At 38.8% G+C, this 72,089-nt stretch overlaps 4 protein-coding genes across 10 annotated transcripts; 1 reads left to right on the top strand and 3 right to left on the bottom strand.

Annotated features, from left to right (window-relative positions):
* The first annotated feature begins 10,789 nt into the window (after window positions 1-10,789).
* Window positions 10,790-13,954, top strand: LOC103972877 (large ribosomal subunit protein eL34). Its single transcript, XM_009387257.3, has 4 exons — window positions 10,790-10,949; window positions 11,075-11,154; window positions 13,335-13,444; window positions 13,546-13,954. The coding sequence occupies exons 1-4, from the start codon at window positions 10,871-10,873 to the stop codon at window positions 13,637-13,639; spliced, it is 363 nt and encodes a 120-aa protein (XP_009385532.1). The 5' UTR covers window positions 10,790-10,870; the 3' UTR covers window positions 13,640-13,954.
* Window positions 13,955-14,131: 177 nt separating this feature from the next.
* LOC135644136 (uncharacterized) lies at window positions 14,132-19,999 on the bottom strand. Of its 2 annotated transcripts, none has more exons than XM_065161594.1 (8): window positions 19,889-19,999; window positions 19,193-19,613; window positions 17,540-17,611; window positions 16,611-16,675; window positions 16,341-16,491; window positions 15,450-15,542; window positions 15,280-15,369; window positions 14,132-14,497 (listed from the first exon to the last, which is right to left on the bottom strand). In XM_065161594.1, exons 2-8 carry the CDS (start codon window positions 19,604-19,606, stop codon window positions 14,438-14,440), a joined length of 945 nt encoding a protein of 314 aa, XP_065017666.1. In that variant the 5' UTR covers window positions 19,607-19,613; window positions 19,889-19,999; the 3' UTR covers window positions 14,132-14,437. The 2 variants fall into 2 exon arrangements, with proteins under 2 accessions (XP_065017666.1, XP_065017667.1); XM_065161595.1 differs by having other exon boundaries at window positions 14,132-14,494.
* Window positions 20,000-47,472: 27,473 nt separating this feature from the next.
* On the bottom strand, window positions 47,473-61,696 carry LOC103972879 (E3 ubiquitin-protein ligase COP1). 6 transcript variants are annotated; one of them, XM_018821169.2, is made up of 14 exons: window positions 61,218-61,694; window positions 58,623-58,700; window positions 55,960-56,115; window positions 55,687-55,769; window positions 55,404-55,572; window positions 52,597-52,751; window positions 52,378-52,443; window positions 51,651-51,729; window positions 51,404-51,559; window positions 51,188-51,286; window positions 49,346-49,450; window positions 49,094-49,273; window positions 48,014-48,124; window positions 47,473-47,872 (listed from the first exon to the last, which is right to left on the bottom strand). In XM_018821169.2, exons 1-14 carry the CDS (start codon window positions 61,584-61,586, stop codon window positions 47,702-47,704), a joined length of 1,977 nt encoding a protein of 658 aa, XP_018676714.1. In that variant the 5' UTR covers window positions 61,587-61,694; the 3' UTR covers window positions 47,473-47,701. The 6 variants fall into 6 exon arrangements, 5 of the variants coding, with proteins under 5 accessions (XP_018676714.1, XP_009385534.1, XP_065017600.1 ...); XM_009387259.3 differs by having other exon boundaries at window positions 55,404-55,769; XM_065161528.1 differs by lacking the exon at window positions 55,960-56,115 and having other exon boundaries at window positions 61,218-61,693.
* A 692-nt stretch (window positions 61,697-62,388) lies between these two features.
* On the bottom strand, window positions 62,389-63,854 carry LOC135645279 (uncharacterized). The gene is made up of 3 exons (XM_065163511.1): window positions 62,973-63,854; window positions 62,597-62,876; window positions 62,389-62,525 (listed from the first exon to the last, which is right to left on the bottom strand). Exons 1-3 carry the CDS (start codon window positions 63,720-63,722, stop codon window positions 62,389-62,391), a joined length of 1,167 nt encoding a protein of 388 aa, XP_065019583.1. The 5' UTR covers window positions 63,723-63,854.
* Window positions 63,855-72,089: the final 8,235 nt, after the last annotated feature.

Raw genomic sequence — 72,089 nt, 5'->3', positions numbered from 1 at the left:
GTGACCGCTTCCCTGCAAAAAAGGCATTCGTCGGGTGATTCCCGACTTTGGCCCCTCCGACGAGCAAGTCAGTTGTGGGTGGAATTATTTTTCTCTCTCTAGGCCGGATGCCGGCCAGAGGTCTTTATACTACTATTCGAGGGTCGGTCGTACACGGGTTGACGTGGTGGATGTGCCAAACAATGCCTTGGTACGGATTATGACTTATCGTGTCTTGAGAACGGCATCGTCTTGGGATTCCCGGGACAAGATGTGCCGAGCAGCACCTTGGCACAGATTCTGACCTAACGTGTGACATCAACTATGACGTGTCTTGGACCCAAAATATGCCTTATCACTCCCCCCTCCCACCCTCCCCTCAACATGGCGCACCGTGGGGTCCTAGAAGGGCCGAGAGGCGTGCTAGGGTCGGAGTGGTGTGACCACGTCGGTTGCTTGTGAATGGGATCTGGGTCAACTCGTTGAGGGGCGGTTTAGAGAGGCAGTGCCCCGGGCCTCAAGAAGGATTGGCTCTGCTGATCGGGAAGCTGGGGCCAGACGACGCGAGACCAATGTGTCGTAGGTCGGATAACTGGTTTGGCGCAGCTCAGAGTTTCAGTCGACGAGTCGCAAGTCATGGATCACGATGGAGCGACTCGCAAGTCATGGATCGCGATGGAGCAAGTCACAAGTCGCAAGTCGGGGATCGGTGAGTCGCAAGTCATGGATCGCGATGGAGCGAGTCGCAAGTCAGGGATCGCCGTGGAGCGACTCGGACAATGGACTAGGCCGGCGAGGTGTGGCTCGAACATTGGATCGGTCGAGATGCGACTCGAGCATTAGATGGCTGTGAGGCATGGCTCGGTCTGAAGGTTGGGCCTGCGGGCCGAGTGGCTGAGTCTGGGCTAAGGTTTCGATGTCGGCGGGTCACAAGTCGGGAGTGATCTGGAACGACCCGGGCAAGAGCTGGACCTGCGGGCTGAGTGATTGTACTCGGGCTTAGGTTTTGGGGCTGACGGGTCGTAAGTCAGGAGCGATGTGGAGCAACCTGGGCAGGAGCTAAACCTGTTGGCTGAGTGACTATGCTCAGGATCAGGTTTTGGGGCTAGCGGGTCACAAGTCGGGAGCGATCTAGAGCGACCCGGGCAAGAGTTGGGCCGACGAGCCGCAAGTCGGGAACCGATCTGGAGCGACTCGGGCAAGAGCTAGGTCGGCGAGCCACAATTCGAGAACCGATCTAGGGTGGCTCAAGCAAGAGCTAAACCTGTTGGCCGAGTGACTATGCTTGAGCTCAGGTTTTAGGGTCGGCGGGTCACAAGTCGGGAGCGATCTAGAGCGACCCGGGCAGGAGTTGGGCCGGCGAGCCGCAAGTCGGGAACCATTCTGGAGTGGCTCGGGCAAGAGCTGGGCTGACAAGCCGCAAGTCGGGAATCGACCTGGAGTGGCTCGGGCAAGAGCTGAACCTGTTGGTCGAGTGACTATGCTCGGGCTCAGGTTTTGGGACTGGCGGGTCGCAAGTCGGGAGTGATTTGGAGTGACCTGGGCAAGAGTTGGGCTGGTGAGCCGCAAGTCGGGAACCGATCTGGAGTGGCTCGGGCAAGGGCTAGGCTGACGAGCCGTAAGTCGGGAATCGATCTGGAGCGGCTCGGGCAAGAGCTGAACCTGTTGGCCGAGTGACTATGCTTGGGCTCAGGTTTTGGGGCCGATGGGTCACAAGTCGGGAGCGATCTAGAGTGACCCGGGTAGGAGTTGGGCCGACAAGCCGCAAGTCAGGAATCGATCTGGAGCGGCTCGGGCAAGGGCTGGGGCGGCGAGCAGCAAGTCGGGAACCAATCTGGAGTGGCTCGGGCAAGAGCTGAACCTGTTGGCCTAGTGACTATGCTCGGGCTCAAGTTTTGGGGCCGACGGGTCACAAGTCGGGAGCAATCTGGAACGACCCGGGCAGGAGTTGGGCCGGCGAGCCATAAGTCGGGAACCGATCTGGAGCGGTTCAGGCAATAGCTGAACCTGTTGGCCGAGTGACTATGCTTGGGCTCAGGTTTTGGGGCCAGCAGATCGTAAGTCGAGAGCGATCTGGAGTGACCCGGGCAGGAGTTAGGCCGGCGAGCCGCAAGTCGGGAACGATCTGGAGCAGCTCGGGCAAGAGCTGGGCCGGCAAGCTACAAGTCAGGAACCGATCTGGAGCGGCTCAGGCAAGAGCTGAACCTGTTGGCTGAGTGACTATGCTCGGGCTCAGGTTTTCGGGCCGGCAGGTCGTAAGTCGGGAGTGATATGGAGCGACCCGGGCAAGAGTTGGGCCGGCGAGAGACCTTTTGTCACGAGCGGTGCCATCGTGCCATGTGGCATGCTGACTGGGGCGACGTAGGTTCTGACTTGGGCCAATCGGGCCCCTTGCGAGCTTACGATGGGGGTGCCGGAGTTGCTCCGTGGACTTGCTCCATCCTCAGCCTCTTGTTATCCTCATGCCTCCTTGCCATTAGGGCTTCAGCGGCGATGTACTGATTGGTGCACTGGAGCATCTCGGGGATGGTTGCGGGTGGCTTCTCGATGAGTGACCAAAAGAGTCTCGAGGGTCTCAAGCCCCTCAGGAATGCCTGCATGGTTATAGAAGGGTGAGCGTCCAGGAATCCTCGGATTTTTGTGGCAAAGCGCGCCACAAATTGGGAGAGTGATTCGCCCTCATGTTGAGATAACGCCAGCAGGGTGGTGATGGAAGGTTTGGGTTGCACACTAGTGAAGAAGTTTTGCTCGAACTCCCTTGTGAGTTGGTCAAAGGATGAGACTGAGAGCGGGTGTAGCCGATTGAACCACGTTCGTGCTGGTCCTCTGAAGGTGGTTGGAACGCCCGACACATCAGGGCGTCAGAGGTGCCGTAAAGGGCCATCTGAGCCTGAAATGCCACGACATGCTCCACGGGGTTAGAGCTGCTGTCGTACGTCCCCAATGCCGGCAGGCTGAAGTTGAGGGGAACAGGCTTATCCTATATTTCCTAAGTAAAAGGGGAATCGCCCGAGCTACCTTCGTTCCACTCGCTCCGCGACTTCTGGAACTTGCGCTGGAACTTGTCCAGGCATTAGTTGACCTAGGATAACTGGATCCTGAATGAGTAGTCCACCGAGTTAGACGATATGGTGTCAGGCTCAGAGTGGGCCGGTGTGATTCGGAAGGGTGCGAGTATGCTCTGCTCGGGCGGACCTCTTGGGTCCATCGTTTGATCTCGGGCTTCTCCCGTCCTGACCTGCTCCCTGCTCGGTCTTTGTCGGGTCAGGTCAGGGGACCGAGCTGCTAGCCACACGATTTGGGGAATGAGTGGAACGAGTGTCTGCATCATCCCTGCCATTGCCTACACTTGCTTGGTCAGGCCGAGGAATGCCTCGGGCGATACAACCGAGGGTCCTATGGTAAGTCCGGGGGGTGATAACTCCGGGTCGTTGAACAGGCGCTAGTAGCAATCTGGCGTCGAGGCCGGGATCCCCCCGTCTCTAGGGACGGGGAGGGACTGATCTCCGGCCCCGATAGAGGGGTGACCGATCGACGGTTCTCCTTCGGGGAGAGCTCCTACGAGATGCTCCTGTGACATGCCCTCCTTCTAGCGCCAATTTGTTAGTGAACAAATGTACCATGGTTAGTGAGTCAACACGGCTAGGTCCACGGGTCGATGTCGGGAGTTCTATGTTGGCTGAGCTAGATGCCAAGGTAGGTCGGGCCTTCGAGATGGCATGTTGGTTAGCGTTTCTTGGTCCGAGCGCCATCTACGTTAAGCTACGTCTCTCCGTTCCCAAGATAGGTGACAGCTCACCCTCGTTCATTGGATGGCGATTTTCGGATCGAGGCGCTCGTGGCTCGAGGGTGACCGCTTCCCTGCAAAAAAGGCCTTCGTCAAGTGATTCCCAACTTTGGCCCCTCCGACAAGCAAGTCAGTTGTGGGTGGAATTATTTTTCTCTCTCTAGGCCGGACGCTAATCAAAGGTCTTTATACCACTGTCCAAGGGTCGGTCGTACACGGGTTGGCATGGTGGATATGCCAAACAGTGCCTTAGTACGGATTCTGACTTGTCGTGTCTTGGGGGCGACGTTGTCCCGGGATTCCCGGGACGAGACGTGCCGAGCAACGCCTTGGTACGGATTTTGACCTGACGTGTGACATCGATTGTGACGTGTCTAGGACCCAAAATATGCCTTATCACCTTCTTCCTTCCTCTTCCTCTTTCCCTGCCACAGCTGCAGCTGCCATAGCTGCAACCGCAGCTCTCCTTCCTCTCTTCTACCTCACCTTCTTTTCTTCCTCTCCTTCTTCTCTTCCAACTGCAGCTGGCACCATCATAGCCGTAGCCTCTTCTTCTTTCCCTTCTCTTCTTCTCTTCTTCCCCTGTCCTCCCCGATGCACAGCGCCTCCTCTCCTCTGTTTCCTCCTGCGGGAAACAGAGGTGCCACAGCCACCTCTTCCCTCCTCTTCTTCTTCTCTTCTTCTCCTCTTCTTCCCTTCTCCTCCCTGACGCCACACACATCCTCTCCTCTGTTTCCTCCTACGGGAAACAGAGGTGTTGCAGCCCTAGCTGCTGCCACCTCTCTCCCCTCACCCTCTTCCCTCTCTTCTCCTTCTTCTTATTCTTTTCTTCTCTTCTTCTTCTTCTCTTCTTCCCTTCTCCTTCCCGACACCCCACACCTCCCAGCTGTAGCCCTTGCCGCAGCCTCTCTCCTCGTTTCTTCTTCTTCCCTTTCTTCTCCCTCTTCTTCTTCTCTTCTCTTCTCCCTTCTTCTCTTCTTCTTCCCTTCTTCTCTACTTTTCCTCTTTCTCCCCAACGCCCCGTAGCTTCTCTCTGTTTCGAGCATGGGAGGCGGTTAGATAAAACTGCCACCCTTTCCTTTTTTTTCTCTTTTTTTTTTCTGTAACTTAACAGTTTAGTCTTTGAAATTTCTATATTGACAAATAGGTCCTATGATTTACAAATAGGTCCTTACATAAATTTCACAAATGAAGGATATTATAGTGTCACCGCCGGTCCTGGCGGTGCCACCACCAGCCAGGCTTTCAGCATCCTGGTTGGGCCTTGATTTGAGCTCAAACCAGCCCAACTTCGGGCCCAGTTGGCCCCTAACAGAGTTGATGGGATTACCTCCCAATCTCAACTCCAATTATGTGCTAACTACGATTTCTAAGACATATTCTAAGCAAAATAAGTTTGGTTTCTTCCGATGATCTTCCGGCGAACTTCCGACGATCTCTCGGCAATGTTCCGGCGGACTCTCGGCAAGCTCCTGGACTTCACAATGATCTTCTTGGCGAGTTTCGACGAGCTTCTTTGGCAAGCTCTAGGACTTCTCGGTCAATTCCGACAAAACTTTTGACGAAGGTCCGAACTTCCGACGAACTCTCGAACTCCCAACGAAATCGCGTTCTTGACTCCGAGACTTCATTTTGCTTTATGCTTTGCTATCATAGTTAATCCTGCACATATCAAAAACATACTTTGATCTAGATAATTATTACTAAGCATGAATCATGTCGTCCGGCATGTCATTGTCCATCGATGCTTCGTCCGATTCTTCGGCGCATCATCCTCTCTTGCGACCTATTGCCCAATCTGCCAATTGACCTCTGCAACTCCGATATCCTTAGCACAATATGCGCTCTTATTGGTCCGATGCCCGAAACCATGGCCCGAAGTCTTCTGTCGATACGTCGACCGATCCTTCGGCACGACATCCAATCTTCCAATATGTTTCTCCGACCTAACATGATTCTTCATGCTTTAAATGTCTCTCCGTGATCGAAGCATCCTATGTCACTTAAAACATAGATCAAATCATAAATACTATCAATTGGTTTGATCATCAAAATATAAGATTCAACAGATTCGAACCAAAGCCTTCTGCCCACACGTCGACCAATCCTTCAACTCAACGTCTAATCTTCTAACATGTTTCTCTCCGGCCCAACATAATTCTTCTTACTTTAATTGTATGATGATGTTATGCATAATTTTATCATAACATGTTGCTTGGATTTTTGAATCCAATAGTTCTATCAATATGACATATTGATAGGGGGAGTTAAGGTTAACTCCGTCATCAATTGGTTGTCATCATCAAAGAGGGGGAGATTGTTGAATCTCAAATTTTGATGATGAAACCAATTGATAGTGTTTATGATTTGATCTACATTTTGAGTGATGTAGGAAGCTTTGATTAGGAAGAGACAATTAAAGCAAGAAGAATCATATTAGGCCAAACAGAAACATGTTAGAAGATTGGATGTCGAGCCGAAGGATCGGTCGACGTGTCGGCAGAAGGCTTCGGTCCATGAATTTGGGCAGCAGGTCAAGAAGAGCGGAAATTACCTTAAGGATATTAGAGTTGCGGAGGTCAACTGGCTGATTGGGCAATAGGCCACTAGAGAGGATGATGCGCCGAAGATTCGGATAAAGCGTCGATGAACCAATGACATGCTAGACAATATTTGATTAGCTTTATAATAATTGTCTAAATCGAAGTAGGTTTTAATTGTGCAGGATTAACTATGATAGTGATCAAGGCATAAAGCAAAATGAAGTCCTAGAGTCAAAAATGAGATTTCGTTGGGAGTTCAAGAGTTCATCGGAAGTTTGGATATTCGTCGGAAGTTCTACCAGAATTGATCGAGAAGTCCAGGAGCTTGCCAAAAAAGCTCGGCGGAACTCGCCAAGAAGATTGTTGTGAAGTTCAGGAGCTTATCGAGAGTCCATTAGAACATTGCCGAGAGATCATCGGAAGTTCGCTGGAAGCTCGCCGAAAGAAACCTAGACTTACCGGACTTATTTAGCTTAGTGTATGTCTTAAAATTCATAGTTAGCACATAATTATGTTAGAATTAGGTCAACCCAATTAGGGACCAATTAGACCCATGTTTGGGCTGTGTTGGCCCAAGAGAAAAGGCCCAAACAGTGACCCAACAGGTGAAACCGTCATTACATAGTCTCCGAGACTATGTCAGGCGGTGGTATCGCCCAAAAATAGTCTCCGAGAAACTGTCAGGCGATGGTATCACTAGACTGGGTGGTGGTACCACCCAATGGTAGGGTGTCAGGTGGTGGTACTACTAGACTAGGCAGTGGTACCGCCCAGTGTCAGTGTTGCAGGCGGTAGTACCGCTAGTACCGCGAAAATCAGGGATGAGACATTTTTATGCTCCAAGTTTAAATCCACTTGAGGTCTATAAATACCCCTCTCGTCACTGGTTAATATATACAAGATTTAAGAGCAAAAAAGAAGGAAAACGTCGTAGTAATCTTATGAGATCTCCTCTAAAAACTCTAAGTGTTAGTGTAGTTTAAGAGATGAGTAAGTGGGGGTTGTAAAGGTTCTCTCCTGAACATGTCAAAAGGAGAATCGAGTTGTAAAAATGTAGTTGATCTTCGCTCATTGAAAGAAGATCATTAGTAGATGTCGGTAGCCTCGACGGATGAGGAATCAGTGGAGTCGATATAGGTCACGACGATCGAACTACTATAAAATGGTTTGTATTTATATTTGAGCAATTTATCTTTACTGCAAACTACTTAACTTACCTACTACTTTCACTACCTTATGAAAACGCTTTCAAGTTAACATCTCTCCGAAATGATTTTCATCAAAATTGATTTTTATCGTATGAAGTTTTTTTAAACTGACACTTTTATCCACTACACTAATTCATCGCCCCCCCTCTTAGTGCCAACTTGATCATGATTTTTTTTTTAAAGGATAGGAAGAGAGAATGGGAGTCTAGTTCTCCTTGCAAATCGACATCACTACGATTTTTCATATTCGAAGATAGTGCCCCTACAGATCTGATTAAGTTCTTTCTAAATGACATCAAAAGATATGGATCATGATTTATTGTTATTTGATTTCAATTTTGATATTAAAGATTTTCACATAACATATACCATATTATGATTTTATACTTACAAGGTACTCATTGTATTTGATTTTTTATATAATAAAATTTTTGATTTCTTCATAGATTATAGTCAAGAATGTCGAAAAGTATATTATAAACTTCTTTTTATATTATTTATTTACTAATTTTAATAATTTTTCTATTGATTTCAAAGTCTTCTCTCCATTCCAATAAAAATGACACTTCTTTTGTTTTTTGTTTTTTTTTTAATTTTGAGATTTATCAACTTAAAAGAGAGCACCATTAGGGTCTACAAGTTTATGTTTCATCGGGCAAGTTCGATTATTTTTTTCCTACCACCACAACCAATCGCTTTACCATATGAATAATATGTGATGCTGGCATATACATGTAGGTCTTATTCATGCACCAACACTAGATTGGTAGCATTATTGATGTCCATTTCTTGTTTAAGGGCCAAGCATTGCTCTCTTCAACCTGTAGTTGTCTCCTCCAATGTGGCTCAAGAAAGATGCAACCATGGACATGAGCAGATGCATTAATCATCGAATGTACCTCACCCCCCTCTCTAGAAACGTTGAAGCTTGTGTCTAAACCGTATCTCCTAAAGGTCAGAGTGGAAGACTTGGCTCAAAAGGAGTAGAGGAAAACAAAACCATGTTCTCATGATCAAGGTTTGGGCAAGAGCCTCATGGATTCAATTCTGTGAAGAGAGAAGGAATTTTTGTTGACCTGAACGAGAATCATAGATGCGAAAGGGCTAGGAAATGTCAACCCTTTATGTTAGGACATGAAAAACCCATCCCCCAAATATCTTGTACCAAGTAGATAAGATAGAGTTGTCGGCTTTTGGTTGTGTAAGATACTATTGTTTAAATAATAATAGATAGATCTAAACATTATAAGATAAAATAACTTTATCATAGTTTAAATAAACATCTTACGGCTATAAATAGAGGAGGTATAGTCCCAAATTGAGAGTAATTTACTCTTAGAGTCAAGTCAGAATTTATGATCTTATAAGTATTTTAAAAAATTCCTTAAATTTTTTTATCGTAGTTTTTTATTCATTTATGGTTTAAGATCTTAAGGTTAGTGGAGCTCTTAGAGTTGTTCTTCGTACATAATCCTTTTTTTTTTTTTTTACAAGGATCAAGAAAGGATACGATGAAAGAAGGTAAGGAATTAATTTTTTTACGAGAGGAAGTATCCTTAGGGTTTTGATTGGGGGAGGAAATCTACCTACGGACACTATTATCTCTATGGATTATATGATAAAAGAATAATAAATATAGAGTTTCGGTCAAATCGTTGACCCATAGGGAAAGGAGAAGGCCGCAAAGGAAAAGGAAAAAAAATAAAAATAAAAATTTATATTTGTTTCTTCAAGTTATTTTCTCATCTTCTAATGCTATCCTCGTCGTAACCCTCTCTCTCTCTGGTGGGTCTACTATAAGCTTCTAAATCTTTATTTCTCTCTACTGGCTAATCCTTGCTTCCTTCTCCTTCAAATCAACTTAGAACTCAAAGAGTGTCTCATAGTATCGAGTGTTTCCTCATCTCTCATTTGCATACGTAGTCATTGATGTCTACGACCTCCATAAGTTCCAACACATGCATCGAAGTCCGTGTTGGGTGTCCCGCCAAACTCCAAACACCAATCTCTCACGCTCCATCTCTCGATGACCACCATACATGAGTTGATCCTTCATCTGTCATCCTTACAACAATCGGTGCATTCGTATTTCTTTGTTTTCTAAATGAGTTCATAACTCAAAAAGTCCTTAAAGCTGATATTAGTGGTTTGACCCAAACATGGAACAAGGAATATGACTCATCAGATCCCCGAGAAGAAGGAAGAGGACTCCTCCTGCTTCGGCTCCAGCTGTCCTTCACTCACGATGAAGCTACCACCGCCATGGTCTAAGCGGAGCTCTATCACTGACGATCGACACACCAAGGTCGACGGCCTTCGCATGTTGGCCCTTTGTGTAATGCATGTGTCCCAGCTGATGCTAAAATTCAGAATTTTATTAAAGGAAAAAATAGGTTAATTATCTCTTAATAGTTAATAGTTAAATCTTGAATTCCATTTGTCATTTTAGAAATTAATTAATCAACTCCTCACTTGTTGGTTCAATTTTCGAGAAAAACCTCTTTTTTTAGACTTTTCTCCGGATCATTTATAGATTTTCAGAATAATATATATATATTTTTTATTATCAAATATCTAGAATACCTCTCATTATTTATTTATTTATTTATTCATTTATTTTTCTGTGGATCAATTTGTAAGGTGATCAGTCTAGTTATAATATTTTTATTTTCAGAAATACTTGAAAAATATTAGAATGTAATAAAAACACTGAAAAACAATAAAATATATAAAGATCATAACATAGTTTTTTTTTTATTGCGTTACAATATTTTTCTTGTATTACTAAAAATACTGTAATGTGATAAAAAATATTTTTCTTCTGTATTATATTTTTATAATATTACTGAAAAATATAATAATATAATGTAAAAATATTGTAGCTAAATCAATTGGTTATAAATGGAAAATGGATATATGATTGGTTATCAAATTAAGGGCAATCTAAATCTTAGATTAAAAAAAGAATCCTTTTCCAAGAAAAAAGATAAAAAGATAGCTATTTCCATGAGTTCGTCTTATAAATGGATGAAGATCTCGGTTTCAATCTGTCAAAACAAAATGAGAATCAAATCTTGCTATTCGTAGCAAATTATAATTACTTCTAGTAATCTATTCTAAACAAGTAGAAGGCAAATCGGTCAAAGTCAACTCAGCCTCACTCTTCGTTAGGCTTGTAACGAAGAAAGAAAGGACGACCGTCGGATCAAATAAACTAAGTTCGTTGGATGTAGGTCATCTTTCTGCTATATTCGGCGGCGGACGGCTCCTTAAATAGCCACCTCCATCGATCCTCCTAGTGGTTTGGAAGAGAGGGTGGAGGGGGAGAGGGAAGGAGAAGCGGACAAGGCGAGATGGTGCAGCGATTAACGTATCGGAAGAGGCATAGCTATGCCACCAAATCGAACCAGACTAGGGTTGTCAAAACCCCAGGTAAATATCTCATCTTCGCCTCCCTCATCTGCTTTTTGGCTTGCCTGATCTTTTCCGGCTTCCGATTCTCTGCCGTTCCATTCGTTTTGTCTGATCTTGCTAATGGTGTTGATCTGGAAGCGCAGGCGGGAAGCTTGTGTATCAGTACACGAACAAGAGGGCGAGTGGGCCGAAATGTCCTGTGACTGGCAAGAGGATCCAGGGAGTATGTTTTTCCTTGCTTTGAACTCTGACGAAATTTATCTCTCAGGAGTGGCATATTTGTCCTTTTACTTCTGTTTCGCAATTGTTACTTGTTGTAGCATTGGATGATTTCTCGCTGTTCAAACGAGTTAAATGGACGAATGCAATTCATTTTGTTTGTTTTGTATTCAGTACAGTACCACTTGTAGGCATTCTAATTTACAACAGGAAGATGTTCTGGACTCCTGTTTAAATGGAAATGCCAATGTTCATTATAATTTGGTATCTTCTTTACACATGATGTTGTTGATGTTCTTAGATGTGGCTTACAATTCAGAATTTAGCCATATCTTTTTCCCAATACCTTGAAAAGAATGTTACTGTTTGTGCTTGCTTATAGTATTCTTGTTTCCTTTTGTTGCAAAATTCTTTTACGATTAAAAGAGACATGTTTCACTTCATTGCTAATCTATCTTGTCTTTTGGTCCAAATTTTGTCGAGCTTTTTTCTATAATTATGACATCATGAAAGCTTTCAAGTTGTTTTAGCATACCCCAAAGCTATCCCTGCTATTGAAGGCATTTATCTTTGATATCAATTCATTTGATAGGGTTGACTGCTTATTGTAGACGCTGATCCTAACAGCAACAAGGCCACGCGACCCAACTATTTGGGGTTGGCTACATTGGTCTTTTCCTATGATTTAGTGATAATGGTAGTGATCCATGTTCGTAAAGATTTGACAAAGCTATCTAATGCAACTCTCCTCCTTTATCTTTCTTTTGACCAGGAATGAAAAGGGATAACCAAGTCATGTATGCCGCAAGTTTTCATTTAATCATCCAAAAAAATGACTGAAAGCCCTAGAGAAAATTTTTATTTATAGGTTTTGAGCCCTTTCACTTTAGAGAAAAGAAGTAAGAACAAACAGTACAAATATACTATTATTATCTTTTACTAGCTATTTGATTTGAATTGTAGCCTGTTTTTGATGATTTTGATAAACTTCTAGCTTTCAGACTTCCAGTTTCTTTTTGTTATCCTGCAAGTATCTTCCATTCTGTTCTTTCCCTTCATACCTGGTCTCAAAATCTGTATCAACATTATTTGTTGTATATGTCGAGCTATTAATTGACTTGAATTTATAGTCTGTATGGTGCATGTGCACTGGTGGGAAAATTATGTGCGAGGCCACCCTTTGTAGGACTCTTGATGGATGTCCATTGCGCTATGACAAACTTTAATCACCTGGAGATTTATATTAAACCTGGATCTCAAACAGATGTGACCTAAGTTTAAACCCTGACCAAAAAGGACACCTAGACCTGTTTAATCTCAAGTAAAAGGTGACTGAGCTTGGACTTCTACAGAAATAGAACTGTTTACAACTGAGATTAGTAATGACTTCGGACCAAGCTAAAACAGGCCAGGCTTGATGAATGCATATACCTATTTAATATTACAGAATATTACTCTGAAAATAGGAAAATGGGACAAAAAGTCAATCTAAACTTAACATGTCTATTTAAAATATTGAAAGAGTCAATCAGAATCTTTTAGACAAATCAACACTTGGAATGTGCGAAGTATCAATAATGAATGCCCTTGTAGTAGGATGACACAAGGTGAGTAGGATTTTTTGTGGAGCAGAAAATGTGAAACGCCGGGTGCTCTGGCTTTCGACTGATATGTTACCTCATGTATGCTGCTAATATTTAACTAATTGGAAGCTGTGAAGATGCATCACTAATTAGCAGCAGAGTTCTTATCATTTACTCATTTATCGAGTTAAATTTTGTAAAATCAATAGGATATTTGTTTCAAATAAATAAGATATTTCCGTACCATGGTATATGTTAGCTGCACAATTAATCAGTTATTTTAGCCCATCATCGACAAAGGTCTTTTTAGCGTATGTAGTTGCAACAGTTAGCAAACAGCGGCTTAAGCCTGTTTATTGTAATTAAGTGACATTAATTTTTTAGTTTTGTTTCTGATTCCCTTGTGACCACTTTTATTTTGTTGTAATCTGTGCTTTCCTGCAATCTCAATGAACTTTGTTTTGACTATAATGTGAACAAATGTTGTGACTTTGCTTGATTGCGATCTGTTGAGTTAGTGTGAATCTGTGGCAAAAAGGAAAAAGCTAGTAACTTACATAATGTTGCTTTTCTTTATTTGATGTTTGTTTCGTGCTCTCAGATACCACATCTAAGACCTGCTCAGTACAAGAGGTCTAGGTTGTCCAGAAACAGGAGGACAGTGAACCGTGCTTATGGTGGAGTCTTATCTGGAAGTGCTGTAAGAGAAAGGTTAGCAATAAATGCTTTTGAATATCATGATTCCTGGTTTTTATCTCCCCATTTTTGTCAAAATTGCTCTTATCTTGACATTACTTCTTCTGGTTTTGTAGGATTATCCGAGCTTTTCTGGTTGAAGAGCAGAAGATTGTCAAGAAAGTTCTGAAGATCCAGAAGGCTAAAGAAAAACAAGCCTCAAAGAGCTAGACACTGATTAAATGAGCCAATTAATGCTTCGAGTTTCTATTACCGAGGAGGAAATCTCCACACGATGAAGATTAATGCTGAGAGCTTCAATATAACAGTTGAATCTTAGAGGCAGGCTCTGGATTTATTTAACACAAATTCCCAGTCACGAATCCCCCTTCAAGTCGTTCATTGTTTGTTATGCTCGAACTATCTTTTTCATGCTTGTATTTTCAGCTGGCAATATCTTTGTGAAGTAACTATTGCGCTTTTGTAGGATTGTTACTACTGCAAAATTATGGTAATCTTTTAAGCAGATTTCAAAGATTTCTTAAAGCTCCTTGTAACGACTAAATTTTATCTTTGGTTGGGAGGCAGCACTTAAAAGTGGCAACTACATGATATCGAAGCTGAAGTGTTGGTTAGCGTATGGGTTCAAATCAGTGATCTGTGTATACCTGTAAGATTCATACGGTGCGTGCACATGTCGTTACATATATTTTATCGATGTAGTGGCACTAATATTACGTCTTATAAGGTAAGTCCTCTAATAAGCCAAGGTGAAATTACATACAACTGAAGAAATCGATGCGAAGGTACAAGAAAAAGCTAGCAGAAAAAGCCAGCATTCATTTCCGTGCGTTGGCGCAGCAATATTCTGCTGCTGATGCCGTAACCTATGACTTAATTACTTGGTTCTAACAAAAATAAATCTCGGAACAAGCTTAAAGCCTACATTAACCAAATTAAATGCTACTGTTGTGGCTCTTGTGGGGGAGTAGCAGGTGAATCTGGTGCTAATGTCAAGTGCAAGCTCCTTTATTGGCCAGACTGCAGATTGAATGATACTTGAGTTGCTGCTAAGGCTGCTGCTGCCTCCTGAGAATATGAATAGAAAATAACACAGTCAGATGCATATATAGATAATAACAAAAGAATGATAACAGATGACATATAACACATAATCCCATATTTCACTAGTTTTACCGAGGAAAATATACTATAGACAATTTACAAACTTCCTATATGTGTAACAATTGTTGATTTAAATCAATAACAAATCCTTGTCACAGTTAACAGCACAGCACAATGAAACAAGCATGTAGCACCCAAAGAAATAAGCAGTATATCAATGCAGTCTTCCAAGTGTAGTTTGGTTTCAGGGAGTTGATTCTGTGTTGCTTGACCACCTGATTCTAAGACCATTCAGATTGACTTCTTTGAGAAACCCTGACAGATTCCTCTGGGTCACATGTAAACCATTATCAACTTATTTTGGAGCAAAACCAAATTTATGGATACAAATTCAGTTACTGCTAACAGATCCAAGTCTTAAACCATCAGGGATCCGGTTGATTTAGATTGTCTTGATTCAAATCTTGTCCATGTGTATCTCACTGATTTGGTTCGATTAGCAAGTGCCAGCTTCATCTAGTGTGGCAATGAAATGATAAGCAGGAACTTCAGGGTCACAGTGACCACCATATTTCTTATTGCTTACAAAAGAATAATCATAGAAAATGAAAAGGACTCCAGAATTCACCTTTTATGGTCTTTTAAATTCTATAACTCTAATAATGGCAACTGAGAAGAAAATCAAATCATATACCATATATGTTTATAAATGTGACTGCATTTTAAAATTCTAAAAGGATGCTTACCTGTCTTTGCCTCCATTGTTGCAAGATACTTATGATCCATACCATGATGTAACATGGCAAAAGAATTCCAACTACCCGTAGCAAAAAAAGCTGAAAATAACCAATTAAACATTTGAGTCTTGGAACATGCTAGAGCTTAAAAAAGGTACTGTTTTTTATTTTTCACTTACTGAAAAGTACGTCGAAGCATCATCATCATAATCATCATCTCCATCAGAATTAGTAATGATTAATGCATGCCTCAACAACAAAATAGTCATCAACTACAAAATTTCAGAAGAACAACATTAGGTTCACAAGCAGACAAGCAGAACACTCAAGCTTATGGATAGTTTTGAACACCAATAATTTGTAATTCAAGCCAACTGAGAGATTAGATGTTAGTATGAGCTCATAAAAGATCTGCACAGGCATCAGATGACTGATGGAAGTAATCTCAAAAGAAGTAAACAATAATGAAAAATGAAATTTAAAAAAACTGATGCAAAGATCAATACAACAAAAGCATGGTTTGACCAAAAGTTAATTTCTGATCAACAATGAAGATTTAAGTCCTCTCTAGAGAATGAAATTTCAATGCTAGTGACCAACTCATGAGTTTCTGAACAATGCTCTACATATGTTCCTTGTCGAAAACAAAAAAGAATAAGCTATTACATATATAACTCAGGTGCATCTCAAGATTTAATGTTGACTACACAATATAATGACCCTTTCTTCCCAATAAAAAAAAAGAAAAAAAGAAAGCAGGAAAAAACGTATGGCATTTAAGTGGCTATTGAGATTAAAAACTTGAAAATTTAATGGACTATAATAACAGATCATTATTAGAAATTAATCAAAACAGGTCCCATCCTACACTATATTTTTGGCAGAACATACACAATTTTGTAAAAGTTACCTATGGAACAAATATAGTTTACATTTACAGAATAATTGACAAAAAGGTTATATAAGATAGCCATAAATTTATTTTCAATTGAAAGCCTAAATTTTACAATGTAGTCATTAAACAAGTAAAGCAACAGATGCTCAATATGCTATACATGATAAGGGCATACTATAAGAGCAGCAGAGCGGAAACAAGCAGCACCGCTAGAATCTGTAGCCAACTCAGCATATTCAGCTTCAACTAAGTGGCCCCGTGATGTTGTCGTTGCCAGTACTCGAGGGTCATGCAAATTCAATTGCGAACCTGTAATGACCCAACTGCTGCCGCAGTTCAAACAGAAAGGAAAAAAACAATCCGAATAAGGAATTTGGACATAATAAACAATTCCTTGCCAGAATTTAGGTCTTGGCCAATGGATCAAATTACAAGCATGACATACTTGACATTGATCATGGTCTCATCAGAATGGACTCGTGGTGGAGCAATGTACCCAGGCTTATATTGCTGCAATCACAGGAAGGACCAAGCATCAACATACATATCAGGTATACAAAAGACAAAAGAATGAAAGCATACAAGGATCTCATCAGTACGCGTTCTAGGGGTGGTCAATGTACATAGCCTTATGGCCTTACCCTCACAAGCAAGAAGAGGTTATTTTAAGAGTCAAATCTCAGATCACCTAGAAGAACCTTAATGTGACACCAGATATGGGAGTATATCATTCTAGTCAAATCAGATCATCACTTAACATCAGAAACTTGAGATACATCTGCATGCCCAAGATGAAATAAGGACCTGAATAAATGTTATATACAAAATAACCTCTAGTTCACAATACAAAAAATGTCTGGGGGCAGGATGTAGTTTTAAGTTGGTCTTTGTACTGGAAACAACTAAAGGTGAACCGATTCACCACATTTCACAATCCAAATCCAGGTGACTTGACTTTCTTTTCAGCTTAAGCCTTTCTCAGTTTTCCCTTCAGCTTTGGCCCTTCCTTATATTAGAACACATCCCATTTCAACTCAGCCTATACCAGCTGAAGGCCAGGAAAAAAGAACAGGACAGAGCAAGTTGTCTTTATAATGTTTGGAAATAGCAGGTAAATAACTCAATCACTTTGTAAATCCTGTTCTCTTTGATGACTTTATACAAGTTTTCATCAGTTTGTTTCATAAAATTATTAAGCCTGCAGAAACACAGCTTATGTTGCCTGTAGAATTCTATCACAAACATGAAACATATGAAGGCCCCTTTCTAATGAATACCTAAGCATGTTAAAGAAAGAAAAGAAAAACCTTTTGTACTTTTGGTCCAAGAGACACAAAATAACATCCATAAACTACAACCAGAAATGTGACATACCTCACGGCAGATCTCACAGGTTATATCACCCTTCTCGCTGCACCAACGCTGAACACATGCCCTATGAGCATACTACACATAGCAAAATTCCAAGTGAGAACAAACTTAGAAATAAACAAAACAGCAAAAAACTTAAGAAAAGAAAATAATACTCCAAGAAAGCAAGTATAATCATCAGCTATATTATCTACAGAAGTAATCTAAATAAAGAGCTAGATTTGTCCATAGCTAATTGAGTCAATCCTTTGATATTTGCATCAGATTCTTCCAAAAATCAAACAGTTCCCATGATGTAAAACAAGGATTCAGTCAACTATTAAATCTCAAATTATCTCACAATATTAACAATCAGATGTCAAAATTATAATATAGGAAAGAACATATATCCAAAAAAATTATGGAGTTTCTTTAATCTATCATATCAAATTAGGATAGCCAGACTTTCCTGACTTAGTCTGAAGCAATACAAACTCGAAGCTTCTTTGATGAAAAACAATGCACAAACATGAAAAAGAAAAAAAGAAAGACACTTGTACAGAGTCTCTGAGATTCCAGCAGTCTGGTACGAATTAAAAGCAAGCCATCTGCAGTAACGCCAGAAGTCATCCCACAGATGTCCTTACTTTTATCTTTCTCCTTAAGTACAACAATTCTATATCTATCCTCAGGCAATCATCATTATATGTGTTCTGCTAGTTAAAGTACTTTGTTCAGAGGTCCTCCACTAAAAAAAAAAAAACCCTGATTTAGAACAGAACAAAACGTCAGACATAACAAGCCTTGTGTCTTAAACTGAAGAAGAACCAGCAAGGCTACTAGTACGAAACAGAGGTCGAGAAAGATCAACATCACCACTGTGTACTGTGGACTATAATAATGGACTTCTAAAACATGTTAGGAAAAGAAACTCTACTCAAACAAATCAAACAAGTCTACATTATAAACAATCATATTTACTATGAATGAAGTAGAAAGCAACTCGTAAAACAATAGCCATAAAAACTAACATACAAAATAAACCAACTAATTACCATAAGGTATCAAATAGACTTAAATGACTTGATTACCGGTGAATTAAATAAATTTGCCTGCACATTTCTATATTCAATAAAGGAGAAGTTCATAACCTATTCACAACATGAAACAATTACAAAACTAGAAGTAATTCCACCCTCCTCAAGCAACATATCAGAATTAGTCGTCATGCCAAAGCATATAACACATCTAGGATAAACGCAAAGGAAGTCAGCTAACAGAACATGGAGAAGACTTTAAAGAAGCAAATTCCCACAACAGAAAAACTTTGCCTCATTACCATGATTTATCCAATTATATCAGCCATCTTAGAATAAACACAAAGCAAGTCAGCTAACAGAACTTTGAAATAGAGTTCAAAGACATAAATTCCCAGAGTAGTGAAATCTTTGACTCCTTACCCAAGATTTATCCAATTATATCAGGCATCTTAACGAACATGTAAAAAATTCGAAGAACATAGAGTCCCACGTAATTCAAATGCATAAAGTTGGTTTCTGAAGAACCAGTATGATTGAGCATTAAATTGTATGATTGAGCATTAAGATGCCAGCTCGCGTCTCCAGAACAGCCAGGAACTTATGCTAACAAGGCAAAGTTGTCGAAATGTGCAGAGACCTTCAGGCTGCCGCTGCAAGCACAAGGGGCCTCCAAGTTTTTTATGTTGTCCTCCTCTTGGCATATGCGACAATCTACCATCTGAATTAACGGTTCATCTTCCTCTCCAACCGTGCTTTCCTCCTTCCCTTTCTGGTCGTTGCAAGAGCTGGCAATCGAAGTAGACGGATGTGTATGTGCAAAACAATAGGCAGTTTCCGCAAAGGACATCGAACCATCTACCCCTGTTGTCGTGCCAATGGTTTGGGGTGTTAACAACCGGTTGACGTGCAACACCACATGATCCCCCATCTTCTTCCTTCGTCTTAACCACAAAAGATTTCCTACTTGAATCCTCCTGCAAACCAATAGTAAACACCTCAAATCTGCACTCCCCTTCAACGGCTTCTGATCGGCCGAAGGCCAGTATGACATCGAAACCCTAATCAACATAAAAAAAACATGGAAACCTTATACCAAAAACTGATCAAATCAAATAAATTCCTTAACGCGAAGAAAAAGAAAGAAGAAACGATTAAATTGCGAAAAAAGAGAAGTTCAAGTCTTCAGGAATACAAATCCAGAAACACAAATTTCAGACCCCACAAAAGCTACACCAAATTGCGCCGCTCTTTCGCCAGAATCCAGAACTTCCACGGAGGAAATCAAAACAGAACAACAAAATAACGAAAGAAAAGAAGGGATAGATGGCCATACCGCGGGAGTGGAAGGGAGACGAAGGAAGAACGCCTCGACCTCGGTCTCGGCTGTATGGAGACGACCGAGTGAGTGATTCGTGTTTGGTCAAGTCGATATATAGAATGGGGGTTTTACATATATAGATAGTTATTTGTGTTTGGATATATATAGACTGGGGTTTGGCATAAAAGTAGTTTTTTATGCCCTTTAAAATTTTGCTATGACACATATAACCCTTTAAATATTAGAATTTCGCTAACCATGTCGTTAATCTGCATTCGGAAATTAAATCTCGAACACCTCTAGTTGTGATATCTAAAATAATACATTAATAATATTCTTTTAATGTTATTTCCACAATTAATTTTTAAATGACTAGTATGAATTAAAGTTTCAAGTGACAGCTAAAAAAAAAAGATCATTTAACAAAGATTAACTAGTTATTGTGGGTTTTAGTATTCTAGATGGATATTATTTATGCATGTGCTAAAGTTAAATTTAAAAGGATAAATAGAAAACTAACAGTTTAGAGGGATATATAAGCAATTCTCCAACAACATAGGGCGGGACTTTTTATTTGTTGATGAGAGGGACGTGACGGTGGACTTTTAACGGTGAGTACGTGGCGCTCAAGATTCCTAATGATGCCTTGTAGACCGGGGAACGGCTCTGACCCACCTACACCAGAGGAGGAGGGCCGGCGTTGACGGCGGTAAGTCCAGTCGTCGGAAGCAACGATGCTTTCGTCGGGTATTGGATAAAAGATTGTAATGGGAATAATCATCGAAAAATCTCATATTTTTAGTGTTTTCGGACGATACCTCGTTTTACAACGTTATCTTTTCATTATATTCTGAATACTCGTGATATAATATAACTGTAGCTTCCCTTTCGATGGACTGATTCTTAAACGAAGCTGATCGATCGATTTTGGATTAGTATATAGAGTGAAGCGGATTCAATTCTTAAATTATAGTGTTCTTGAATATGTTTTACAATAAGTCTATTCAAGAACATTATAACTATCATGATAGTCCCCTTATATATTTATTTTTATTTCTAAATAATAATTTTTATATTAATTGGTTTCTCTTATATTTTAAGTTTGTTTATTTCAGTTATAATATTTTTTTTAATAATTCATATTTTGATGAAGACACCAAAATACTATATAAGTCTATTAAAAAATACGATAACTAAGATAAATAACTCAAAATCTAGTAGATACTAGCTCATCTACAAATATAAGATTTTAAATAATTTTTATGATTTAAAAATAAGAATAATTTAAATAAAAAAACTTATATATATATATATATATATATATATTTATTTATTTATTTAAATAGGGTTATGGTTGTGATTCCTTATGTGGCTTGGGAAGGGGCACAACTAGGTTTGATCCCGATTATATAAGGTCATCCATAGGGTTACTCAGGAGGAAAGCTTCATGGAGAAGGGACGACGGGTTGTGATCGTCGTCTCCTAGGGTATTCTCCAATGAATCTGCAAGAGGCTTTTAGTCTTGAATCCCTGCACAATAAGTCAATGTTGGAGAGGGGAGTTCCAGCTTGACCCCTCTGAAGCTTAAATCAGATTTTGTGGATCATGAATTATGTCCCTTAGCATCTACCCGAAGGTGGGTTTTATACATTTCGTAGGGAGTTGACTCCCCCTATGCTTGTTGGCATTTGCCAATATTTTCAACGAGCAGTTTATCATTCTGGAGCCATCCTTTCGAGCCCGTGCCTTGCGGGGTTATATCCTCACTAGCAAGCATCACTTGATTTCGGATGACACGGATTTGTAGTATGTTGCTTCGAACTTGTAGTGTGGCATCGCTTTTGAGTCAAACTACGTCGCTTCAAGACGCAACTATTTCTAGGTCTATTTGTGTTGTTTCGCACTGCTTTGAGATATGTGCACTATTTTAACTAGAGTGACACCATGTTGTTAGGATCAAGAGCACTAAGAGGGGGGGGAGGTGAATTAGTGCAGCGAAAAACTTTCGACGATTAAAACTGCATTCGTACGTTGAAATCTGATTCCAACGTAAAAGTCGTTTCATGCAAATAATAACTTTGAAAGCTTACGGAAACATATTTGAAGTAAAGTAAGGAAGGCAGTTTGCAGTTAAGATAAATAGCACAAAGGAAATGCAAACCAGATTTTAGAGTGGTTCGGTCAAACATGACCTACATCCACTTTCGGCTTCCTCCTCCGACGAGGTCACCGGCATCTATTAGAGGCCTTCTTTCAATAGGCGAAGGTCAACCACCCTTTTACAGTTTCACTCCTTTTGACAGGCTTAGGAGACAACCCTTATAGAATTTTCACTCCTCTCTTGAATGATCAAAACTTGGAAGAAAAGAGGGAGGAGAACTTTTGGCCTTTACAACACTTTTAAGCTCTAAAATCACATAGTAAGATCAAGCTTTCGGTGCCCTTTCATGCAGGAAAGGGTGGGGTTTATATAGGCCCCAATTGGTTTGAATTTGGAGCTCAAATGTGTCATCTCCTAGATTTCCGGGGTCTTGACGGTACTACCGCCATAATTGGGCCGTACTACCACCACTCGGAGACTGAGCTCAAGCAGTACCACCCTTGTCGGGTACCACCACCTAACAAGGGCGGTACCACTGCCCAGTCTCGCTTGGAGACTGAGCCCAAGCGGTACCATCGCTTGACCTGGGCAATTGCACCGCCTAGCTTTCCTGGGAGACTGAGCACCTGGGCGGTGCCACCGTTGGCCAGGAAATCTGGGTCCGAATGGGCTGATCCATTCGGCCCAATTTGGGTCTATCAAGGGCCCACTTGTCCCCCGATTAAGTTAATGGGATCACCTCCCATTCCTACCTTAATCTACATGCTAACTATGATATTTCTTAAGACATTTACTGCAACTTGCTCTGGTGTGTCAATCGCTTCTTCCGGCGAACATCCGACGAACCTTCGGCGATGCTCCTACGGACTTCCGGCAAACTCCTGGACTTGCAATGATCCACTTGGCGAGTTCCGACAAGCTTCTTTGGCAAGCTCCTGGACTTCTCGGATTTGTTCCCGCAGAACCTTCGACGACCGTCCAGAGTTACATCGAACTCTCGGACCCCCAATGTGATCATAGTCTTGACTCCGGCGTAACTCCTATTGCATGTCTTACTTTCATCGCAGTTAATCCTGCATATGTAAAAAAAACTTCGATCTAGACAATTAATACTAAGCATTAATCAAGTTGTTTGGCATCTCATTGGTCCCTCGACGCTTCGTCCGATTCTTCGGTACATCGTCCTCTCCTACGGCCTGTTGCTCAATCGGCCAGTTGACTTTGCAACTCTGATATCCTTGGTGCAATACCCGCTCTTCTTGGCCCGATGCCCGAATCCACGGCCCGAAGCCTTCTGTCGATACGTCGGCCAATCCACCGGTTCGACGCTCAATCTTCTGACATGTTCCTCCGGCCCAACATGATTTTTCCTGCTTTAATTGTCTCATCATGATCGAAGCATCTTGCATCACTCAAAACGCATATTAAAACATAAATACAATTATCAATTGGTTTCATCATCAAAATACGAGATTCAATAATCTTCCCCTTTTTTATGATGACAACCAATTGATGACGGAGTTAAACTTAACTCCCGAAGTTTAAACAAACTCCCCCTATTAATATGCCATATTGATAGAACCTTGAATTTAAACTGAATTCAAGTCATTGCAATATTCATCATGAATACTTGCAACACGTCATCATGAACTTATACATAACATCATACTTCTCCCCCTTTGTCATCAACAAAAAGGAGAAGTCCAACTATTCTTGTGTTTGGAATATAAGTTCAACTCATTGCATGAAAAACATAATATATAGTTTTATCATCATGCAGTTTTGAAGCTAGAAAATTTAATAAGTGTTACATCATGCTTAGAACATTCAAACTATCAAGTTTTAGATATGCAAGTTTTATAACATACAAGATAGCACTTTTGCTTCTTTTGAGATAGCAACTTCTACATCATGCAAGCTAGCAAATTAGAGATGTTCAAGAAGGCAACTCTTGCTTCTTGAAATATGTAAATTTTGTCAACTTTGCTAGATGCGCAAGTTAGCATGTTTTGCTTCTTGAGAGAGGCAAGATAGCACTTTTGTAATTTTTGTTTCTTAAGATGTTCAAGATAGCAAGCTCTACATCTTGCAAGCTAGCAATGTTACAACATTTTAGAACATGCAAGCTAGCAATTTAGAGATGTTCAAGAAAGCAATTCTTGCTTCTTGAAATATGCAAGTTTGCTAGATGTGCACGTTAGCATGATTTGCTTCTTCTTGAAATTTCAAGCTAGCAAGTTTCCTCCCCCTATGTCATTATCAAATAAAAGGGAATAACAATACAATAGTATAATTCATTCCCCTTTACTATAATCTTCATATCATGAGAAGGGTAAGTATCATTCTTATTTGTACATCATAATATTTTTAAATTAAAATATGCATAATTTCAAAACCTTACATTTTTTTTTTCGTGCATGATATTAAAAATAAATCAATCATCACTGCAACTCATCATGTATATTATTAAAATATAAAATTATCAAACATGATACAAATATTTATTTTTAAAATATTCATCATTATTTTGAGCACATCATACATGATTCTAAGACATTCATAATAAATCATTTTAGCAACAAATCATTATTCCAATAATATCATGAGTGTTTCATGCATAATACCAAATCATCATCAATATTCCAATCATTATTCCAATCTACACATCATGAGAACAATAAATTTGCACTATAGACAATCTCATGTTTTATCATTCAAGCTAGCATATTTTTTCGTTCTCTTTTGCAATTAGCAAGCTAGCAATTTTCTTTTTCTTTTATAACAGTGATTCAATCATATCATTCAATAAACCAATCATAATTACAAAGGAGTATTAAATCATAAAGAAAATCATAAAATTGTTCCAAGCATCATGGGTCATTTTCTCAAATTGTGGGTATCAAAAAATCAAGAGAAAACAACTAACGATTCATTTTGAAAAATATTCTTTTTGACAAAACGAGAGAATCATGATTAACAATCTTGATAAAGTTTCAAAAACATAATTATCAAGATCATGAATACTAAAAGACCATGAAACATTTCGACAAATCTCCTTTAACATAGAAAACAATCTTGATTCATTCAATAGAAAATTCAAATTATAATTGTGAGAAATCAAGATCATGATTTCGATAAAACCCATTAAATTCAAATCATTTTCATAATCCATCATATTCATAAAAATAATACAAATGGATTCATCAAAATCAATAAGATAGAGAAAAATAATTTTCAAGAAAAATGTTCTCCTCTTTTTAGTTGTTTCAATTCATGTGACTTATTTCATTTATGCCAAACAAAAATATGCATCAACGTTTAAGATCAGAAAAAGAATTTTGTCATAAGAACCATCAAGACCAAGAACTCACAAAAATCATCATGTATAACTTTAAAATCTCATGCATAAAATCGTCAAATCATGGTATCAAAAACTTCAATATTTTCATTACAACATCAAGCAAGGTTTTATTGAACATAATTTTGAATGATTCTTATATATATCTAAAACTTCTTTAGTTTTAATTTATATGATTTACTTTATATTAGCATGCTCAAATTTTGTTCTTATGTCAAAACCAAAGACAAGGTTTAAGAAAAAAATCATCAAGCCTTCCATATAAAAGCCATGCATTATCATTGAAAAGCAATATGGAAATCATCAAATAACACATTCTTTCTTCTCAAGCACATACATAAGATTAATTTTACTAGGTGTACAATCATTAGATTTATATCTAATATTTTATTATATTAACATAAAACATGCAATTTGTTATTTTCAAAATTACGAGCATGATCATGATTTCTATATTTTTATTTTTTAAATATTTAATTTTCAAGAAAATTAATTCAAAACTAAATTACCAAAAAAAATTGATTATGAAAAGCATCATGTAATTTCGAAGTAAATTAGGGGGATTTCGATTACCTCATCATTGAAGGTGGTTAAGGCATAGTTTGCCACCTTGCCTTTCTTGATTTTCTCCTCGTCTTCGGAGGAGCTCGATTCATCCCACTTTGTGTTTTTCTTCTTGTGTTCAAAGCAAGTAGTTCCGTTCTTTTTGTTCTTAAATTTTTGTTTCATTAATTTTTTAAATTTCTTAGTGAGTAGTTCTTGTTTACCGTCACTTGAGCTTATGCTCGAGTGATCTTCAAAGGTTCTATGTCTCAAATCCTTCCTGTTCTTTGGAATGTGATTTTGTTTATCATGTTCATCATATGTATTGTGCACCATTTCATATGTCATCAATGAACCGATAAGTTCTTCAAGTGAAAAAATATTTAAATCTTTTGTTTCTTGTATTGTCGTTACATTTGATTCCCAAGCTTTAGAAAGTGATTGTAAATCTTTACTAACAAGTTCAAAATTCGAGAAATATTTACCAATAGCTTTTAAACCATTGATGACATCCGTAAAACGGGTATACATGTCAACAATGGTTTCGCTCGGCTTCATTCGAAAAAGCTCGAAATCATGCATTAAAAAGTTGATTTTCGAATCTTTAACTCTAGAAGTGCCTTCGTGTGTGATTTCAAGAGTGTGCCATATATCGAAAGTCATTTCGCACAAAGAAACCTGATTGAATTCATTTTTATCTAAGGTGCAAAACAAAGCATTCATAGCCTTTGCATTTAGAGAAAACGTCTTCTTCTCCAAATCATTCCAATGGTTCATTGGAAGAGAAGACATTTCAAATCCATTTTCGACTATATGTCATAAATCAAGATTCAATGAAAGCAAGAAAACTCTTATTCAAGTTTTCCAATAAGTCTAGTCCGTCCCATTGAAGAAGGGAGGACGAATGAGAGAGTGATCCTCTTGGTTGCCGAAAAGAGCCATTTCTCTTGGGTGTTAATCCAGGTGAGAAATAATGAGGCTCTAGGGTGGGGGGGTTGAATTGGTGTAGCGAAAAACTTTCGACGATTAAAACTACGTTCATACATTGAAATCCGATTCCGACATAAAAGTCATTTCGTGCAGATAATAACTTTGAAAGCTTACGGAAACGTATTTGAAGTAAAGTAAGGAAGACAGTTTACAGTTAAGATAAATAGCACAAAGGAAATGCAAACTAGATTTTAGAGTGGTTCTGTCAAACGTGACCTACATCCACTTTCGGCTTCCTCCTCCGACGAGGTCACCGGCGTCTACTAGAGGCCTTCCTTTAATAGGTGAAGGCCAACCACCATTTTATAGTTTCACTCCTTTTAACGAGCTTAGGAGACAACCCTTACAGAATTTTCACTCTTCTCTTGAATGATCAAAACTTGAAGAAAAGAGGGAGGAGAACTTTTGGCCTTTACAACACTTTTGAGCTCTAAAATCACAGAGTAAGATCAAGCTTTCGGTGCCCTTTCATACAGGAAAGGGTGGGGTTTATATAGGCCCCAACTGGTTTGAATTTGGAGCTCAAATATGTCATCTATCAGATTTTTGGGGTCCTGGCGGTACTACCGTCATAACTGGGTGGTACTACCACTCGGAGACTGAGCTCAGGCAGTACCACCACCTGACAGGGGTGGTACCACCGCCTAGCTTCGTTCGGAGACCGAGCTCAAACGATACCACCGCCCAGTCTTGCTCGGAGACTAAGCCCAAGTGCTACCACCGCTTGACCTGGGCGGTTGCACCGCCCAACTTTCTTAGGAGACTAAACTCCTGGGCGGTACCACCGCCGACCCAGGTGGTGCCACCGCCGGCCAGGAAATCTAGGTCCGAATGGGCTGATCTATCTAGCCTAATTTGGGACTGTCAAGGGCCCAATTGCCCCCAGATTAAGTTAATGGGATCACCTCTCATTTCTAACTTAATTTACATGCTAACTATGATATTTCTTAAGACATTTATTGCAACTTGCTCCGGTGCGTCAATCGCTTCTTCCGGCGAACATCCGATGAACCTTTGGCGATGCTCCTGCGGACTTCCGGCAAACTCCTGGACTTGCGACGATCCACTTGGCGAGTTCCAACGAGCTTCTTTGGCAAGCTCCTGGACTTCTCGGATTTGTTCCCGTAGATCCTCCGACGACCATCCGAACTTCCGTCGAACTCTCGAACCCCCAACGTGATCATAGTCTTGACTCTGGCGTAACTCTTACTGCATGTCTTACTTTCATCGTAGTTAATCCTGCATATGTAAAACAAACTTCGATCTAGACAATTAATACTTACCTGATTAACTCTTACCTGCATTAATCAAGTTGTTCGGCATCTCATTGGTCCCTCGACGCTTCATTCGATTCTTCGGCGCATCGTCCTCTCCTATGGCCTATTGCCCAATCGGCCAGTTGACTCCACAGCTCCAATATCCTTGGCGCAATACCCGCTCTTCTTGGTCCGATGCCCGAATCTACGACCCAAAGCCTTCATTAACTCTTACTTGCATTAATCAAGTTGTTCGGCATCTCATTGGTCCCTCGACGCTTCATTCGATTCTTCGGCGCATCGTCCTCTCCTATGGCCCATTGCCCAATCGGCCAGTTGACTCCACAGCTCCAATATCCTTGGCGCAATACCCGCTCTTCTTGGTCCGATGCCCGAATCTACGGCCCAAAGCCTTCATTAACTCTTACCTGCATTAATCAAGTTGTTCGGCATCTCATTGGTCCCTCGACGCTTCATTCGATTCTTCGGCGCATCGTCCTCTCCTATGGCCTATTGCCCAATTGGCCAGTTGACTCCACAGCTCCAATATCCTTGGCGCAATACCCACTCTTCTTGGTCCGATGCCCGAATCTACGACCCAAAGCCTTCTGTCGATATGTCGACCGATCCACCGGCCCGACGTCCAATCTTCTGACATGTTCCTCCGGCCCAATATGATTTTTCTTACTTTAATTATCTCATCCTAATCGAAGCATCCTACGTCACTCAAAAAGCAGTTTAAAATATAAACATAATTATCAATTGGTTTCATCATCAAAATACGAGATTCAACACATTGTCACGGATAAACTTCGAAATAGGATGTTTAATGTAATACTTATGTATATCCGTATCTTTTGGTATATTCATGCTTTGCACAACATGTAAAGGGACGATCGAAGGCTTAATAGTCCTATTTTAGTTGGGTTTGGTGGCCGCTTTAGGCTTGTAAATAAAGGTTGTGTCATGTGGACACTTGTGAGAGATTTTCGGTTTGTAATGGACCATTTTGACCCTTTATTGTGCAACTATTCAGAGCTTGTAAAGTCTATTTGTAATTTGCATTGTCTATGAAGTGTTTTCAGATATGTTTGCTTGTGGATCCCGAGTGAGGCGTTTTCTCTATCCCATTCTCTCTTTTATGGGTTCTAAGAGACCATGGGAGACTTCCGGGAGGCTGGCCTTTGCGGATGAACACGCAAGGGTGCTGCACGACTTAGGCAAAACTAGCTAAGTCCATGATATATGGTATCAAAGCGGGACAAGCACTCATAGAAACACTAAACATGCAAACGTGGGGGACCTAGTGGGGCTGCATTGAGGGCAGTCAGCACACGCGCGATCGTTTGCGGGAAAACGGGCATGGAGATGTAGGGAAAAAGGAGTCGCTCGGAGGAGCGGGCATTTGAGATTGGCACCACGAGAACAGATAAGCTTGGAAGAATGCGGAGCGCACAAAGGTTGGGATGGCTGAGTTTGAGCTACGGCTCAACGTTGACAACTATACTTGATGGTGCTCAAGGCAAGCGAGGTGCTTGGTAAAGGATGAGACCATGCAAGGTGGAATGAGTTGCTTAGCAATCGAAAGAGTTATGCAAAACTCATAGAGGTGAGAGGAATTGCTAACTCAAAAAATTCAGTACTCATGCATGGGCTTGTATGCGGACGATAGAATGTTCGTGGCCATCCCAAGGCGACTGAAACTCGGCGCCATGGAGCATTGAAACTTTCTCTTCGGCATGTGAAAGATGCGTCCGTAGGAGGCTGAAGTGTGTAGCGTATTCAGCATGTTGCTAGGCCTTGAGGGGTGTAGTGGGGGCTGTATTGACGTGATGTCGTAATCTAGCAAGTGCGTTTGCAGGAGACAGAACAATGCACAATTTGTTCAGCAAATCGGAGTAGTCCAAGGGGATGGTGGTGTCTGAAATGAAGAAAGATATTGCTCCAATGAGACAGTTATCCAGGAGGGATAAGTCCCGGCTCTCTAGAGGGAGAATCATGTGGGACGAACCTTACATGTTGAGGAGGAGTACCTCAACAAACAACAACTCCACGAAGCTCAAAGGACCGAGCATGCGGTGAGGAGTCATCGCATGATCTCGCTCGAGAGAATGCATTGGTGGATGCATTGCGAGATCAAGTGGGGGAGCAACCCAAAGCAACACAAATGAAGGCACACTTGGAGTCGATATGGAGATCGGACTCAAGGGAGGGCTGACCCGTGGAATGGTGGGCGCGAGGGCCACCATCAACTCAATGCAAAAAACGAGGAGCGGAGCAACTTGGGTGTAACTTGGCGAAGTACCCAAGCCGCATGAAGGGAGCCAGCATAGAAGATAGAACATGGAGCGGGGGCATAGTGCTTTCCTTGGACAGAGGTCAAGGACATGAACTCTTGTAGAGGCAAGAGCAGGATCATGTTGTTCCATGGGTCCTTCATTCTGATAGAGCGGACTCATCTTGCATGGTGCCAAAGACGAAGGGAGCTTCTAGGCACATGTACCTTATCTCGGAGAAACATTTGATTGTAGAACTAAGGTGACTCAACTTGTAGAGGCGAAATTGGGTTCAGAAGGCCTTGGCATGGGGCAAGAGGATGCGTAGGCAGGTACTCTTAAAGAATATGTCACAATGTTGCCATTCAAGTTAACATGAAGGAAGCGGTGTGCAGCGGAGATTGTGTTGGTAGGGGTAGAGGCCCAGGGTCCAGATAATGGTGCACTAATTCCAGCAAAGTCGAGGGACTTCGGAAGCTACTAGGCGACGGACTATCCTAGAGTGGTGCTTCATCTAGGTGTGGCTCAAGAGTGGGTGGATGAAGGTCGATTGCCAAAGGAGCGAACAAAATCGAATGTGGAAGAGACCCTGCGATGTATTGGCAGAGGCCACACATGGAGGGATCACAATTTGAGTTCATCCCACAAGGATCAGAATGCAATAGAGATGTCACCAGGAGGCGACACGGTGCAGCGGATCGTAGTGGAATAGTTCGTGGCAATGTGATACACACGATATAGTCCCGTGAGGGACTAGATTATACGGAGGTATGATCGGGAGCTACTGGAAGCTCCACTTCGATGAACAACACGATGGCAAGAAGGGCTATGGATTCAAGGAGCGAAGGTCATGGTACCGCAGAGGCGGGTCTTCCGTGCGTGCATCGAATTTTGCATCGGATGAAAGCCTTGGTCATCAGCATATGGGGGCTGTGTTCCACCAAAGGAAAAGTTCTAATGCAAGTACCAGTGAGTCCCATGGGAGGGACTTGATCATGTAGAGGTATGATCGAAGTAGCTGGAGAGTTAGACTGCTCTAGAGTCTATATTCGCTTAAGGGAGCCCGGCAAGTCAGAGGACAAGGTCGAGTAAGTGAACGTTGCTACCAAGGAAGCTAAGGAGAATAGAATCAGTGCAAATCCTACAACGTGATGGCAGAGGCCATGCATGGGAGTTGCAGTTTGTCTTTCCATCGATCAAAGGAAGCTGCTTGGAGAACATAGAAGTGTTGAAGCAGGGGGTCAAAAGGGGCGAGGAAGTGACGACGAGTCCAAAGGGACTTAACTACCCAAAATCAAGCTTCAGTTAGAATGAAGGTGGACTCGGAGGAGTGCCACAGAGATATATTTACTGATCATGAAGAAAGGGGATGCAGATGCGAGGCGACGGATAGTAGGGTCATGGGCATGGCAGCGCCATGGTACCGCAGAGGCAGGACTTCTGTGAAAGTCACTGATCCCTTGTTCTCATGGAGGGAGAACGCTTAGTCATGAAAGGGGCCGAGGAGGTGGAGCATGCAGAGGCAAACTCCGAGTACCGAGACAATGTTGAAGGGCAGAGGCCAAGGAACTTCATAAGACCGGTGTCAACGAGCTTCTCATCAAGATAGCCGAAAGTGAAGGACTTCGGGTCATACAAGAGTGCACGATCAAGGAACGAAGCAGGCAGTACACGGTGCTATACCTTTGCTACTCAGTAGAGTAGGTGACAGGGTTGATGGAGAAGATGGTATAATCCCAAAGGCGACCAAATCTATTAGAGAATTACTCCAAGTTGGGGTGAAAACTTCTTACATTCCAGAAGTTTGATGGCATTGAGAAGGTGAATCACAGTAACTAACTCAATGCAAGGAGTGCAAACACTTCAAGTGCTTCAGAAGTATGAGCAAAGAGTAGGCGAAGGCTAGTAACCAGCTCGATGCATGGAGTACAACCTCGAGGAGGCGAGCGAAGTCAAGTAACCTTTGCCTTCTCAACCCTTAAGAGAATGGGTGAAACTGAGTACCCCAATTCTCTTATCTATCCAACAGAGGAGCTCTGCACAGGTTCAAAGACTCTGCAAAGATAATGGAAGACAATAGTTGTCAAATCCTTACCAACGGTGATCAGTGTTACTGAGAGTAGATTGTCTGCTTCATTTCCCAACGAAATGCCAATCGAAAGCGGAAGTGATGCGAACCTACTTGGAAGTGACAACTAAGTGAAAGAAGAGTCAATAGGCAAATTTTATGGAGGAATGACCCAAAACTTTAGAAGTTTGCGAGACGATGCTCGTTAAAAGCTCCAACAAGCATCCACCCAGTTCAAGCAGCATGAGGCATTTGAGAGATTGGCGCAGTAAGGATGGTCTTTTCCTTCATCTAGAGGATCTGTAGGAATCAACAAGGATCAATACAACTCAGCCAACCCCACACCAGAGTCAGAGTCATTGGTGAGTTGAAGCAGCATGGCGGATCAAAGGTTCGACAACTCAAAAACAGCAGCAGAGAGCAGTTGGGAGCCAGGAGGCGCATTGCAGTTGGAGTAGAAGATTGAAGACTCAGCAAAGGCGAGAAGTTATAGTGTTCACAAAGGCTTCAACGAGGACGTCAAAGGAATAAGTGGGGAAGAATGTCACGGACAAACTTTGAAACAAGATATTTGATGTAATGCTTATGTATGTCCATGTCTTTTGGTATGTTCATGCTTTACACAGCATGTAGAGGGATGGCCAAAGGCTTAATAGTCCCATTTTAGTTGGGTTTGGTGGTCGCTTTAGGCTTATAAATAAAGGTTGTGTCATGTGGACACTTGTGAGAGATTTTTGGTCTGTAATGGACCATTTTGACCCTTTGTTGTGCAACTGTTCAGAGCTTGTAAAGTCTGTTTGTAATTTACATTGTCTATGAAGTGTTTTCGGAGATGTTTGCTTGTGGATCCCGAGTGAGGCGTTTTCTCTATCTCGTTCTCTCTTTTATGGGTTCTAGGGACCATGGGAGGCTTCCGGAATGCTGACCTTTGCGGACGGACACGCAAGGGTGCCGCACAACTTAGGCAAAACCAGCTAAGTCCATGACAACACGTATGATCTAAGGTGGCTACCAATTGGGTGGAGTGGTGCTATGTGTGATCTGAGATGACTACTAGTTGGCTTAAGTAGGATGCTAAATTTTAATTTTCATTACTACTATTAATATGAATCTAATGAAAAGTAGATAATCTTAAAAATTAAAACATATTAACTTACTAAATAAAATTGATAGGGTTTTATCCTATACACAATGTTTTTGACACTTGTATATAATTATTACATATAACCAAAAGAAAATTCAAACATAATATGTCCAAAGTTATACACATAAAATGCTCATATATCATCGTCTATAATTGCACTAGCATAGGTTTGCATGGGCTCACTTTCCTACCTAATCACTTGAGTGGGGTATTAATATCCTTACTTGTAAAATAGGTTTTATAGTGAGTAATCACTCAGTGAGTATAAAACATTTATAACTTATTAAGGTGAGCATACATCATGTTATGTAAATCATATTTTAAAATCATTGTCATAGGACAACTAACAATAAATACCTCATGATATGACTTCTTTAGCAAGCATAACCTTGCACATAGTATATATATAATAAGGACATAAAATTCTATCAAAATAATTTAAAATAATTACATGTACATGTAGGAAACATAGTAATACATGTAAACATAGTCAATTTATGGACTTCTCTATCCTATATTATAACATATACATGTACTAACACATCTCACGTCATTGTAATATATACATGCACTCTCATACTACACGTAATAATATATATGTGCACTCCCACACTATACTTCATAATATGTATATGCAATTCGACACTGCACTTCATAATATATCTATGTGCATTCCCACATTGTACATCATAATACATATATGCAGTGCACGTCGTAATATATTCGTGCACTCCCACACTGTACGTCATTATATATGCATACATACAAAATATTTTTATCGTAATTCATATATTTTTATGCTTACAAAATATATACATTCATATTTATCTCATGATAATCATATCAATCGAAACATACTTTCTAAAATATATTATACATACGATAATTTATAGGATCACTATTTTATAATGAATTAAACTTATACTTACTAGATTGAACTCAAAAATGAAGATACTAAGGAAAGATCACGTTCCTTAATGATTGAGTATGCTAGGAAGTGATACACCTATCAAATTGGGAGCATAAGATCATGATATATGTTAATTAAGAACCATACCTCTTGGGTGTTAGGTTGACAGCCTAATGTGGGCTTTATCAGCCCACATCTCACCCCCTCTTAACCTAACTCTAATTAACATTAGGGGGGTGTGGTAGCTGCCAAAAAAAAAACTCCATAAATAGGGTAGCAACGAGGGCAGCAAGATCAGAGATCTTCATAGCAGAAAAGAGGAGAAGAAAAAGGCAAAAAAATAAGAGAAAGAAAGGGAAGAAAACAAGGACAACGCAGAGAGACTGTTCTCAATCATCTAGCAGTGTTCTCATCTCAGGTTAGATCAAATCTACAGTAGACTTTTTTTTTGTGATTACTTGGGGAGGTTTTAGATATTGTGGATAGTGATGTGATCCTTATATCCCAGTTGTTCTCTTGTGATTGTTGCTAGGGTTTTGGGCAAGAGATTGAGATTTGTATATTCATTATTTTCATAGTGGATTATCTCTAGTTTACCCCGTGGTTTTTACCCTTCATATTGGAAGAGTTTTTCACGTATATCTTGGTATTCTATTTGATTTTGATTTCATTTAATTCCGCTGCATATCATGGTCTGTTAGTATTTGTTCATATACAAAAGTTATTTCCTCTTTATATCTCATCAACTAATATCAGAGCAAGGGTCTTGGTGATTTAATTTTTGTATTTGAACATGGAGGCCAACAATATTTCTTGCATGATTAGTATAAATGGAAACAATTGGATGATATGGAAACAAAGAATGGAAGATCTCTTGTATTGCAAAGATTTGTATAGACCTTTGTAGGGGGATAGTACAAAACCCACAACTATGACAGATGATGAGTGGAAGAGGTTAGATCGAAAAACAATTGGGTTTATTCGACAGTGGCTTGATGATAGTGTCTTTCACCATGCTTCTACTGAAATTTCTACATATTCTTTTTGGAAAAAGTTGGAAAGTCTCTATGAAAGAAAAACAGTTGGCAACAAAGCTTTTTTGATCAGAAAACTTGTGAATCTAAAATATAGAGAGGGTGCTTCTATTACTGAGCATTTGAATGAAATGCAAAGTATTACTAACTAGTTATCCTCTATGAAAATGTCTCTTGATGATGAGTTGCAGGCATTGTTACTTCTCAGTTTATTACTAGAAAGTTGGGAGACATTGGTGGTTTCCCTCAGTAATTCTGTGCCAAATGATGTTGTCACTATGAGTCAAGTAACAAGCAGTTTGTTAAATGAGGAGTTGAGAAGAAAGAGTTCAGCAACATCTCAGAATGATTCACAGGCACTTATCTCAGAGAACAAAGGAAGATCAAAGTCTAGAAGTAGTTCACGCATGAGTAGGAGCAAGTCAATATCAAGAAAAGATATTATTTGCTATAACTGTGGTGAGAAAGGACATTACAAGAACCAATATAAACAAGCTAAGAAAAGCAAGAAAAAGGGAAAAGAAGTGGAGTCTATAGAGTCAAAAGATAATATCACAACTATAGTGCAGGGTGGTGATTATTTGATTTTATCTCCTTCTGATGATATTTTTTCTTTTGTGTGTCAGGATCTTGAGTGGGTGATTGACACATGTGCTTCTTATCATGCTACACCACGGAGGGAGTTTTTTGTTACATATAGGTCTAAAAATTTTGGTGTTGTCAAGATGGACAACTATGGCACAGCAGACATCATAGGCATGGGTGATATCCTTTTAAAGACCAACCTTGGCTGCAAGTTGGTGCTTAAGGATGTGAGGCATGTGGTTGACTTGAGGCTGAATTTAATTTCAGTTGGAAGGCTAGATGATGAAGACTATGATAGCAGATTTCACAGAGGGCAATGGAAGCTCAGTAAGGGTTCTCTTGTTATAGCTAATAGAAAGAAATGTCTTACTTTGTACATGTTGCAGATTAAAGCTTATGGTGAGTAATTAAATGCTACAGAAAAAGACTTCAGCATGGAGTTGTGGCATAGGCGACTAGGAGACATGAGCGAAAAGGGGTTGTAAGCTCTTTCCAAGAGAGATGTATTGCCAGACCTCAGAGGTATACATCTGAACCCTGGTATTGATTTTTTGGCTGGTAAACAACATAGAGTTTCATTTGCTAGTCTTGCTTTATCTAGAAAAATGTATGCCTTAGACCGTGTTTATACAAATATATATGGTCCTTTGTGGACAAAAACTCCTGGTGGATCTGTTGATGTTCTTGGTATAAGTGGTGCACTTTATTTTATCACTTTTATAGATAATTTTTCCAGGAAAGTTTAGGCCTATGCTTTGAAGATCAAAGATCAGGTTATTAATGTCTTCAAAGAGTTCCATGACAGGGTTGAAAGGGAGACAAAAAGGCAATTGAAATGCATAAGATCATATAATGGTGGTAAGTATACAGGATTATTTAATGATTACTGTAGGTCACATAGGATCCAACATGAGATGACAATTCCTGGTACACCTCAGCATAATGCAATTACAGAGAGGATGAACCGTACCATTATGGAAAAGATCAGATGTATGCTTTCACAGGCCAAGCTACCTAAAAGGTTTTGGGATGAGACTTTGAGGACTGCAGTTGATGTGATCAACTTATCACCATGTACAGCCCTAGATGGTGATGTTGCAGAGCATGTATGGTCAACGAAAGATGTTTCCTACAAGCATTTGAGAGTGTTTAGTTATCATGCATTTGTACATATTCCAAACAATGAGAGGTCCAAGTTGGATGGTAAGACTAAAGAATATATTTTTCTTGGTTACTCACATGATCATTTTGGTTACAGGCTTTGGGATCTAGAAAAGCAGAAGGTGTTTAGAAGCAGAGATGTAGTCTTATTTAAGGATCAAACTTTTGAAGATTTGAAGAAGGCACCAGCTAATACTTTTGCAGAAGGATTAGCAGATTGTGACCCAATTACTCTTCCAGTATATCAGGGTGATGTGGGAGATGTACAGGAAAATAGTGTAGAGCCTTATGTTGATCTACCTGCAAGACATGTTAAGCAAGAAGAAGTTGGAGAGCAACTTCTCGCGGAACCTCAATTGAGAAGATCTTCTAGACAACATCAACCTTCTATGTGATGCTTACTGATACAGGTGAACTAGAGAGTTACCATGAAGTAGTTAAAAGTGAGCAGAAAGAGAAGTGGTTAGTTGTTATGTAGGAAGAGATGGATGCTCTTCAGAAGAACCACACTTATGATTTGGTGCTACTACCAAATGGAATGAAGGCTTTGAAGAATAAGTGGGTTTTCAAGTTGAAGATTCAAGAATATTGTTCTCAACCAAAGTAATAAAGCTAGATTGGTTGTGAAAGGCTTTGGTCAAAAGAAAGGAATTGCTTTGAAGATATTTTTTTTCCTATTGTTAAAATGTCTTCTATTCGTGTTGCTCTTGGTATTGCTGCTAGCCAAGACTTGGAGGTTGAGTAGTTAGATGTGAAGATAGCTTTCCTTCGCGGGGATTTGGAGGAGAAAATTTATATGTAGCAACCAGAAGGCTTCAAAGTCAAAGGTAAAGAGAACTTTGTCTACAAATTGAAGAAGAGCTTGTATGGGCTAAAGCAAGCTCTAAGACAGTGGTACAAAAAGTTTGATTCATTTATGACAGAAAATGAATACAAAAGAATGGCTTCAGATCATTGTGTATTCATCAAATGGTTTGGTGAGGATTTTATTATTCTCTTACTTTATATTGATGACATGCTTATTCTTGGGAAAGATATATCTAAAATTGACAAATTGAAGAAGGAACTGAGTGAGTCTTTTGAATGAAGGACATGGGGCCAATAAAGCAAATACTCGGTATGCAGATTTCCCGCGATAGGAAAAATAAGAAGATTTGGTTGTCACAGGAGAAATACATCGAGAAGGTATTGGAAAGATTCAGTATAAGCAATGCAAAACCAGTTGGTTCTCCTCTTGCAGGTCACTTCAAGTTGTGCTCAGAATAGAGTCCATCAAGTGATGCTTCAGCTGTTGGAAGTTTAATGTATGCAATGGTATGTACGAGGCCACACATCACATATGCAGTTGGTGTTACTAGCAGATTTCTTGCAAATCCAAGCAAAGAGCACTGGGCAGCAGTGAAGTGAATTTTTAGATATCTCAGAGGGAGTTCTAAGGTTTGTTTAAGCTTTGGAAGTGGACCACATGTGTTGACATGTTACACAGATGCAGATATGGCAAGAGATATAGATACGAGGAAGTCTACTTTAGGTTATATACCTACTTTTGTAGGGGGAGCTGGATCATGGCAATCCAGGTTGCAAAGGTGTATTTATTGCTCTCTCCACCACATAACAGAATATATTGCTGCTACAGAGGTATGCAAAAAAATATTATGGATAAAAGAATTCTTACAAGAATTAGGGCTGAAATAGAAAAATTATGTGGTGCATTGTCATCCATTTGTGTAAGAACCCAATGTTTCATTCCAAGTCAAAGCATATAGATGTCAGATACCACTGGATTCAAAATGTATTTGAAGAGAAGCAGTTGCAGCTTCAGAAAATCCACACAGATGACAACGGAGTAGACATGTTGACAAAGACTTTACCAAAAGAAAGACAAGAGATATGCCGACAGTTGGTCGGTATGACTTCACATTGAGGAGTCATAGGAAAGCCTCCCTTATAGGCTGAAGGGGGAGATTGTTGAGTTGACAGCCCATATTCAGCCCAATGTGGGCTTTATCAGCCCACATCTCATTCCCTCTTAACCTAACCCTAATTAACATTAGGAGGGGTGTGGTGGCTGCCAAAAAAAAAACTCCATAAATAGGGCAATAAGATCAGATATCTTCGTAGTAGAAAATAGGAGAAGAAAAAGGCAGAAAAATAAGAGAAAGAAAGGGAAGAAAACAAGGACAACGCAGAGAGACTATTCTCAATCATCTAGTAGTGTTCTCATCTCAGGTTAGATCAAATCTACAGTAGACTCTTGCTGTGATTACTTGGGGAGGTTTTAGATATTGTGGACAGTTACGTGATCCTTATATCCCAGTTGTTCTCTTGTGATTATTGCTAGGGTTTAAGGCAAGAGATTGAGATTTGTATATTCATTATTCTCATAGTGGATTATCTCTTGTTTACCCCGTGGTTTTTACCCTTCATATTTGAGGGGTTTTCCACGTATATTTTGGTGTTCTATTTGATTGTGATTTCATTTAATTCCACTGCATATCATGGCCTGCTAGTATTTGTTCATATACAAAAGTTATTTCCGCTTTATATCCCATCATTGAGTTATCGATTTATAGTAATTCATTGCAATAATCCATATAAAAAATTTAATAAAATCCCTCAAAAAATAAACTATACTTAACCTAAAAATCTAACTACATTCCACTATCAAATTTTCTAATAATTCAATCTATGATCAAATGAACTAGCTAGCATTAATCAAACCATCACATAATTTTAAGAAAAAAATTATTTCACTTTCCTAGCTGACCAAATGATCTTGAATTATTATAAAATTTTGTACAAAACTAGAAGACATATAAAACTAAATACACACCAAATTTTAGCTTAAAATAAAATTATTTTGAGGCTAAACTATCTTTCTAATTCAACTACTAATACATATTATATTCTACTAAAACTAGGTTAAAACTATCTAAACTTATAAATCTCATATCTTGGTGTATAGAGGTGTTATTTACTCAATTCCAAATCTCATAGAACCCTAATAGAATCTTTTAACATATCAAATAGCTAAAGCCTAATCATATCCTAAGGGGGTTAGTTAAGCTAAAACGGAACTCCTAAATAAAATAAGGGATTTTGAGTACCTCAGATTTTGACCATAATAATTGTATTCACTGATCTCATATTAAGGTCATACTGTTAAGATCATGAATGACATTAAGAGGGGGGGGGGGGTGTGAATTAGTGTTTACATCAAAATTCGTCAGTTTGGGAATTCTTTTTCGATGAAAACATATTGGAAAGATGTAAATTTGAAAACACATGCGTTAGCATAGTGAAAGTAAGAAATCAGTTTGTACTGAAAATGAAAAGCTTAAAATGTAAACTAGATTTATAGTGGTTCCATCGTCGTGACCTATATCCACTTTTGATTCCTCTTTACTCAAGGCCACCGGCTTCCACGATCGATTTTCTTTCAATGGACGACGATCAACTACCCTTATAACTCTTTCTCCTTTTCACAAGCTCAGGAGAAAACCTTTACACCTCTCTTTTAGACCTCACTCCTCTATTAGAAAACTTCTAACTCTAAGAGGAAGAGACTCTAAATCCTATGAGAGTTTCCAATTTTTCTCAAGTATTCTTTCCCCTCTTTGAACTCAATTTTGTTCTTAGCCAAGCAGAAATATCTAGGGTATTTATAGACCTCAAATGACTTCAAAAATGGAGCCAAAAAAGATCTTATCTTAAGTTTCTCATGTCCTTGTAGTACCACCACATGTGCTGGGCAGTATTACCACCTACAATACTAACACTAGGCAGTACCATCACCTAGTCTGGCGGTACCACCACCTAACATGCTCTAGGAGAGTGTGTCTAGGCGATACAATTGCCAGACCTTGCTACAGGTCACTAAATGGGCTAAACAACATGCCCAATTCAGCCTTAATTCAAGCCCAATTAGCCTCTAATTGAGTTGACATTGTTTCATCCCAAAATCAACTCAATTAGTCCGAAACTAACTCGTTCTAGACACACAATTACAAGCATGAATCCTATGTTGTCCAACATGTCATTGGTTCATCCAATGCTTCATTCGATCCTTCGGCGTATTATCTAATCGGCATGTTGACTCCCGCAACTTTCGATCTCTTGGCGTAATGTTTGATCCTTCGGCCTGATGCCCGAACTCATGACATGAAGCCTTCTGCCGATATATCAATCGATCCACCGGCCCGACGTCTAATCTTCTGACATATTCCACTACGGCTCAACGTCTGATTCATATATATATATATATATATATATATATATATATATATATATATATATATATATATATATATATATATATATATATATATATATATATATATATATATATAGTCCTTTTGTTTGTTGTTTGTGTGGTGCTGATGATGACTTTATTATGTTTTTTTTTTTTCATTGTAAGTTTGTACAAAGGGTTTTTTCAACTTTTTGAGAGAAAATTGGGGGTTTCATTCTAAGTTCATGGATGCTTGACTCAAAGAAGAGAATGATTGATTATAGTCCTCTAACCCTAATAGCACTTATACGTAGATTTTCTGGTTAATATGGAAGGCCAAGAATGATCATATTTTTAGTGGCAATAAAATCACCCTAGTAGTGATTTTTACTTATGTTCTAGTGCATTTTAGTTTATTATTGCCTCAATATGACAAGACTAGAGGAGATCTCATAGTTGTGTTGGTTAAATGGAGCTTCTTGAAAAAGGGCTAATAAAATTAAATGCAAATGGCTCATACGCAAGCAAACAAAGGTAGGGGAACTTGGTTTTATTCTTAGAATTCATATTGGCTCTTATATTCTTGTAGGGGGCAGATTTATTAAAGGCCTTTAGGGTCGAGCTTATCGCTTTTATGGAGGGATTAATTATTGCTAAACAGGAATACACCTCATATCATTATATAATTGGTCTCTCATAATATCATTCATATTTTAGATAAATGAACTTGAATCTCATGTTTTGATGATGAAATCAATTGATAAGTGTTTATGATTTGATTTGCATTTTTAGTGATGCAAGATGCTTCGATCAAGATGAGACAATTAAAGCAGGAAGAATCATGTTGGGTCGGTGGAATATGTCAGAAGATTGGACATCGAGCCGGAGGATCGGTCGACGTATCCACATAAGGCATCGGGCCATGGATTCAGGTATCAAGCCAAGAAGAGCGAATATTATGCCAAGGATATCAGAGTTATGGAATCAACTGGCCGATTGGACAATAGGCCGCAAGAGAGGACGATGTGCCGAAGAATCGGACGAAGCGTCGATGGACCAATGACATGCCGAACAACATGATTCAAGCTTAGTAATAATTGTCTAAATCGAAGTGTGTTTTTACATATGCAGGATTAACTACGATAGAAAGGCATGAAGCAAAATGAAGTCTCGAAGTCAAGGACACGATTTCGTTGGAAGTTCGAGAGTTCGTTAGAAGTTCTGCAAGAACCAGCCTAGAAGTCTAGAAGCTTGCCGAAAGAAGCTCGTCAGAACTCGCCAAGAAGATCGTCGTGAAGTCTAGGAGTCTGCCGGAAGTCCGTTGGAACATTGCCGAAAGTTCGCCGGAAGCTCGCCGGAAGTCCGTTGGAACATTACCGAAAGTTCGCCGGAAGCTCGCCGGAAGAAACCAAGACCTAGGGACTTGTTTAGCTTAAGTATGTCTTAGATTTCGTAGTTAGCACGTTATTAGGAATGGATTTGGGCCAACCCAATTAGGGGCCTGGGCCCATGTATATGTATGTATACATATATATATATATATATATACATACATATATATATATATACATACATATATATATATACATACATATATATATATACATATATATGTATGTATATGTATATATATATATATATATATATATATGTATGTATATGTATGTATATGTATATATATATATGTATATGTATATATATATATATATATACATATACATATATATATATACATATACATATATATATATACATATACATATATATATATATGTATATATATATATAAATATATATATACATATATATGTATACATATATAAATATATGTATATATATGTATACATATATAAATATACATGTTAGGATCAAGACCACTAAGAGGGGGGGTGAATTAGTGCAGCGAAAAACTTACGAGGATTAAAACTGCATTCGTATGATAAAATCATTTCCGACGTAAAACCGTTTTCGGAAACTTAACTTGAAAGCAAGTTCGTAAAGGAGTGCATCAAAAGTAATAAGGAAGTAAAGCATATGGAGGTTTGCAGTAAAGATAGAAAACAGAAAGTAAATGCAAACCAAGATTTAGAGTGGTTCGGTCAATCTTGACCTACATCCACTTTTGGCTTCCTCCTCCGATGAGATCACCGACGTCCACTAGAGGCCTTCCTTCAATAGGCGAAGGCCAACCACCATTTTACAGTTTCACTCCTTTTGACAGGTTTAGGAGACAACCCTTACAGAATTTTCTCTCCTCTCTTAAAAGATCAAAACTTGGAAGAAAAAAGGGAGGAGAACTTTTAGCCTTTACAACACTTTTGAGCTCTAAAAATTACAGAATAAGATTGGATTTTCGGTGCCCTTTCATGCAGGAAAGGGTGGGGTTTATATAGGCCCCAAATTGGTTTGAATTTGGAGCTCAAAAATATCATCTCCCGAATTTTTGGGGTCCTGGTGGTACTACCTCCAAACTAGGCGGTACGACCGCCTGACAGAGCTCGGAGACCGAGCTCTGGCGGTGCCACCACCTGACTGGGGCGGTTCCACCGCCCAGTTTTCCTGGGAGACTAAGCTCCTGGGCGATGCCACCGTCGATCCAAGCGGTGCCACCGTCGGCCAAAAAATCTAGGTCTGAATGGGCTGATCCATTTAGCCCAATTTGGGTATGTCAAGAGCCCAATTGCCCCCAGATTAAGATAATGGGATCACCTCCCATTCCTTGCTTAATCTACATGCTAACTACGATATTTCTTAAGACATTTACTGCAACTTGCTTCGGTGCATCAATCGCTTCCGGCGAACATCCGATGAACCCTCGGTGATGCCCGACGGACTTTCGGCAAACTCCTGGACTTGCGACGATCCACATGGCATGCCTGAGATTTCCAAAACAAACTCAAATCAATACAAGAAACATCACCACAGGCATGTTGGGTTGGGTTGGGTAAGGTAATAAGACACTTATTGACAACCCTAGAGATTGATTGTCCTTTTGGGTCATATTTTCAAATCCACCTATCCTTATTGGGGAAACAAAACCAAATTCAAATCAGAAACCATCAAAATAAACCTCAACCCCAAAACCGCACAATAATAAATCAGAATCTAATTTGTTGTTTGTAATGAAACAACTAATAGAAACATCCAAGTCTAGTAAATCAGGATCGAAGGAAACAGGTTTGAATGAAAAAAGAATGTTAAACACCTAATTGTCACACTTATAACATTAATAGACCTACCATCTTGAACTAAAAAAAAAAGAGAGACCCGACAGTCCATAACATATAACAAAAGCCTTGAACTAAAGAAAGAGATACCTGATTTTGCAACTTAGGTTCAAAAGCAGAGGCCGCAAGTCCTTTGGGAGAGATTTACGAGCCCAATTACTTGAAATTGAATGATTGTTCTCTCACCTCAAGAATATTACAAATCTCATGCTTAATATTAGTATAAATAAGACACCGAAAGAAGATTTTTTTTATTATTTTTAAGAAATTAATCCTTTGATTCATTAGAAATTATAAATTTTAAAAATATCAATGATAGCTTGGCAAGATCTTTTAATAACTCTAAAACATAGTAAAATGGCATCAACATATATCAAATGGGATATTCAAACTCTATGTTTAAAATGAAAAAGATTTAAGTTTTTAAAAATCATCAACCTAGTTAAGTATAAGCAATTAAGAGACCAAAATATATAGATAGGGGATTAAGGAAGGTTCCCCATTAATGATACAAGAGAAATCGGGGAGAAAATACAAGATATAATCCAAGAGATAAATTTATCGAAGAAACTTTACTATCTTTAAAATGTTCATAATAGTCTCCCATGACAATATATCGTAAGCTGATTTTAAATTAATTTTTAACAGAATAAAAAGATTCTTTTCGTCGGAATCATAACATAAAAAGAACGAACAATCTCCAAGAGGACAATAAGGATATTATAAATTAATTTTTAACAGAAGAAAAAGATTCTTTCCGTTAGAATCATAATATAAAAAGAATGAACAATCTCCGGGAGGACAATAAGGATATTATCTCGGATGCCTCTATCAAAAATGAAAACAAATTACACATTTAAGATAAGATAGGTTTAAGCATATTAGCAATCATCTTAATGAAAATCTTATAACAAAAATCATTTAGGAATAACAACAAAGTGGGTGTTAGCTCAATCAGTAAGCTAATCAGTAATAGTATTCCAGCCACTCATGTAAAACTCAATTGTGAAAGCACTAGGACGAACGTTTTTTCATATCCCAAGGAATAGCATCCATCCCAAGCTTCTTGCCTTCAAAAAAAAATTGACAAGGGAATCACTAGCTTGGTGATCTCACATTGGTCAACAAAGGCCTCGGTGGTCTCACATTGGTCAACCATTAATTCATTATTATTAAGTTTAAGACATGGGATACAATTAATTCTTCTAATAAAAATCAGATTTTGATAATACTTGGTATTTCGATCATCGTCAGTGATCCATTTGATTAGCTAAAGCCCAACTTCTAAAATTCGTCCGTATAAGCAAAAGCTTGAATATGATTATGAGAACAGGAGAGTTGAGATTCCTCAGCCTCAAAGAGACCCACCCAACTAACCCTCCTTAGCTTCAAGATCATTAATCTACGAGGAAACTAGAGTGACCTTATCCTCTTACTTACCCCCCAAACATGACTATAGTTCCACTTAGAATACATGATGTAGGGGCTTTAAATTAGAAGAAAAATCACACTGATCACAAGAGATAAGTTGGTTCCACTTCAAAGAGAACCATGGCGATTGCCAAATCCCCGCAGCGGGCGTGCAGGTTGATCAGAGCGTTCCTTAACAAGGCATCCGACTCGGACCCGAGCTTCACGCGCGCAGCGTGGAACAACGCCCCCGCGGTCGCCGACGACAGCTTGGCGCACGCCTTGAACGGGAAGAGGGACGCGGCCTGCGAGCGGCGCAGCGGATCATGGTGTTCCACATGAACAGGTCAGGCTTCGCTGTGTGCGCGAACGACTTGCAGGCATACTCCATGATGCCGTGGCCATGGAAAGAGGAGGCGGCCAAGAGCAAGAGCAAGCCGAGGGCCGGTACGTCGGAGTTAGCCTGGACGACCAAGAGCGCGTGAACTCGATTTAGTTCTCGGAAGCTTCGGCGCACCGCCGTCCACCGGATCATGCATGGACTTTGCCCTCGCTGCACACTACAATCTCGCAGCTCAACGTCACAAACTCCACATGGAAGTCCACAAGAAGATTGTGAGCGATGATACACAAGTTTCTCTCAATGCATCATGTTATAGGAGATCTATTCGAGTAGTTCGTCGCGTGAGAAAGTAAAATAATAGATGCGTGGACATCACGGCAATATAATTCGAATATGTTGAACTTGCTCGATCTTTGCTTTCACGTGTTGTGATTGTAGTGGTGGAAGAAGATTAATCCCATGGCAATTTGGCATGTAGTCACCAACATGTAGCTGAGGTACATAAAAAAGGCCAAATGAACTACAATGCATGATATGGATATATGAATGGATGTCTTCTTATAACAAGGGGACCAATTGATTCATCTTACTCACCAAGACACCACAATGCATTTGTTTCCTCGTGTCACCAAGACTACATAAATTAAATGATTTTTTTCTTCTTTTTTTTTACATATTTAAAGCAATACATATGTGAACATACTGCAATTCTCCCTGTCTACCTACAAATTTACAAATGTAAAAACCTCCTACAAATTTAAAGCCCCAAGCTCATAAAACATGTAACATAACAAACCTTCCATTGCAAAGACATCTAATCTCCACAAGGCAAAGCACAGCACCGATGCTTTTAACTCATTGATTTAGATTTGCAAGACCCAATCTATGAAAGGTCATCCTTACAAGTTCCCACAGCATTTTTTAGCATTTTTTGGAAAAAAAAAAAAAAAAAAGAAGAAAAATAATCAACTGTGATTACTGCATTTCCACCTATTATACTTATGTACAAATCTGCAAATAATGTATAAAGAAAACTTAAGCCGAGGCATGTACCAACGGTCGTAAAACCATTTTGAAGACCAAGTAGGATCACTGGAGAAAACTGGGAAGAGAGAACCTAACCTAGGAGTGAATACACAGATATCTGCCAAAGGCATTGTTGAAACTTTCGGCATCTTTTATCATCTGTGGCTAAGCTGCTAATACAAGAACTTTGATGGTCCCCTGGCTATTGGCTGCCAACATTGTAGGACTGTCACTCTTCCAACAAACAGCACTAATAAAATACAAACCAGCATCATCTTCCGCATCATCAAGATCCCATGATCCAAATTTGTGTCGTGCGGCTGGCGTCAAGATAGCCTGCAATTATAAGTGTTGGTTTTTGAGATCTGATGGCAAAGGACAGATGCAGCAGAGTGAAAAGGACCAGACTAACGATTGTGTAGGGAATATTGGGACTATGTTTGGACAGTCAAAACCAGCATAGCCAGTTTGGCTCACCTTATGGTACACACAAACCTCGTTTGTCTCACTGCCACAAGCAATGTACTCGTTGTTCACTGTCAAGCCCACAAAATTTTTCTCATTTGTGTGTCCTACAAAAGTGCGCACCTGAATGAATCATTAAATAGAGGACAAAAGTCATTAGGCAGGTACTGATCCATGTTCTCTCAAAATCATTATTACAGGAAACCAGGAAGCATTCAGCCAAGCAAACAACATAAAAGCAGCTTCATAGATTTATATGGAAGAATATATACACACATATTAGAGGAGGCCTATAAAATCATGACGGTTACTTGAGAGATGGATCATAGAACATATGAAAGATAATTATCAACAAATTGCATGCATAATGATCAAGGTTATCATAAGGAACAGTATAAGAGTCAAATTTCAACTTCAACTGTTACCACCCATACCAAGGCTGTACTGGGTGGTACACCTTGTACTACTGGTTTGTAGCTGGTCCGTGAACCGAGTAGCAGCCAGACCAGTAAATATTGGTTGTACTATACCATTTCGGTCAAAATTGCAGTCCTTGGTCTTTAGAAATGTCATTCCTATTGAATGAAATTCTGAAAGGGACAAGTCCATCAAAGATAGAAGACTGATGTAATGGAAACATCTTATCTAACGTACATCACAGTGTATAACCTAGGAGTTCATAAATACAAAAGAAATATTCTTATAAATGTTTATGGCTTGGAGATGTAAGAATCAAAAAGACTACTCGCAACTCCAATGATTATCAGATAACAATAAATTATGAACCAAAAACTGAAGAAGTATACTATCAAAGTTAATAGTCTGGTTTCAAATATCAGTACGTATGTACTTGTCCGACAAAGGACTGGTATCGAGCCATATGATCTGGTACTCCTTGGTATTCTTTTTCTTCTTTTTGGGTGATACCAGACAATACAAGTCAGCATACCCTTCTGAGTTCTGACATACTATACAAGTATGGTAGATTACTGAAACAGGTATCATATCAAGATTTAAATCCTTGGATACAATATTATGAATTTAAATAAGCTACGAGATAAAGGATAATGACAGTAGAACATATCAACATACTGGACATGTGCCATTTACATCCCATAATCGCAATGTACTGTCTGTTGATGCAGATGCAAGCTCATTTGTGGACAAGAACTTCACATATGATACTGCTTTCCAATGCCCCTTGAAGACACAGAGTGGAGAACTAGTGTTTCTCAAATCAAAATAGTGAATTTTATGATCAGCAGAACCAACCTGGAAAAGAGTATTCATAAAATGAAATGACAACAAGCTGAAAAAGGTAAACAAGGGTGATTGAAAACATACTGCAACATGAACGCTAGATCCAGGATTATATTTGACACAACATATATTTGCTTTCATGTCAATATTGATAACACTGGCTTCTTGCTTTGTGGACCACACCTTGACCTAGTTGTCACAAGAAAAATGGAACACATGAAGGATGTCATCAAGACAATATGGTGAATACACCCAAAACACCATCTTGATATAAAGTACCTAATGAAGTCCCTACCCTGATGTCCAATTAATTTTCTGTTAATTAATCATCATGATGAGCTCAAATTAACTGGTGTGCATATGAAGATAAAACATCCATAAACTCAACATAAATTTATCAAAATCAGGAAACAACTTTTAATATGATGCATAGTGCCAATACATCAAAATGTAACAACAACCAAACATAACATAATAGAGAACACACTTGTGACAAGGATAATGTGTATGATGCAACCCCACTATCCCATTCATTTTCTCTCATAAACTCAGGTTGAACTAATTAGCATGTGCTTACTAAGTAAATCCAAACACATATTGCAGGATAGCATGCAAAGTTCTATAGCTCAATTGACACAATGCAAGTGAAAACTGACGACCATCATTATCATCATGATCACCATTGTCATTGTCATCTATTTAAATGCCTCTTCTCATCAAATTCGGTTAACCAAAATACAATTATATAAAACAGGCACATGGATGATCTGATATAATGTTATAACAGGGCATAAAACTCATTCCAAGCATCTGAAGATCAAAATTTCCAGCCAATGCAATAACTTGAAAGCAAAAGTCTAAATTTCCTGTGGAAGTTCATTTCATGCATATGCAATAAATGACCCCATCATCTTATCACAATCCAATCTGGCTGATCTGTGTCAAGATGTGCCAAGGTCACCTAATGTTGACTAATTTTTTGGCCTTACTGCAAAAAATAGGCTGACCAATGCATAACAAAATCTGCCAGTTCAGACTATTTTGGTGACTCGCAAATATGTTATTACTACTAAAGCAGGAAAAGGTAGACACAAGAACAAAAAGAACAGAGAAAGCTCGTTGATTTTGGTGTCTTGCTACACTTGCTGGAAACAATTGAAGGATGGTGGAAGAGAGAAGCGGTGAGGAGGAAGAACGAGAAAAGAGGATAGGAGGGTACGCTTGTCCATCCCCACTACTACATTGCCTACACTTATGAGAGAGAGAGATCAGCGCGAGGAGGGGTGTGCGAGAGAGATCACAGGCTCATGTTACTGCATGTGAGGACCTTTTTTTTATTTTTGTGATATATACAGAAATTAAAACAATTAACTCATTATTTACTTCAAATTTGGTATTTTAACTTTTAGTTTCACTTTGAAATTAAATTTTCACTGAATCTGATCCATCAGAACAATCTGACCAATTCTAGAATCAATCCCAGTCCTGTGAACATTGATCAACAGGAGATAAACCGTTCTTTCCAGTTTCAACTGTAGATTCAGGCATATCAAATGACAACTGATTCAGACAATGTAATGTCTGACAGACAATTCGAACAGCTGAGCAACAATGTAATATGATGAATTTAAAGATTGCAAAAACTTTAAGTAAATTATCGGTTTTCCATATCTATCGACATCACAAACAGTTTCCAATGAATGTTCATTACAACTTCATATCTGAAAACAATAATTCTAAACTAGAGGTTCAGATAAAGGGATCATCTTAAGAAATGGTAAACAGCATATGAAAGGCTATACTTAGTTGAGAATGAGTGCCAACAAAGAAAATGAAAGAGAATCATTAAGTGCTAAAAAATCTTATATTAGTAATTCTTTTGGAGCAATTCTGTTGGTAAAATAGTTTTACTGGGTTAGAAGTTACCTTGCAATCATCACTACCAGAAACTAACATCGATGGTTCTGTCCGTGAAAAATCAACACTCCATGCTCTTTTTTCATGTTCTTCATATTCCATTATGCTCTGGGAAAAAAGAAAAAGAACTCATAAGATTTTTTCCTAGCTCCACCACAAGGTATAAATCATTTACTATTACTGTATCACAGTTCAGAAATTTTCTATAGTGAATCGACGTAGCACCTGGCGAGTGGTTACATCCCAAACAGTTACTATCCCTTCGTAATCACTACTTGCAATAACGTTTTTTGAATACTTGTTCCAACTCAAGCAACTAAGTTTGGACCGAGTGGCCAATTCTACAACAGGGCAATTTACCTCTGATGGCTGATTCAAAACCTGCATATAACAAAATGAACTATAATTGATCAAAATTAAGCATTTACAAGGCCAATGCATTTTAAAGGCAGAAGTACTTGATATAACTTACAGTGGAAAATTCAAATACTTTAATTCGCTTGGAAACACCAGCAGTGGCAAAATACTCATCATCACAATCAAATTCGATGCTGTATCAAAAAAATTTTGTAAGGGGATGCTTCAGATCATATATCAAGAATGAATCAAACAACTGTATAAGAAGTACAACCTCATACGAGTACAAGGGGAGAATGAGAAAGTCCATCTTCAGCAGAGCTGACTGGTCACTTTTGTTGACATTAATTCAGTTCTAGATCTTTATATTTTCATATATTAAGTAATTCATGGGTGTTCTAGCAACCTTTTGTCTCTTAAATATGAGAGTAGAGAAGGATTATGTATATGTGCAATCAAATTTGCTGCTTCAGATTTAATTAAAGAAGGGTGGCATGTAATCCACTTTAGAAAGAGAGGACATCAATCTCCTATATACATTTGTATGGTAAAATTAAAACTTCTGACATAAATAGGTTGTAAGATTCATTTTTTAGCATTTTCACCAACTTGCCAAAGATCATCTGCATTAACTTAATTTTAGAAGATGGGCAGACAGAAAGCACAAAAAAAAGGAGAGCAACAACAATGACAAAGACGGCAATGACAACAAGGTTCGGCTCTTTCTTGGAAATTAAAATCTACATTCAAAGGGTTCAAGCATCCATGTATCATATGGTATGGATCAAGTCATGTTAGGAATAAACAAAAGATAATAAGATCAACATTTATGCCTTACATACCTTGACACAATATTTGCTGAATGAAATAGATCTCCATGTCTAAGTTCCGCAATAACACGCAACCGACTGAGTCAACACAAACATTTGCATCAAAAACGAAACAAAACCCACAAAAGAAAAATAATAACATAAAGAGTTATATTTTGATAACAAGTTCATCATTGCGATGAGTACTAACTTATAGAACATTGATCATTTACCAAGGATTGTTTCTATAACCTGTATTTAGTAAATGTAGTTAGTATAGACTGAAAGTCCTCAAGACCCACATGATAGCCTTCTCTGACTTTGGCATCTACTTTTTCTTTTGGATGATGTGATTGACTAGCTCCAAGACGCCGCTTTTGTAAGTAACATTCTTGAAGCTCTTTAAACTGCAGATTAAAAGAAAAAACTTTAGATATAATGTTCACAAAGAGATTTTAGTAAATAGGAAAGATGAAACAAACAGTTTTACATAACTATAATCTTTTCAAACTTTTTGTGACATTAAAAAAGCAAATGATATTATGCAGGTGTTATAACTATGGACCTAACATGTTGAGGAAATAAAACTGAGGTTTTAACTTTTAAATGCCAATCCAACTCCTGTTTCAAAAATTTATCAGACTAATACAGTACAGATAGACAGAGCAGTGTGCTAACTTGTACTGCTTGGTATCATTGAATAAAATAATGAAAATAAGCATTGTACCAGTATCAAGCTTACTGATCCTATACCAGTATTTGATTGGGCCAGAAAATAATGGGTACTTACCCAGTCCGACTGGCATTTATAACCTTGGCCAAAACATACAAAAAAGAGAACTCATTACAATTAAGTTCAGGGATCCCTTTTGCTAATAAATCCAGGAGCCAGATTAACTTGATTCATACTTGATGCTAACCTAGCAACCAGGGAACTAAAACAAATGTTATGTTAAAGGAAAAGCATTATTTTTTATCCGGTATTAGGAAAATATTTCTGCCCAATCAACACTGACACAAAAGAGAATTTTTTATATTTAGACCATAAACAAAATCCACTCTTCACAATTTCATTATCTGAATGGTAGAGCATCATTTATTTCATATGAAGCTCTTAGAGTCAGTTTGTTGAAGCAAGCGCTCATTACAGTGACAAATGATGCAAGAGCATATGTAACAAATGATGGATTCAAGTAGGGTCTTAAGAGGAATTTGATTGCAAAAAGCTTGAAAAGACTTGGGTATAGGTTGGGATGACTTTCATAGCTTATCCTTATTTTTAGGGGCCACTCTAAATGGACAAATAAGAGTCCAATCTCAGTTCTATTGTTCTCCAAGTGTCCTAGTTTAGGTAAAAGTTGGACTAGGACCATTGTTAAATCCTTAGGAATCAAATTTTGCAAGATGTAGATGTTGTTTCTAGCTACACATGTTTTACTGGTTACAGGTTTGAGAAATATATTGAACTTTTAAAGATGATGTTATGGAACAATAAAAACAATAACAATTTGTAATATATTGGCTATTAGGAGTCGACTGTATGTATCTCTTGCCATCATTGAGCTTTGTAAAAAGTAACCTCCTTAGTTAAATTAAGAATATTTAAATATATATTTATAATTTATAGTAAGATCTTCTTATGTCTCCCTCTACATCTCCTCATATCAATAATATAAATTATCTCATACCTTCAAACTACAAGACCGCCTCTTTAACACATGTCGATATCATATTAAATAATTTTCCCTCATTTTAATTATTCAAATTGCTTTTCTATCCTTCCTAGTAATTCTACACAACCACCTGAACATTCTCATCTCAATGATATAAACTTTATGTGTATGTTGGAGAATTTCTTTCTCTTAATTCTTCATTGTCCTATTTCTTCTTAGTAATTACTTTTTTCTTTTCTTTTTTTTTGCAGAGGGTAAGTGACAAAGGCGGGATTTGAGCTTAGGACCTTGCGATATATTGTCAAAGTCTTTAACAGTTAAGCTAGATAACACCTTCAAATTAGTCATCTATATGATTTTCTCAACTTTTCAGAACAAATGCTTGGCTCTTTTATATTTACAACTAATCTCAATCCATGGGATCAGCTCATATTAAAGCATTATCCTTGTTCGGTTTCAGCCTTAATCGAATTAAATTCTCATGGGAAAAACCATAGTTTCACCCATTGTTTTTTAATTTTGGAACCAGACCTATACTATTGTATCGTGTGTAAGTATGTCAGTACATATCAAGTTTCAAAAAAACCTAGAAAAACTGAAAGATTAAAAAGAATAACTATGTTTTCGGATTCAAGCCCATACAGTGTGGTACAGCTTATACCTTGCTCAAACCATTCAGTTTGCACCACCCATACCACACTGTACCGGATGGTATTAGAAACCTTGATTTCACCTATGCAACATCAAATAGATTGGAGATGCTGGGATCCTCATTCATTGTAATAGTTATAATATTTGCTAAAAAGATTAGTCATAAAAAGGCATCATAAAAGATACTTAATGGTTCTATATGTTTTTGGAGACAAAAGAGAAGGTTAGCACCTTTGTAGATGGATTGAAAAGGATCATTGTCAATAGAAAGTCTTATTATGGCAGTGATTAACACAAATGATGAGTCATGCTAATGCTTTTATCAAGATTATGACTGTCTATGGACTGCTACTAGTAAGTGTGAAAAAGAATCAGAACACATTAACAATTAAGAAAAACAAAAATTTGAGGTAAAAAATGAAAGATCAAGCATGCCAAATGAAGACACATTTTCACTTCTTATCAAATAAATTATAATTGTGAGTGATAAACTGGTACAACAATAAGCTACATAAAATACAAGTACATTTATCAAATAGTTATGAAATACAATATAAATATAAAAGTAGTAGTCTCTAACTACTGAGAAATTATCACCATAGAAGTAGATTCATGTGCACAAGGAGAGTTCCAACTAGAAGAATCATCGAGAACCCTCAAAGGAGATTCAAAACCAGCAACCTGGTCTAAGATGTTGACAATTTCCAATAAAATTTATCAACTTAGCACACTAACCTGTGCTTGAATTTTTCTCTTTCTTGCTATGACTCTTCCTGATTGAATAAGGGAACTTGTTTCAGAACCACTAAAAGCATCTTTTCTTTGGTGCTCTTGATGGTTTAGTTGAGCTGTCACATCATTACTCCTAATCTGTAAATTATCAGAGCCTGTCCTGACAAGAGAGCTTCGAGAATTTCGAGAATTCGAGATAAGTATGCTGTTATGCTGGTCAGCAGTGGGAGCCCACAATTTTGTTGGAATTGGATCATCGAAAAGCATGCGCAATTTGACAGAGTACCTCTCTCTCACCCTGTACAGTTCTGTTCTGTGTTTCTCTACTGCATTTATATCATCTTTGATGAATTGCATGTCAGTTTGAACCTGAAATATGCCGACATGCTTCTATAAGGATTTGTTCACATTGAGATAATTTAGTTGTTATACAAACATCAAAGACAATTCATCCAATCAAAATAAATTTGTTTGAGCTAGTTTTTTATAAGAAAAAACTATACTAATGGAAGTACAAAAAGCCTTCATAACAAGAACAAAACACATTAATATGATCCACCTCATTCAGCTCTTCCAGCTTTTTTTTCCTAAGACTGTGTAAAAAGTCAAGCAAAATTTGCATATTCATCTCAGCCTCTTGTTGCTCCATTCTCCGCTTTTTCTCACTGAGAAGAGACAACAGACCATCAAGCTCCTTAACTGACATTTCACATCCCTGTTTAGAAGAAGAACCATCTAAGTAGAAAGACAACAGCCTATGAGGATGTTATATCACTTTCATGAGCAGCAAAATTCCTGTAATATTAACAGGACAATTGCAATAACTAACAAGATGTACCTATGAATTCTACATCACAGGATTGCAAAATGATCAAAACATCCTCCAAGAAAAAACAGGTTGCTTATTAGTAAGAGTCTACAGAAAATGAGCATATGTATAACATATGATGTCTATTCAAAATTCACACAATGAGTTGTGATGCATACCAGTACCAACCAAATTGTGATGTTAGTAAATATGGTTTCAGAAGCCTCTCATGGAAGCTTAATGCACAATGTCAATCTGAACAAAAAAAAAAAAAAAAATCACACCTTGTTCGGCAATCACTTACCAGAATATGAAGTCCTAAAGTTATCAAACCTAACAAAAAGAAGGAAAAAAAATGTTGAAAGATTTGATAGGTAAAAAGGTAATTTAGTCACAGTTTCTGATGCTACTAAACTGATGGGATGATCAACTGCATTTTCACAGCTGCTCAAGATTCCAATTCAAATAAGTTGACATTTATATTAAATTGATATATGGTTAATTAGGAATATGTTCCGACAGCTTAATAATCAAGCAATTACTTGCCAAGAAAAAGAAATGTATCATTGTGAATGTTCTATGGATGATAAAAGCTAAGAATTAATGTCTCGAGAAGTGCTCCACAGGGCAGTGCCTAGGATCATTAAGGTGCTTAAATGCCTTTTATCATAATATAAGCAGTGGCACAGAACCTGTAAGTTATTTATGCATTAGAAATCAATTATCTGCTCAGGTTATAGTGCACACCAATAACACAGACTTCTTACCTTGCCTGTCTTCTGCTGTATTCTCTACTTTCTTTTCATCAGAGAGGGAAAACTATCAGCCAAATGCAAACATATTTTCACTTGACGAAGTGAAGAAAGAGTATTCCTTGACCCAATTCATGTCAAGCAAGATCAAAGTATCCAATCTAGACTCCTGATCTCATCAACCAAAACATGTGGCAGATGGAAGTGAGGACCAGCAAGTGTTCCACCTGACTTTCTAGACAACATCCTTTAATGCATGAAATTTTACTACTTGATTTCGAATATTACCCCTTGTTTCTACTACTTATCTCTTATAATTTACACTTTTAAATCAATCAACATCTTAATTTAACTAAATGAAATATAGAAACCTATGATGTCTCATTTCTGTAAATATCCAAGATCTACCTTGACAAAAATTACAAAAAAAACATACCAAGTGAAAAGACAGAGTGCTAGGCAAGTGTCCAACAGCTTAGACTCCAAGTGTGGTGAAAATGCAGACGTAAAGGTACATGAACTAATAATGGAATGGTCTCATTATTTCAGAACAATAAGCCAAGACGGAGGAATTGAAATTTAGTAAAAGCAAAAGTTTTCTAGAAGTGATTATTTCCAACAAAATTTTGTTACATTTTATGCCATCCTTGTCTTAAACATTTGCATCCAGTTGGTACATAATCCTAGTAAATTAACAAAGACTTTATTAGGAGCCATTGATGTAATCTTTATGTCCTGGAAGTTGAAGACATCTTCATCGATTTTTAGTTAGATATTTTCAAATTTATAATGGTATTTTGAAGATTAATTTGGATTTTAGAAGAAAAATGAACAAGAAGCAAATTGATGCTCCCTGTTAACACAAACACACACACAATACACATCATTGAGAAGACAATGAAGAGATAGCAAATGAAGAAGGACTAATACTTGAGTTGCTCAAAAGCCATACAAAACCATTTAACCAACAAAAAATGGAGTTGATCAACAAAAAGACAGGAGTGATAATATATAGGGCCTTCAAAAATTGATGATACTTTCAAGTAGTGGAGAATTAGATCAATTATTTGACTAATGAAGGAAATATATTGGACAGCCCTATTACATATAGACAACTTCAGCTGTAGGAGAGAATGAGATACAAAAACTCCATCAGAAATAGTTTCAAAATTTTGCAGACTAATAAACATTTATCAAATCTCATTTAATCCATCAATTTTGCCGAACAATAAACCTTTCAACAATATAAAAATATGAGCTGGATCGTATAATTTTCTGTGATACCTAGACATGCACTGATACATATGTGTGATCGTTTATCTGAAATTAAACAACAAGGTTATTATAAAGCTAAAAACAAATAATCACCAAAATAGAGTAAAGTGACCTCATTCTACTAAAAGGTTATAAGAAAATTTGGCGAATTATATCATGCTGAAACCTTAATAATACAGCATAACTGAGAAAATTTTAGGTCTGAAAAACAAAACAAAGAAATACTCATATATGATGATGAACATAAACAAATATTAAATAATACAAATAGATAAATCAGCAATTATTCAATAACTAACCAAATTATGCATGGAAACATCTGCATGATGGTTACTATTTAGTAGGCATTGACATAACATGTAATATTTAGTGGAGAAAAAAATTGACCTGTTTCAATGCCACACGAAGATGCTCAATAGGTGATGCTGATTTTGCAATTTGACGGACACATTGCTTTTTCAAGAGCTGCGTGTTTAAAGAACAAATATAATAATAAGCTTTACCATGATATTGGCAGCTGAACGACATGATATAAAGCAAGCATAAATACTGGATGAAGATACTCAAGACATTTATTTTAAAATAAAATTGCTCTATGCATTCATTAGATTTGTATGTGGCTCAAAAATACGGATGAAATTTATCATATGATAAACTGAGGAACATGTCTCGCTGTCTACACTGGCATATGATAAACTAAGGAACATGACAGAGCAACTACTAAGTGTGAAACACATACTATAATAACAGCATTCCAAGCTTACCAATGGTTAAGCCAACCAATAAGTAAGTACAAAGGATCATTTGATGCCATTTAGTCATTTCAGCCACAGTTGTTATTGGCAACTACCAAAGAATCTGGGCAACAGCATAGCTGATAAATGAGCTTCAGAAGCATAGGTTATGACCACGTGTCAACAAATTTACTGACATACAATTGCATGAATTCATGCATGTCGAAATCTAAACTATCAATTTATAAACAGTAAATAATTTTTTTGGGTGATTTTATAAAGTTATATATTGCTAAGAGCAGATATAATGATCATTTGTGTCATTGCACATCTCCCAAATTTTCGCCATGTTCATGTTCCTTGCATAGAGTCAAAGCATTTTGTAATGAGAACTTTCCGAGCATAATGTAATTTGACAAGATTTATATCTATAGCTCACTCAAAATTGTCAAGGCATTTCATGTTAGCAAAATTGCCAAAGTTCTAGGCTTCTAGCCTAGGTAGAACATTACATCAGTTGGATCCCTTGCCTAGGATCTTCTATGTTATTTGACCACTACATTCATATACTTTTTATGTCTCCATCAGGATCATGATGTGAAAAATCCCAAAAACAATGTAGTCTTGGTATCAACATTCTTAGTTACAGAAAAGGAATCTAAAGAACAAGTAGTCTTTTAATTGGAGATAGCAGAACCTCAAGTATTTTAACCAGCTAATTGTGAAATTACCTATACTCCTTATTGTGGGTTACATAGTGTGTAGCCTTTTGTTTTTTCTAATCAGATGAATAGACTAGTTTTTAGAAAATGGTATATGCATGACATGCTTCTTCTAGCAATTAAATTTCAAAAAGGATTAAATTATCTAATTAAGCATGTGCCTTAGAGATAATTGAGAAACATAGCCATATACATTCATCCATCATGTTCTTTTGTTTAAATAGTAGGTTTCTTCTGTGAATCAGTCCCAGTGTATATAGATGGATAAAGATGGAGCAAATTGTTATGACATTATCTGCATGCATGGTAATTGATCATCTGAATCTTGATTTGGCTAAATATTATATTATTGGATAAGGTTCTAAGTGGTCACTTGGTCATTATGTAGGAAATGCAATGGCTTTAACTAACAATAACATGTAGCAGTTATGCAGCTCCAACCTTACACCTCTCGAACAAGCTAGCTGTTTAGTACATTGATGAACCAAAAGCAGCCAAACACAAAGTATGCCTTTAAGGCTCGTTTGTTTTCCCATGAAAGAAAAAGAGGAATAAATCCTAGAATTACAGGTGTTATGCCTTCCATCCTCTTCCTAATTAATCTGTTCTAAAGAAATGGTATAATAGCGGATGGGTGTATGCTTGTTAAATTATCTACCCGATGCATGTTTAGACAGAACGTCGTGATAAATGGTTACTCTAATTAGAGGATACATGGGATAATGGAATACCTGGTTAAACCAGATGTGTTGGTCAGTTTTCTGTAAAATTGTCACCAATTCAACAAGAAATTTCACCAGTTGAACAGTTAGAAATTGTGTAAAGCCTTCTCACATATTTCCAACTATCAAAATTACAGCCAACATTTCAGCAAAAAGTTTTCGACATCCACTATCTTCAAAAGAAAATACCCCTATTTATTAAATATTGTCTTACTTTTGCAAAGAACTAGCTTCGTGTTGTAATGAAAATTATAAACCCAACTTCACAAATGGGGTTATGATATGTAGGACTACAAATCAACCAATCAAAAGTGCAGATGATCTTGGCTTGGTTCCTTGCCACAGTTACTTACAGAATGGTGGAAAATATAATTTTATCATGCCATTCAAGCTCATCTTCCGATACTTTTAAGAAATTATAAAATTACACACTGAAGGCTGCTGAACGGTTGAGTCATTTCATTTTCCCACTCTGACCTAATAAGAACATAACTACGTAGAGCACGTCTATGAACCGTTGAAACAACCAACAATTGATCCTTATATATGTGGTTTTCATTTGACGCTCATATAACCATAACACAAATTGAAACCGAAGGTGGAGGGACCCCTGTAGCTAAATCTAGACACGAATTCGACCCTATTATAGAAATGATTGAAGGTAAAGCAAATAAAAATCTAGGAAACAATTGATTGTTCCTCAAACAATGGGATAGATTAACTAATTGTGACAATCAATGAAACAAAATGGCAGCTTCAAGCGGGATTCTAGACAACTAAATATAATTAAGATGGGACGGTAACCTTATTGAGGAGGAAATTGGGGTAGAGGTGACTCTTGGTGAGGTAATTTCCGCAGCAGGGGCAATCGCTCTTATTATTGAGGTGGGTGACGATGCACATGTAGCAGAAGCAGTGGCCGCAGGCCGTCAAGAAGGCATCCTTGATAACCCCCATGCAGATGGGGCAGAGCAGGTCCCTGTCGCGCTCGGCATCCGCCTCCACCGCCGCGCCGTCCCGAGATCCGTCCGGTACCGTCTCCCCCTCGGCGGCCGGAGCCCCGGCCACGTCCGTGGTCTCCGATGACGAAACCGCCAGCGGCGTGACCGAAGCCCCCATCTCGTCCGCCTTCGACACCGACGGCACCAGCACTCCCGCCGACGAGCCGCCCATCGCAGGGGAACGGGAGCAGCAGGAAGAGTAGAGGCGATGATCGGAAAGCGGTGGTGTACGGACCAAAGGAAGCTAGGAAAACATATATGGCCGGTCGCCGGACACCGTTGCCAAATTATTTCAAGAAATTCTTCTACGCGTATTTTACAGACACCCATATATCTACCCGCCTCGTAAATGGCTTGATGGTAGACCCCAGGTGGGTCCCACAGAGCTCGTGTCTTCTTTTAATTGTTCTAGTCTCCGTCAAACCGGTCAACAGATACAAGCACAACAATAACAAAGATAAATTAAAATCATAATAATATGAGATTTACTCCTGGGCTTGAAACAAGTAGTAGTTCATCAACACATGGAAAAGAAATAGATTCTGCCGAATATAAGCGCAAATTCTAATCTACAAGGAAGACAAAAAGAACAAGTGATCCTTCCATCCATCGCCATTTGAGAAAGAGCTTGTGATCGTAAAACGCTAGCACTGTAAATATCTGCAAAATTTAATAACATACATTAAGGGAATATGCCGCTTACTATAGAGTTAAATAGAAAGGGAAAAAAAATAGCTAGAGGAAGAAGGAACATTCATCATATGTCTGACGCAGAGCTCCACTGCTCTCCCAAACTAGTAGTAGAAACATGTTTGAATGAATCGTCCCTTATGCACAAGGAAGTGGGAATATATATATATATATATATATATATATATATATATATATATATATATATATATATATATATATATATATATATGTGTGTGTGTGTGTGTGTTACGGCAGCAGCATCTCTCTTTAAGCAAGTAGAACTAGGAGATCCCCACTGTTTTCCCCAGCAACCACATTACTAGAGAGAATTCGATCATGAACAAGGCATGAAGCCACGCCCTGTCGACGACGAAGCCGAACACCGTGATCCCTGCCCTGTTGTTCTCCAAGTATGTCACTGAATCCAGCAAGAAGAACACCATCAGAATGAGATATAGACATATGATCGAGATGAGTAAGAATTCTTACCCAATGCCTGTCTTTTTTGAAAGGAGATGGTGTTAATGTTGGAAGGCATCATCTTTCTGACATCCCAGACGTCCCCATCCTTGTCATCGTCGTCATCAGACTCGTCGCCGGAGCTGCAGTTTGGCGGAAATGACGTCTCAGGCTCGGCGTCAAAGGACTCGACGGTGGCGCAAGCGTGCCATGTCGCAGCTTGGCTGGTTATTGCCTGCGCCTTGTGTGTGATCTTGGCAGCGCTACGAAGGCATATCAGTAGTCCGGTCACAAGACCGATGGAGCACAACTACAGAAGGAATTGCTATGAGCACATACTGCGGTTGTAGCTGCGACGGTAACGCGACGACGGTCAATGATGAGGAGGACAAGCCTTGGCACTTACAGCGAGCTCGCCGGCGTTGTTGAGGTTGACCACCGCCCGGGGACGGGTGGTGAGAAGCAGCGTCGCGAGCTGGCTGGCGGTGACCAGCAGGAGGCAAGACAAGATGAACGACCGGTACCGGTGGCTGATGATCCTGAGCTGCCGCCGGATCCTCAGGTGTTCCCCGAGCACCGACGCCACATCCGACTCCGGCCCCCCTTCCCTGAACACCGAAGCGAAGTCCTGCAGCCTCAGGATCTGCAGGTGGCACATCAGCCGGAAAAGAACGCACACGAAGAGGAACAGTGACATCCTGTAAATCCAGCTCGCTAGCTCTAGGGCGCACGCCACTACGTCGCCCACCACGACGCTGCCCGCTACCTCGAACGGCACCCGTTCCGATCCCGACGAATACCACCATATCTTATAAGTCACTTCTCCAGCAAAGCACGGCATCACAAATACGGAGAGCAAGCGGAACGAGTGATTGAGCTGATCCATGTAGCCCTCCCGTACCCGCTCGCTAGCTCCGACCAACTTATCGAGAAAGAGGAAACGACGAAGGCCATAGCGACGAACGAAGGCGGAGAGACAAAGATATGAGAGACTAGAGGCGGAGATGAGAGAGAGTTGAACCACCACATCATAAGCGCGACGGGTGGGGGCACAGGAAAAGACAAAGTGGGAGGCAATGGGGACGAATACGCTTAGGAGAAGGAAAATGGACCAGGAGACCACTGCGTGCTTAGCGTCGGACTGGTCAACGCACATCCACCTGAGGCAGAACCGGAAGCTCCTAAGCTCATCGTCAGCGCGGGAGAGGCAACGTGCATACGACACCCTGCTAGATAGCAGTGACTCGGTGGTGCTACTGATAGTCGCTTCTACGACAACGCCTTCTCCCGCCATTAATGGAGCTCCCTCCTCTTGATTGCGCTTGATCAGATCTTTTGCTTCTTCCTCTTAATCCTGCTCCTGGTTCTCATCAATCTATGCACTTTTAACACCTACATAATCTCCTACACCAACGAATCAGGCGAAGAATAAGGAATTGATGGAATGCTCGGCGCACTAATCGGGCTCCTGTTATCTATAACCAGGTACGCCTTAATATGGTGTTGCTCTTCCAGGGTACGTACTCGCTTTGCGTGAGGAATGTTTTAATTGCAGCCGCCGACAAGTTTGGGAAGAGATTTGGTTGATCGTCTCGCAGCGGCTTCCACACGTAAACTATGTATGTGGCATCTCTGTCCCAAGTGCCAACTCATTTCATATATAAAACATCTAAGTTTGGACGATTTTTCTAAAAACAAATTATTAATTTAATTTTTTTTCGAAATGCTCTGATTTTTTTCAAATAGTATTCTGATTCAAAAAAATACCAAACTGTTCATAAAAAAGCACAGTACTTTTCTAGTCCATTACAATGTTTTGATTTATTATATTATTTTGATCACCATAACAAAAATATTGTAAATGAGTTAAATGGTATCAAAACATATTAGAAGCTATTTGATATATTTTACTGGATTCAGATACATATGTATAATAGTTTAAGAATAATATCATCTAAATAGAAATAAAAAGTTAACTTATTATAATATTTTTATTATAAAATCTATTTTGATCCAAATAGATTCAACCAAACCAACTATAAGCCTAAAAATAGAGTATCATAATAATCTGCATATAATAATAATAATAATCAAAGAGACATAATATAATGTCACTTATAGTATTTTTCAATGATGTTTATGATATTTTTATATCTCAATAAAAATATTATAAATATTGTTAAAAAATACTACAAATTAACCAAATGAAAATAATGTAATGGCTCAACTAATTTTGATATAAATAAACTATTATAATCTTTTTGATATTGTATCAATTTGGGTTGCACATAATAATTAATCAAATAAGAGCTAAAACTGATTTTTTTTTTTCACCCTAGTTAGTTGACACTGTACGTAAAGGCATAAATAAAGTGAAATATGATGTCTCATTTTTTTAGGTAAATAATAATTTAAAAATAACTAGTAAAGACAATATAATATGCTGAATTAAATACGAAAATAATCTTTTATGTCAGGATTGAAATCAAATACTTAGATATGATTTAACGATGGATACCTTTTGATATCATCCCAAAAGATCTCTATTTGATCTGCAAAGACATAGGAATTAGATCATTCTTCTCTCTTTCTATTTTTTCATATAACCATCTAGATTTCTGGTTTAGAGAAAAGAGTTGAGAGAGATACTGTAATCATCTATTTATAAGGTTTATGATAAGTAATTAGGAGACTTTTTTTGTATTGACCAATATATTTCATCAGAATGTAATTAGTTATATTATATATATCTTATCCAATTATAAAGATTACAAAATCTAATAGATAAATAATAATAATTTAAAAATAACTGGTAAACCAAAAAATAGATGGTTTAGGTTTACTACTCTTAATGTTGGTTATGATTCTAAGATGTGTTTTATGTTCTTGGGTACAAGTAATCATGCCACAAATGTTTTCGTAGTTCAATTGACTATCTTGCGTGAAATTGTGCACCTTGAAATGGTTAAGTAAATAGAAATTTAAGAAAGTTGATTACTAGGATATAGAAGTATCGAACAACGTATTGTCATTACCGAAGCCACCATCATTAGAATTGTGAACAATGACATGCATTCCTTTGGTCTGCCTGACCCTACTCTCATTCTTGAAATACAACCCTCCCGATGGAAATGCAGCTTGAGGTAATAAATACGGATCGACCTGCATTTACATTTTCCAGATATTCACATTACAGACATGCTAAATGGAAAACTTGAAGAAGCAAAAAGAAATGTGCCAAAGAAAATTTCTTAGCCACATATCAAAATATTGATATATCAAGTGCCAAGGATCAAAGAAACGCAAATTACTTTCCCTCATCCTTTTAAATGAAAAGGACACCATGAAGACCAAGAAAAGATAGTTAGTCAGAGCATATGTCAAATAAGAATCTACATAAATAACAAGTTTCCAAAAAAAAAAAAAAAGCTCCAAGATTTTCTTTTCCCTACTGCATTTAGTAAAAAAAAAAAAAACGAATTTGCATTTTTTTACCTCAACTTATTGTAACTAGTACATTTTTAATGGAGTGTTCGCAGTCCTTTTTTCATCATTTAAATGGGCTTGAGTAATCATCACGACTCCCTATGCTATAAAAAAGACAAAAGGATCCAAAAGAGAATTCTATCCATTGTTTCCTCATGGTCAGTGATATTATCTAGCTTTGTTCATTTAATGGTTCAACTGTTTTCTTCTTTTCTCCACTCTACACTTCCTGTTCCCCAACTTTTCATCTTAATAGCCGAACTGGAATGCTGAACCTAAACATAGATGCCTTAGATGACAAACTAAATATATCGTGAAGTAAATATTCAATTATTTTGCCCAGATAGATTCCTTCCCAATTTCCATACAAGAATTCCAGCTGAAAGTGGTTATAACACTTTTTTTTAATGCTCTGGGCTAACTTTTAACAGAAAAGTTGTCTTGGTGGAATATCTAATGTTAACAGGAGTCAACTGTTGCATGAAGCCTAGAAGGACTAAAGGCAACATCATTCTCATATGCTTAATTGAATCATAACTAGAGATTAGGATTCCGGAATTGGTAACATCTACATCATCAATGACTATACTGAACCAAATTCTCCTATATATATATAATATATAATACATCCTTAACATAACTTGATCTTCTGTTTATGATATTTAGTTGTCAATTATGGAGAATGATGTATGAAGGCCATATGCTTCCAAGCAACAGAGTTTTACTTACTACAGTAAAATTTTTATTCCAAGATCCGCTAGGACAGTATGTTCTGGTACAATCTGATGTTTATTAATTTGTGCAGGTCTATGCCAGTTTAATACGCATTAAACTCGAACAATAGGCATTAAGATAAAAGCCACATGTGTTTAGACACATGATGGAAAAACCACTAACATGATAAAAGCCCAAGAACAAAATTTTGATCCTTGAAGGCATGTATACAAATACAAAATGGTACACAGTGATAAGTGTGTGCCTTGAACTCAGTTATGTGCAACCATATCGAGAAGCCTTGTAAAATAGCACAATGATAAGTATGTGCCTTGAACTCAGTTATGTGCAACCAGCTAAAGAATGAGCTTCTTGTTTATTTTCTATATAGGATATCATAATTAACAACCGGGACCTTATAATATATATATATATATATATATATATATATATATATATATATATATATATATATATATATATATATATATATATAATTACTCAAAATATTTCTCAAGTGTCATGACTAAGGCTCGTTGTTGTTTAGGATTTTTACCATCTAAAGACAATCTAATCGCACCCAGATATTTTTGAGGCCCTGGCAAGAAGCAAAGATGAGAGCATCTAAAATTGCTGTACTTCCACTGAGCTGAGTTTCTCAGAACAGCAGCTCGTAGCAATCAGTTTCTCATAAACTTGAACTCGAGGGCTGGAGCACTCAAAAAAAGAATTGATTAGTTAAATCACTATATTCTAGGTACAAGACATTTAGAGTTTTATCATAAAATAAATAATAATAATAATAATAATAATCACCTTGAGAGGAACGACCTCTTAGGGTTTGCTAAAGGTAAGAATAATATTTCATATATGATGAAAAGAAATAAATACATCTATATTTATATAGTTTCACCCTTGAGTCTATTAGGATTTTGACTCCTAATAAAATAAATAAATCTCAAATAAGCCCATATCCAACTCTTACTAGATTAGAAAAACTTAATAGAATATGATTCAAAGCTTGAAAAATAAAAGGGATACTAATAATTCCTCCCCCTTCAAATCAGTCTTATAGGTTTGGAATCTCCAGACCTATTATAAGTCCGGTATTAAAGAATGAAGTACTCATACAGGATATTCTTAGTATCTCAAGTCTAAGGACCAGATACACCACTAGGACCACCGAATCGCTATCTAACAATAAGGCATCATTAACCATCCAGCATTCCGTAAGCGGATCAATCATTGAACTCATTCTTCAATGAGCACTAGTATTGTATCTCTAGTGTCCCCACACAAGCAACTATGAGACCAGTTACATCTATCATATGGACGGGTATACAACATACTAGTCTATCCGGTTATCTCGATGTCCCTCTCGAGTAACCTATAACCATGATTATTTAGGATCTGTGTTTAAAGGTGAATCGATCTCATTATTATGATCTCATCATGATCCGATTCCCATTGCACAGATTCATGGACATTATAATATATTTGTAATATCCCTCGCTTTTAAAAAATTATTAATAAAGATTTATATGTAAATTGGAGGACCTATATGTAAATATAGAAATTACAAGGACTAAACTGCTAAGTTGCAAAAAAGAAAAAAAAAAAAAAAGGGAAAACCGAAAATTCGGTATTATCCCACCGCCTCCCACGCACTCTGTTTCTTCCAGAAACAGAGAGAGCGGTGGGGCGTGAGGACAAGAAGGAGAGTGGTAGAAGAAGAGAGGAAGAAGAGGGAGAAGAGAAGAAGAAGAAGGAGAAGAAGAAGAAGAGGAGGTGGCTGCAGCGAGGGCTGCAGCGAGAAGCTGTGGGGCGTGGGGAGAAGAAGAGAGGAAGAAGAGGGAGAAGAGAAGAAGAAGAAGAAGAAGAAGAGAAGAGGATAGCTGCGGCAAGGCTGCAGCGAGGAGGTGTGTGGGGTTGGGGAGGAAAAGGGAAGAGGAGAAGAAGAGGGAAAAGAGAGGGAAGAGGGAGAGGAGCGAGAGGTGGCAGCAGCTAGGGCTGCAGCACCTCTGTTTCCTGCAGGTGGAAACAGAGGAGAGGTGTGGGGCGTTCGAAGAGGAGAAGAAGAAGAAGAGGAAGAGAAGAGGAAGAGGAAGCAGGGGAAGAGGTTGTGATACCTCTGTTTCCTGCAGAGGAAACAGAGGAGAGGGTGTGTGTGACGCCGGGAAGAAGAAGGGGAGGAAGGAGAAGAAGAGAAGAAGAAGAAAGGAAGGAGAAGGAAGAGGAGAAGGGAAAGAAGTAGCTGCGGCTGCGGCTGTGGCAGCTGCAGCTATGGCAGGGAAAGAGGAAGAGAAAGGAAGAAGGGAAGGAGAGGAAGAAGAGAAGGGAAAGAAGGGGCTGCGGCTGCGGCGATGGCAGCTGCAGTTGGAAGAGAAGAAGGAGAGGAAGATGAGCAGGGGAGGAAGAAAAGGCTGTGGCCGTGGCTGAGGCTGCGACTGCAGCATGCAGCTGGGAAAGAAGAGAAGGAAAGGAAGAAGAAGAGAAAGGAAGAAGGGAAGGAGAGGAAGAAGAGAAGGGGCTACGGCTGCGGCGATGGCAGCTGCAGTTGGAAGAGAAGAAGGAGAGGAAGATGAGCAGGGGAGGAAGAAGAGGCTGCGAGTGTGGTGGCTGCGGCCGTGGCTGCGACTCCGGCTGCGGCTGCGACGTTGGCTGCGGTAGCTGCGGCAGCGGTGGTGGCTGCAGTAGCTGCAGTAGCTGCTTTTGGGAAAGAGAAAGAGTAGGAACGAGAGAAGGGAGGAAGGAAGGTAGTGCTTTGGAAGGGGCTGCGATTGTGGCAGCGGCAGCGGCGACGGCTGTGGCAGCTGCGTTGGGAAAGAAAAAGAAGGAATGAGAGTAAGAGAGAGCAGGTGACTATGCCTCGATGTTCGACACGTGGTGTAGTTGCGAAGAAAGGAAGAAAACGGGAGCACAAAACGAAACAGAGAGAGGACACGGAGGATTTGGGCTAGCACCTTCTTTGGATCTTCGGATCGAAATCCTTGAAAGGCAAGTGTTCTAACCTTTTCTATTGCAAGCTTTCAAATCTTTTCTCTTGCAAGTTTCCCGCTTGTTTCGATCCTTTCTATTGCAAGTTTCCCTGATCGTTTCTCCTATGATTGCTCTGATATGTCTTATTACAAGTTCCCTGATCGTTTCTCCTATAATTGCTCTGATATGTCTTATTGCAAGTATCCTGATCTTTCCTCACTGCCAATTTTATCTCCACATTTGCCTTGAATATGAGGAACTTTGAATTGTTCTAGCCTTGCATTTGATATATCTCCTGTTTAGACGTAACGATTCGAATCTGTGCAACTTCTGAGATTCTGACCTGTTGATACCGAGCTGCCTATAAGTCTTTGTGGAAACTCTGATTTGTTCAAAACTGATTTCATTGGAAACTAGACTCGTAGATCTTTCTTTGATATATGGATTGAAAGATTTGGAATCCAAACACCTGCCCAGTTATCTGTTGAATCTGACATTGTGAATTTTGCCAACAGAGATTTTGTTCTACGAATCTTACTTACCAAATTATTTGTAACTCTCTCTGTTGGACAGTTCAATACATATGAAGCCTGTCTTATCTGAAAGTATTATCCAATGATTATTTCTGAGTAAATTGGAGCACGATTGATAGTTTGAATCATTTGTTCAATGTGCCTTCTGTATTCGGCCAGAAATTGAGCTTGGGTCGATTTCTCATATTCTGGTTTGATTCCTTTGGAAATTGATATCCTTTAGCCTTCTTATTCAGTTGAGCTTTATATTACTGCTTTGAATTCTTGTATGCTCTTGTCCTTAAAATTATTTGCACTCTTGAAAACTATTGTGTAACGTTTATGCTATATCGTATTGACTCATATAGGCACATGTATATCCTATTGTTCCGCATTTGCTTTCGATATGTGCCTATTCCAGTTTCATTCCTTTGGACATTGAATTCATCAAATCTTCTTATTGAATTGAGTTATATGTGATTGCTTGGATTCCATATGTGCCCTTGCCTTCAATTCCTTTCAAATCTGAATATACTTGTGAAAGATTATTGCTTACTTCGGATTGACTCGTAAAGGCACATGTACGTTTGTTGTTCCGCGTGTGCTTCCGATATATGCTACTTATTGTTGAAACTGTCCTTTTGTACTCTGGTGTTGTGGGATAATGTGAACCTTTGCCAGAAATGGTAAAGGGAGTTGTGAACCTTTGCCAGAAATGGTAAAGGGAGTTGTGAACCTTTGCCAGAAATGGTAAAGGGAGTTGTGAACCTTTGCCAGAAATGGTAAAGGGAGTTATGCATAGAGCCTGCGATGCTCTGCCGGCCCCCTCTGACTTCACCTAGACGTGGGTGGATGGAGCTCCCAGACGTGGGAGACTTTTGTCAGGTGGTCATTCAGAAATGGATGAATCACATTCTGACTGAGATCCCACTACACCCTCTATATGTTTGATATGACATCCAGAGTTTTGGTGAGTTATTTCTGTTCGTGCTCTGGATAAGTATGATATGATTGCAACGTCAAGGACGACGTTTGAGCTTCTGTACGACATATGAGTTTGATATGCTCTGAAATGCTTCATTCACTATTGAGTTTGCTTCGTAATGTTCCATAGATCGTTGATGTGTTCTGGAACATTTTTTTATGCCATTGATAAGCTCCGATATGTTTCCTTTGTTACTGATATGCTCCAATTACTCTGTGCTCCATTTGCTATGAACTGATATGTTCTGAAATGTCCTATCTGCCATTGATATGCTCCAATCACTTTGTGCTCCATTTGCTATGAACTGATATGTTCTGAAATGTCCTATCTGCCATTGATATGCTCCAATTACTCTGTGCTCCATTCGTTATGGATCAAATATGTTTTGAATGACCTGATACATATGATTTGGTATCTATTGAGATGGTATCCCTGAGAATTCTTGTATTCTGCCTTGCATTATGATACCTTACTCGTTTGAAACCGTTCCTTTTGTTCTGAATATGCTTTGTTACTTGCTGAGCCGTTTTTGGCTCACTCCGTTGTTATATAAATCTTTCAGGTCAGCTTGTCACTCTTCGAGATGTTTGATTTGGGCTGAGGCAGTGGATAGCTATTCAGAATTATGGGCAAGTCTGGTTGGTTATTATGATATTGTTGTATAAGTATGTTTTCTATGTAATGAAATGTTGTCGATGAACCGAAATGGATATACTGTGTCAAAGTGTTAGGAGATCTCTCTTATTTGGAATTTCAGAATGTTAAGTCTAATTTATGAAGATATGAACTTGTGGTGAATAGTTGGAGTTCTGATTGTATAATTTATTTAGCTTGTGGATTTATAAAT

This window comes from Musa acuminata, chromosome BXJ3-8 (assembly GCF_036884655.1).
Source record: "Musa acuminata AAA Group cultivar baxijiao chromosome BXJ3-8, Cavendish_Baxijiao_AAA, whole genome shotgun sequence".
NCBI lineage: Eukaryota > Viridiplantae > Streptophyta > Magnoliopsida > Zingiberales > Musaceae > Musa > Musa acuminata.
The sequence above is the reverse complement of the archived record's forward strand: the minus strand, read 5'-3'. Positions and strand labels throughout refer to the sequence as shown.

Bases quoted from the DNA above. Each gene is read 5' to 3' on its own strand.
- LOC103972877 (XM_009387257.3), top strand. From the start codon at position 10,871: ATGGTGCAGCGATTAACGTATCGGAAGAGGCATAGCTATGCCACCAAA. The intron at 11,155-13,334 runs GTATGTTTTTCC...TCGTGCTCTCAG, and splicing joins CTGGCAAGAGGATCCAGGGA to ATACCACATCTAAGACCTGC. The intron at 13,445-13,545 runs GTTAGCAATAAA...CTGGTTTTGTAG, and splicing joins GGAAGTGCTGTAAGAGAAAG to GATTATCCGAGCTTTTCTGG.
- LOC135644136 (XM_065161594.1), bottom strand. From the start codon at position 19,606: ATGTCATACTGGCCTTCGGCCGATCAGAAGCCGTTGAAGGGGAGTGCA. The intron at 16,492-16,610 runs GTATGTCATGCT...GAACTGCGGCAG, and splicing joins GAGACCATGATCAATGTCAA to CAGTTGGGTCATTACAGGTT. The intron at 15,370-15,449 runs GTAAGTGAAAAA...GGTTATTTTCAG, and splicing joins ATGCTTCGACGTACTTTTCA to CTTTTTTTGCTACGGGTAGT.
- LOC103972879 (XM_009387259.3), bottom strand. From the start codon at position 61,586: ATGGGCGGCTCGTCGGCGGGAGTGCTGGTGCCGTCGGTGTCGAAGGCG. The intron at 58,701-61,217 runs GTTACCGTCCCA...TTAAACACGCAG, and splicing joins CCAATTTCCTCCTCAATAAG to CTCTTGAAAAAGCAATGTGT. The intron at 51,730-52,377 runs GTATGTAAGGCA...TTTTTGATACAG, and splicing joins TCAGCAAATATTGTGTCAAG to CATCGAATTTGATTGTGATG.
- LOC135645279 (XM_065163511.1), bottom strand. From the start codon at position 63,722: ATGTGCGTTGACCAGTCCGACGCTAAGCACGCAGTGGTCTCCTGGTCC. The intron at 62,877-62,972 runs GTAAGTGCCAAG...TTCCTTCTGTAG, and splicing joins ACAACGCCGGCGAGCTCGCT to TTGTGCTCCATCGGTCTTGT. The intron at 62,526-62,596 runs GTAAGAATTCTT...TGCTGGATTCAG, and splicing joins TCAAAAAAGACAGGCATTGG to TGACATACTTGGAGAACAAC.